Raw genomic sequence first — 55,869 nt, 5'->3', positions numbered from 1 at the left:
GCAGCAAAATAGGAAGAAGGTCATAAGTGATTTGCTAGCATTAGCTTCTGAACTTTTATTTAGGGGGGGAAAAAAAAACAAGATACTGTGACCTACTCGTGCTAATGTTTGTCTGTAGATAGTGAAGTGGCTAAACTTATATGACAGAATTAGATAGAAAACGCTCCTCAAATGTGATATTTGTACAAGCTAATGATAATGTTATCTCCTCGCAGAAATTTGTTAACTACATCATGTCATCACCTCGTAGTTGTACTGTAGGTGTGATCAATGCGCACACAGGAAGTCCTCCAACAAATTTCATGTTGGTTATATGAATTAGTATTATGTCACAATTTGGCAAAATTCACGGCTTACTTACAAGCACATTTCAGGACATTTTTTTGCAGCTAACAAAATATCTACATGGTTGTGAAATATCACACTTGATGGGTAAGCAGACATTCCAGATACCCAACTAATTGATTAAAAGCTATTAAAAATTACAATTTTCATAATTTGTCATTTATAATTGTATCTTTTCTGTAAATTATTTTTTGTCAGGCTTTTGATTGGCTTTCATTTTATTGCATTTTTATTTGGACGATTACATTTTAAATGGTATTGCTATGAGGTATACTGAGAGGAATAATATAGTCTGAAGCACTCTCATCAAGGGCTTTATTGCTTATTGAGATTTAATTGTACACTAGCCTACTTTAATATGACCACCAACCTTAGGAAACATTGGCAAGAAATTGATGAAAAAAAGTAAACTTGTTTTAAATTCAGCCTACTACAGGTTTTCTACCAACGTCTTCACTAAATATTCATTAATGACGATGTGATTATTTGCATTCCTAAGAGCTCCCAAGTGAGGAAGTGAAAAAGCACAGCATTAAATCGCAACATTGCCCTCGAGGCACGTTTGACAGATAACAATTATTCAGCTTGAACCACAAATGAGGCTGAGACTTTCACGCTCACAACTTGGGGAATACGAAGAACAAAAAGAAATAGATGGAGTTTTGTTCCCAAAACAGGGAATTTAAAAAAAAAAAAGAGAAAAAAAAGAAAGAGAAAGAAAAAACCTCTTCAGCTATTGTTCTCTCTGCAACTTCAACTGCGTACTTATTTACACTACTTGCACATTATTTATGTTGTCACATCAAACCTTTAATTTAGCTACAGAAAGAAAATGTTTCCCACCAAGCATGAACTTTATGATGTTCATGTTGGTGCCATACACTATTTTTGTGGTTCCTTTATGTGTAAAAAAAAATAAAAAATGAATAAAAATAAAAAAATCTGTGAGGATTTTTAACTAAACCACATATTTTTTAGAAAGTTAGTTAGCTGCTAACGCACAATACAAATCAAGATAGGTAAAACCTACCAATCTCAATATTTAAAAAAGAAACAAAAACCTCAATATCACTGACCTGTACATATGACTGGATAGCCGCTAGCCCATACTTGATACTACTGTATAAACTATACCAGTGGTCCTCAACCCTGGTCCTCGGGGACCGGTATCCAACCTGTTTTCCATGTCTCCCGCTGCCAACACAGGTGATTCATATCATCAGCTAATCAGCAAGCTCTGGAGAAGCCTGATAACAATTCCCGGGGTGGTCACTATTTCTAAACAGTTAAAAATAAATAAATAAATAAATAAATAAATAACCAGTTACAAAAAAAAAAAAAAAACAAGTGGACGGTAGCTATGTGCTGTGTTTAAGACCCCCTTTTTCTTTTATCACTCAGTTCATTAGACCCCACTATTAGATATAGATAGTCATCTTTTGTTGAATTACAGTTATAATTCTTTAATAATTAAAAAAAAATACACAAGGTTCCTCCTGTACAATACATAATTAAGCATATAATTTATACATGGATTTAAGGCAAGTTGCAAAATGTCTGAAGTCCTTGTTTATGTTTAATAAAGTTAAAACACCATAAATCAGGCTATTTCGATTAAGTACTGTCTCAAATATTCTCCAGTTTCGATATTGTAAATGTATAGGATCGTATGCCGAGAAATGTTTCCAGAAAGGAGCAATATGACGGCCTCACGGCCTTCAAAAGTCTTGGCCTATCGGCTAAGCTAACAGAACTAGCATTAACTTAGAACTTAACGTAAGCTATCGGAACTCACATTTATGTTGCAAATCTTCTTAGGATAATGGATTTCAGAGTATTAGCCACAAAGTGATCAAATTTGATTTGATTCTCAAAATGATGTTTGCCATTGTTCAGTGCTAATAAATACTATGAGATCTGTCTTTGAGTATAAAATGCTTGAATATCCAAGCAAGCAGCAAATGGATGAGGCATCTTCACCACATCCAAGATGGCATCGACGTACGTTTCAGCGGTCAAGGGAAGTGCACATAGTGAAACTAAAATGTACTGACAATGCTGCTGTCAAACTTTAATTTATTTATTCATATTTTTATTCATATTTTGCTCAAATATCGAGTGGCCACCGCATTCTGACCACTAGCAACAACATGTGATTCTTTCTTGCTTTCTTCCTTTTTATCATTGCAAAAATGCAGGGCCGCAATGTGAAGTGACTGTCTTAACTTCCATAATGGGTTTCAAAACTCAGACCGAACCTCCGGTCTCTAGCGAAGCATCACACTTCAGCACCCAGTTGAAATAACCCTGTTGCATTTTTTGCTTCTGCGCTCCTTTGAATGGCTCAGCATGGAATGTTGGGAGGACACAAACAAGAAAGCAAGCACGTATATCTGTCTGGAAAAAAACATTCTTTTCCATTCCCTTGCTAAAAGAAGATGTTTTTCAAATGTGAAATAATCCCACATTGGGGGGAATAAAAGTATCACGAAGGCCTTTCATGCGCTGCGCTCTGTCTCCACATCTCTGTCTTGTCCCAGTCTGCTCTGCTTCTTGTGAGCTTGCAAAAAGGCCCATCAATTAACATTCCCAGCGGTGGCCTGCGAGGGCACTAAATCACATAAGCAGTCATACGCCTCTCTTCTTACTGAAGACGCCACGCCGCGGGAGAGAATTCATGTGAAAAGCCGTGTAGGAACTCACTAGCACATTTGGGTCTACAAGTGGAACGCTGATGAAATCAGCCTACAAACGTAGTAAGTCAGTGGCGATAGAAAGAAGACTAAAGTAAGGTGGAGAATAAATGTTTAAAGTTCTGCTACTGCACAGAATGGTTTGGGTCCTCATGAATATATTAAGGAAAATGCTACTTGAATATATAAACCCAGTAGAGCTGATTTTTTTTTTGTAGACGAGCCCAGGTTTAAAAAAAAAAATGGTGAAGCAGCATATAGATGTTACGGTGCAGGCAAATGGAATAAACTGCCAGCAGTAGTGAAGTCAGTCCCAAGTATGCTATAAAATGCTTTTAAATCCATCTTAAAAACTATGCTACGCCTGACCCCCCCCCCCCCCCCCCCCATACTTTTAAGGCAGCCCGGGGGGCATTTGCGGCCCGCCGTCCATTTTTCAGTGGCCCGTGACATATACTAAAAATGGCGTTTGACTCAGTTCAAATAAAGTAAACAAAACAAAAATGTTTGGAGATGGTCAAAGTAAGAAGGGAGGGTATCGAAAAACAGGTGTCATTAAAGGTTATTTTAGTTAACTAAAACTAATTAAAAAAAACAAACTAAAACTCAAAAAACAATATTACCGAAATAAAATAAAAATGAAATAGCTTTTTTAAAAAAACTAAAACTAACTGAAATTACATTTTATGTTTGCAAAACTAACTAAAACTAACTATAATTATAACAAACGTCCTACATTTTAGTCTTTGATAATTAATTTAATGCATGAGCCTTTGGGGATGACTTTAAATGTGATTTTTAGTAGATTTATTTTGATATAAACCGGAATAATGACGTTTGAAAGTATGTCACACAGAAATGACGTCATCTCGCAGCAGCCAATAGAAAAGCACCTTCAGATGACGTCGCACCCATGGTGTTTTTTAAATATATTGCGCACAAGTAATACACATAAAAAACTAATACTAATACTGAAACTAACAAACTAAACAACTAGGCATTTTTAAAGAACTAATAAAAACAGAACCACCCTGAAAACTAATAAAAAAAAAACTAAAATGAAAAATTCCCAAACTTTAATAACCCTACTGCCATATTACAAATAAATTGGTTTATATACTGTAGCATTTTTCTAAATATGCTAAAGCACAAATAAATTTGTACAAATTTTAGGACTAAACACAATTTCTCTTCATAACATTATGTAGGCCTTGCGTCCTTCTGATTTTCTGTATGTGGCCCTCAAATTAAAAAAGTTTGGACGCCCCTGTTTTAAGGTCTTTTAAGTATTTTTAAAACAAGTTTCACTATACTTCCTTTTAACTTTGTTTCCCCTTTGTTTTTAAATGTCTTTATTGACATAGATTGGACAGGAGAAAATGTATATTGCTGCCGACACAACCCACACAAGCACACTACTTGTACATGAACTATACAAACGTGTATATGTTCACAGTGCAATTGATGAGACTCACGTTCAAGTGACGTTGCTGTGTCAAATGGGGAGCTACTGACCTCTTTTGTCCAGTGAATGGACTGCAGGCACTTCTGCAGCGCTGGTCAGAATTTGGAACACATCCTACTTGACTTTGGGCAAGAGGTAGGGAACACCCAGGACTGGTCGCCAGCCATTTGCAGGGTACATGTAGAGAAGACCACCATTCGCACATTAAGTCTCAATTAATACGTTGTTTGTTTTTTTGTTTTTTGAAATGTGGGAAGAAGCCAGGGAGAACATACAAACTCCACATCGACCTTAGCCAAGATCGGAACGCTAAATTAGACTGTTGGGCAAATATGCCACCCACTACCACACCACCCTGTGCGACAATAAAGATTCAGAGTCATGGACCATTTAATGATCTTCAGAAGTTAAACAACAAAATTATTTTACAGTTAAAAATGTCCTCATGGAGGAGCAGCAAAATACACCCAAATTAAGACAGTTTTTGTATCAATCACTGTTTTTTTCTTCTTCTAATTTATCAAAACATAAGTGCCTTCAACATAATAATGATAGTATTGAGCTTGTAGTCATCAAACAAGACTGACAAGCGTGATTTACTTTCAGCATCGGTTTGCACACAAGAGTCCCTTTCCTCAGACAATAACGACACGGAGAAATATGAGCTCACATGGAGGACACATGGAAGTATTTACAGCTTCGCTTCAGAAAGACAAATCCACATGGGACAGACAATAACAAACACATCCAGTAGCGGCATGATGGCAAGTTCAAGTCACATTCGTTGCACATCTGTCATTAGACAGCTTGGGGCAGTGGGGGACCAAACCGGTAAGCTCACATAAAGGTGAAAGAAAATTCCCAACGTTCATTCACAAAAAGGAATGAAAATACAAAGTCATATATTAAAATAGATTATGATCATGTTTTCCTTGTTTTACATAAAGCACAAACATTTTGGCACAGAATTGAAAACAAAATACTTTTTTTTTTTTTTTTTTTTTGTGGATGACATGCTTTTGTCAAACAGCGGAAGAAGAACACATTGAAAACATCTGCAAAATAATCATCAATTCACTTGGTCTCTCCACATTGCATCAGTCTTGAACTATGTATCATATTTACAGTTGCACAATGGCCCGCAAAAGATGCTGCAAATTAACTTTTGACTGTAAACTGTACAACTCTCAACTTGGCCATGGAGCAAAAGCAGCAGACAAACTGATTCTTCATCTCTGGGTTATACCGTAATATGGATAATTTTACACTCAAATCTGTACAGACTTCACATTTTTTCTTATACATAGTGCAATGACTCCTCACGTCTGTCTAAAAAAAAATACATAAAAAAAAAAAAAAAAAAAATCACAATCACTTGGATGAAGAACAAAAAAACCCCAAAAACATCAAGAATCTCCAAAAGACTGAGTCTACATCCTTATGGATGCCTCCAAAACATGGCAACATTGAAATATTCAAGCAGAAATGCTCTTAGAAACGACTTCAACGCCATTGAGTGAATTAAGGACTTGGTGAAGTGAACCAAAATAGTGAGAAGGAAAAAAACAAAACAAAACAAATTTGCTTAAATGCTTAATTGAGATTTTCATTTAAAAATGAGGCAATTCCAGTTTACAAAAAAATAGCTGGTGTTGGCTTTTCTTTAGAAAACAAATAAATAAAATCAAACTGAGGCAATGACGATCATGAGGTGAGGTGAAATAGTGGAGATGCTGTTTAGAAGGTCCGGGGCCAGGCGGGACAGGTGGCTCTCAGAGAAGTCACATGGTGGGAAAATCTGCACCACGTAGGCAGCCTGGGAAATACAAACATGAACATATTAAGAGGGAGGGACTCCAACGATTCATAATTAGACCAGTCTTTCCCAACGTTTATTGAGCCAAGGCAGATATTTTACACTTGAAATATCTCAAGGAATACCAGCAGACAAATATGTCACTTCAGTCAAAAGTATGTTGACACACAATATTGAATGAGTCTCAACTTTTGAGAGGAAGTGTATTTACAGGGTGCTCCAAAAGTTGCAAGCAACTTATTTTTTTGCCATTTTGCGTCAGTTATCAATCGGACAGACATGAGGCCATCAGAATTTGGCAACTTAAAAGGATACTTCACTTATTTAGCTCATTATAGCAATAACAAATTTATATTTTTTCTATAATTAATTTGATACTTTCATTATTTTTCAAGTACAATTAGTACCTTTAAAAACACATTTTGCAACTTGTCGACTGAAAATGACATCACAAGGGCTCATGTAACCAATGACATCAAGGCAAGGCAAGGCAATATGGCGGCTGAGTCTGCAGCGCGAAAATCAGCTCTCTCAGGTTTTGGAAAATCTCGGTTAATGCCTGAGGTCTATCGAACTGTTGATGGTAAAATTATTGTGGAGGATGAACTGCTCAATTTCCTCGCAATTAAAATCAAATTGATGACCCAGGACGAGATTGTCAACCTGGCTACTAATGCATTCGACTCGGAGACAATCGAAGCCTCGAAGCGTCTCCTGTTTGAACTCTGCTCAACCACGCAGAGGAACGTTCTTCATAAAGGGGCACAAAAAGACGTCAACAACATCAAAAGTTGCCTCAAGGTGCTGAATGAATGTGGGGAGAATATCCCTAGATTCGTGTCGCACTACTTGGATGATTTGCCACCGGTGACTTTCAACAACATGGATATTTCAAGTCTGCTCCGAAAAATGGAACAGATATACACGGAAGTTTGCGCTTTGAGACACGTGACACAGCTGCAAGCAGATGTGAGTGAAGAGCTTCGAAGTTTATCTAAAGACATAAACTGTCGCGTCTCTGTCCTCGAGCGATCTTCTAAAACGGGTCGCTGTGGGGATTCGTCTGCCCCGGTGACGGGTGGAGTTGTGCGCCCGGTCGCTGGGCCAACCATGTCCGTGCAGGAGGAGGTGTATGGACAGGTGGCCTTTTCGAGCGACGTGACTGAAGGCGCCGTACAAGAGAGAAGTACGACGTCTAGTGGTTCCCGGGAAGTAACTTCCCCTCCCGGCTCTGCTGCGTGGACACGTGTAGTTAAGAAAACAAGACGCCGTGCTCCGGAGAAACCTCCAACTAAGTTGAATGCACACCAAAAAAGAAACCCCGGGAAAACGATCGTGGGTACAGGAGCTACAGGTAGCATCATAACGGTGCGGACGAAGCTGGTGAGTGTTTTTGCCTCCAAGTTTTCACCCGAATTGGATGCCGAGACCCTCTCGGTATATCTGAAGGAAAAACTTTGCCGTGAGGTTACCTGTCAGAAGATCGCTACGCCTAACAGTAGGTACGGATCATTTAAAGTGTCTTCTGAATGTAAGGAAATTGGGGAGATGTATGACCCGCAACTGTGGCCAGAAGGGGCACTTGTTCGGCGGTTTTATGAGCCTCGTAGGATCCGTTGGAGCAATGCATATGCGGCGCTGGGACGGAGTGAGCCTGCTGTTGTTGTGGGCACTGATTAGTACGATTATATGGCTTTTCGTGTCATGTCATACAACTGCCGTGGCCTGCGTTTAGGACAAAACGCAGGTGACAAAGCTCGCCGCATAGTTGTTGACAATTTACTGGAATCCTGTGATATTCTTTGCCTTCAGGAGACTTTTTTAGCTAAACAAGACTTGGAAAATTTGAATTCTTTTAATTCTGACTTCCATGGAGTTGGAGAGTCCACCAGGGACCTTGGTACGGGAATCGTTAGGGGGAGGATCCCTGGTGGAGTGGCCCTTCTCTGGAATAAGAAATTGGACTCCTCCATTGAGGTGATGAGACTTGATGTTGACTGGTGTGTTGCTGTTCAAGTTAATCTTGGGGGCAAAACGTTTCTCATACTGAATGTATATACACCATATGAATGCTATGCTAATGAGGATGATTATTTAGATAAATTAGCTTTTATTAATTCTTTTATTCAAAGTAATGCTTCTTCTGCTATTTTTATAATTGGTGATATGAATGCAGATATTTCGGATAAATGTTCATTATTCGCCAGCCACTTGACTCAGTTCTGTCAAGATGCCCACTTGGTACTGTCAAGTAAGGAGCTGCTAGCAGCTGATAGCTATACATATATTAGTGAGGCCTGGCATACAACATCATGGTTGGACCACTGTCTGAGCACAGCTGATGCACATGCTTCTATCGTCTCAATGAGCATCTTGTATGATGTTGTTTTATCAGATCATGTACCTGTTGTTTTAGAGATTGACATTGAAAATATTCCATCTCTATCTTGTCATAAGAATTCTGTCAACATAGGAGTACTGGATTGGGCAACCCTGTGTGAGGAAGACCATTTATTTTATTCCACTATGACGGATAAGCTGTTAAAAGAAATCAATTTACCAAAAGGTGCTATTGTGTGTGATCAGACAGTGTGTGAAAATACATCACATAAGAATGAAATATGTCAAATGTATAATGATATTGTGAAGGCTCTTTATGAAGCTGGCATGTACCTCCATAAATGTAAAAATAAGGGGTATAAAGCCAGGCCTGGCTGGAATAAATATGTAGCAGGATATTATGCTGAGGCTTGTGAAGCCACTCGAGCTTGGGATAGGGCAGGTCGGCCAAGACAAGGGCTAGTATTTGAGCAGAAGAAGCAAACTAATGCAAGGTATAAATATGCTATACGTTTTATCTGTAGAAATGAGCAGACATTGAGGGCTGACTCTTTGGCGGAGAAGCTTTTAAAGAATAATGCTATTGACTTCTGGAAAGAAGTAAAAGTTATTAATAATAGTAAAATAATTTTACCTAGCACTATCGAAGGAATATCTGGATCTGATAATATTGTAGCTCTCTGGCAAAAGAATTATAGTACCTTATTTAATTGTATTCTGAGTGAACCATACAGAGTGGATTATGTTGATTATAATGATTCCTTAGTGATTACGTCACAAGAAGTGTCTGAGGCAATTACCTCTCTGCCAAATGATAAAGTGAGTGGTATGGACCAGGTTTCTGCTGAACATCTTAAATATGCGAGTCAGAGGTTGGCTCCACTTCTTGCTTTATGCTTTACAAGCCTTTTGTTCCATGGCATTCTTCCAGATTCGATGCTGTCTGTTATGCTGGTGCCGGTAATCAAGGATAAAACCGGTAAAGTGGGCAGCCTTGATAATTACAGGCCGATAGCACTAGCCAGTGTATTGTCTAAGGTTCTGGAAAAAATCTTGCTGCTCAGGCTGAAAGACTTCATAAAAACCACGGATAATCAATTTGGTTTTAAAGGTAAACACAGTACAGATATGTGTATTTATGCTTTAAAGGAAATGATCAACCAGTATAAAAGTAATAATTCCTCTGTCCTTTTGAGCTTTATAGATGCTTCTAAAGCATTTGATCGAATTAATCATAGAAAACTATTTGAAAAACTAGATCGAAGAGGTGTGCCAAAATACTTGCTGAGGATCCTGGTATACTGGTATGGCCATCAAACTATGCAAGTAAAATGGGGGAGTAGCGTCTCAGCCCCATTTGGTGTTAGTAATGGGGTGAGGCAAGGGGGAATTCTTTCCCCACTATTATTTAATGTATATATGGATGACCTCTCCAAACAGTTGGGGGCCTGCAAAACTGGTTGTATGATTGGAAATTTATTAGTAAATCATATTATGTATGCAGATGATTTGGTGATTTTTTCTCCCAGCAGTGCAGGTCTCCAACAGATGCTAAATAAATGTTCAGAGTATGGGGTATATCATGATATTAAGTATAATGCTACTAAAAGTGTAGTAATGATTTGTCGAACAAAGGAGGATAAAAATCTTAATCTTCCAACTTTCAGGCTTCTGAATAATGATCTTTTATTTTGTGATAAAGTCAGGTATCTTGGCCATTTCTTTACGGACAAAATGTCTGATGACGATGATATTTGTAGGCAGCGCCGGGTTTTATATGTACAGGCAAATATGCTTAGACGTAAGTTTTATGCATGCACTAAGGAGGTGAAGCTGTCGCTGTTCAGAGCATATTGTACTCCTCTGTATACGGCCCATTTGTGGTTAAATTATACCCAAACTAGCTTACAAAAAATTAAGATAGCTTATAATGATGCACTGAGAGTACTATTAAATCGACCTCGATGGTCTAGTGCAAGTGAAATGTTTGTAACTGAAAGAGTTAACACACTGCAGGCAACATTGAGAAATTTGATGTTTAAATTTGTCTGTCGGTTAAATGATTCGAACAATGAAATTATTGTACATTTGTCAAACATCTGTCGAAGTGCTATACGATATCAGTCCCAGTTCTGGAAACATTGGTACTGTTGTCTTTTATATAATGCTTCTTAGTGTATATTGATATGTATGTATTTCTGCTTTATTTATTTATTTATTTTTTTATTGGTCTGTGTGTGTTTGGACTTCGAGTCTGTAATAAAGCTTCATCATCATCATCAATCACAGCTCACCTGTTTTCTAGGTTTGGTCAAGCTGAAATGTGATTGGTTACCTGAGTCCTTTGTCATTTTCAGTCAACACCAAGTTGCAAAATGTGTTTTTAAAGGTACTAATTGTACATGAAAATGATGAAAATATCAAATTTATTATAGACAAAATATTAATGTTTGACTGCCAAAAATGGCTAAATAAGTAAAGTATCCCTTTAATCTTTGCAATTTTTGGAAGTATATCATAACCTGCCAACTGACATCAGAGCAGCTTTGCAAAATTGATGCCTGCCAAGAAGTTTTTTCGATAACCCAATTGCAGTTTAGCACCTCTTTGAGAAACTCTATGACTGTCACATTGCTCCAATACTTTGTACAATTTAGGCTAACCAGGTCAGATTTCTCCAAAAAGGATCTGTTGATGGCAAACAACACAACGGGAGGCCTGCTAATATCACCACTGATGAAAACAACTACAATAACTCTTTGAGCAGGCATTTGTGCAAAGCCAGGGAAAGTTCCCTCTAATGTGCCCAGGCATGTGGTTGGGAATTGTAGTTTTAGACTAAAAATGTTAAACAGACCTGATTGGAACCAGGATTGGGCACATTGATGATACCAGCTGCCTGCTTGGCCTGCAGGTAGGTGATGAAGCCACTTTTCAAGGCTTGCGTTTGACTGAGGACGTCATCCTGGTCTCGACCACATGGCAGCGCCAGGAGCAAACAGTAATCATTCTCCACCTGCCATCGATGATATAACTTACGTCATTATTACTTTTGATCTTCCCACATTTTTTGAGGCCAAAAGTACTTACAGTCATCCGTCGCGCCACACTGTCGAGCTGAGACGCTTCCAGCCTCATCCTCTGAACAATGCGAAGAAGAGGACCGCCCTCTAGCGGCGGCAGTGAGCGCTGAGCCAATAAAGTGTTGCCGGAAACAAAGTGCAGCTGGACAGCAGCCTGCTCGTTCTTCAGTGCCAAAAGGCCTTGCCACATGATGGGGTATTTCTGTACAAAAACAACATTTTATTTGACTTTCCTATGAGGACGAGAATTGAAAATGCATTTCATCACTGAATTTCACTGCATTTCATCACAATCAACTTTCTCAGGGGCCTAATTCCAGTGTTGTGTGGCCGCTCTAGGGAAAGGGAAAATCAGTTAAAGAGTGAAAGATGTGTAGCTATATGAACCAAACTGCAACAAACAATAGCAGAGCCACAAAAATCTGAAAATTTGGCAATAAAAGAAGGGCGACTGAATTTGGTATCTGTTATTTAAGACAACACAAAAAAATAGGCTTAAAAAAAAAAAAACGCAAGAAAAGTAGTTGGTAAATATTTTTAAAGGTGCATTTTAAATGCTTATAGATTTACAACACCGTTGCATTAAAAATGCACCTAAAGTATTTGCCAATTGCAAAAAGAAAGTAGATGAAGAAAAGGAAAAGGAAAACGAAATGGAAAAAGATGATAAGGACAACGAAGAAAAACAAGATGTCGTAGTCATGGCAACCATTGTGTGACGTATGTCATTAGTTTGCTGCAGCCTCTCAGGAGCAAATGAATTTATTGCACAAAAGGTACAATTGAGGAATCTAAGATTCTACCTTGGGCCAACCGATGAAGGATTATAATTAATGTAAGCCATTTTAAAACTACTGTAACTGGAAAAACATTTTCACAGTTAGATAAATTTAAATAAATAAATATTAATGATTTTTTTTTTTTTTTTTGCCATTTTGACTGCCAAATGAAAAAGGATAGAACAAATGATGGCATATTATTCAGCCCTATGCTCCCAACTTCACGAGAGAAATATGTTGCAGTAAGCACAGAAACCAGAAAGAAGTTTAGGAGCAAGGCTAGCCTGTCACATCAACATACTTTAAAGATGAGAAGAAATCAGGGATCGTGTACATTGACTCAAAGTTACCACAGAATTTCTTTGAAATTTAAAGTCACGTTACGAATGGAGTTCTGTCTACGTGTGACTGGATCGCTTTCTTTTCACATTCTAATTGAACTATGAACAAATTAAAGCTCAATCACTGTTGAGTGTGTGTCTAATTCCCACCGTCAAAAGCTGCACCATGTCTATGGAGCGGTGTCCTGAATGATCTGACTTGGCATCCGCTCGTGGCTGAAAAGACGTTGACGAGGGTACCGCTGGCAGAGGTGAAGTCAAGAAAGCTGGAGAGCCTTTCTGTTGTGACTGATCTGGTTTGTGATTCAGGCCCATTGGGGTGGTCATCGGAGACTGGTATGAGGGTGAGACTCCCTCCCTTGATACTCGAGACATGTTCGAAGAGGTAGAATGGCGAAGGTGGGGACTCTCGGTCTTGTGAGACTGGGGCATTTTACATAGGCGACCCAGTTCAGGTTCTGGTGGAATCTAATAAGTAGAACAAAAATCAACACATCAGTATGTATTGTATAAACGGCGCCTTGTGGTACTAGAGGATGCAATTTCATTAAGAATGCTGTCACCAGTAAAAGCATTTTATTTACCTGTGAAGATGCGCTCCGTCCTGATGAAGGATGTCCAGTTAACTGGGGCGCAAAGGCCCTTGGGTCACGATAGACTGGAAAGGAGGCCACACTTCCTGTATGAGACAGCTGGATGCCATGAGGGTGAGGAGACACCATGACGGGGCTGGATGTGTGAACTGCCCTGATTCTACTTTCACTGTTCGGTGAATGGATCAGCTGTCCTTCCGGTGCTTTGAAGGATTCTTTTCCTGAAAGCTCAGCATTCTTCCTCACAGAGATGTTACTGTTTCCGTTCTCTGAGCTGTGCGACAATCTTGTTTCCACAGCGGCCTGCTCTCCCAGATGTTGATGGGCGAGCATGCTCTGGTGCACGCCTCTGTACTGCTCCACACTTAAGTTTGCATGGAGTCCTCCGCGATCATTGTGACGCAACATGACATCCGATTGCAGCTGTGGTAATGAGGCTCTGCTAAGGGCTTGGTTAAAAGGTCTGTGTTCCTCCTCAGTTACACCGCTGACACCACCAGCAGTAGACAATGAGCCCTGGGGAGTTGAATGAGACTGCCTGATGACAATCGACTGAGATATGCCTGAGTGTTGTACTGGCAGAGTAGAGGACAGAGAGTTACTTCGCCTTCCATAGCTGATGGCGGGCATCTGTGAAGCGTTCATCCTTGCGTCGTGTGCCACTGACTGGGTGACACTGTGAGGTTGGATGATGACAGAAGACTGTTCTGAGTGTGGGTGATGCATGGTGGCATTGAAATTTGACCTAGATGACAAGCCGTGAGGCACGACGACTGAGGTTCCTACTGGCGAATTGCTCGGGGCGCCCGCTTTGACAAGACGTGAAGGGGAGAGAACAGCTGACTGTGAGGACTGGGGGTCTTGCCTTGGTTGCAGAGCTGAGTGATCAGCCGGCGTGCCAGGACTGGAGGTCATGCATGATCTAGATAGTGAGGGGTGATGAGGACTCTTGATAGAACTGAGGTTAGACTGTTGGGCTGATTTTTGGGGCAGCACCTCCGTTCCCAGTCTCTTATCATGCTGCTGTTGTATGACAGCTTGGTTGTACATTAAAACTTGAGGAGCTGAGACTGGCTGTTGAAACATCTTAACCACACTTCCCTGTGATGCTGTGTGATATAAAACCTCTGGCTTGTCACAGCCATGGCTATCCTGCTTGGTACTGGAAATGACAGGTTGAGAGTTATAAGACTGGCTGCTCAAGAGAACCCCTGTGCGGCCAAAAGCAGATGGAGTAGGGGGTACTTTTGTACCGGGGAACTGAGACAAGGGAATTATTGGGTCTTGCTTTGTCTGAGATTTAGGCATAACTTGTTGAAACTCTACGTCCCCAGCGCTGGCTTGCGGAATTTGACTTATTTTGGCTCTCATTCTGTGGGGCCCTTCTGTTTTTTGACCAGAATAACTCAGAACAACAACACCCTCGGATGTATTTACTCTAAGACCGGGAATGGAGTGTGAGGTGCTCTCGACAACAGAGCGTCCTCTAGTTTCATCCTCAACGATATCAAAGCCATGGTATCGATGATTTTCATTAGAACTTGTTTTGAATTTTGGTTTGGCCAAAGCGGGACACATGCTTCTACTGCTGAGGGAAATTCGTGGTGTCTCGTCTGTATCATAAGGTATTGGAATGCGACTTATTACGGAGGTAGTAGGGGAAATGACCGTATGTTGGGTGGTCTCACCACAATTATTGGGGGACTCTGCCAGTGGTTTATATTTGTGATGTATAGACTGTGGCAGTAATGGCAATTTATCTTCCACATGCCGTGGACCCATGGCAACAGAGATACTTTCATTTTCTGACATGTGTAAATGATCTGACGTAGCAGTTGTCACCAAAGTGGTAGGGATAGAATTGCTGTTTGATGCAGACACATATTTAGGTTCCATTAGGATTTTTCTTAAAGTGCTAGAACTAGGATGGAGATCAGAAGCTTTAGTATCAGGAGGCATTGGGGGATTGATTGAAGAGGGTCCAAGTGAAGTTGATGTTGGTACAGGTGAAGTTACCACCGTTACATGACATGGGGGACTAACAAAGATTCTACTTTCTTCAGTTCTCGGAGGCCAGTTGGGCAGAAGTTTAGCAGGTCGTAACAAAGGGACACCTGACTGAGATACAAGTGGTGGACGGGCAGGTAAAGGAGTAAGACTAGAGGGAGACGAGACTGCTGCTTGTGAATGTTTTTTGCCACTGGTGATGACTCTTGAATTTGAATGAAAGGCTGATTCTTTTGGCACAGGCTGTTCAACTTCGGGTTGCTCTGCCTCTTTGGGTGTGTCCAGAGTTGTAGAGCTTATAACATCGTGCCTACATGTAGCAACAGCAGTTACCACTGATCCCACTACAGTGGTCCCAGTTGTAATAACTGCCGCTTTGGAATTTATGATTTCAGGATCCTCTGGGATTGATTCAGGTAGCTTGAAAGGGGAGGGCTCTGGACGCACTACATCTTCATTCTTCTTATTTACGGGACATTTACGACTTCTTGACTTTTTCTGAGTTTTAGGTCTACCTTTACCTGTTTTCTTGGTTGTATTGGCTACTGGGGAACCATCAATAGTCTTAGATTCTGAAATTGGACTCTTTGGGCTCGATATCACAAGACCATCATCTGAGTCTGCACCAAGAACAGTATTGGTTTCAGTTTCCATGTTCTCACTGGTGGCAACAGACAGCAACGAATCAGGAGTGGGAATAAGAGCACCGAAAGTGGGAGTAGCAGTGAATCCCTCTGCATCTGCACATGATTCTTCAGCTGTGATGGAATCAATAGCAGCTGCAAGCTCTGTTTCACTTGATGGGTTCGCTCGCTTTTCCTCTTCAACCTCAGTTTGTGACTGCGACACTACAGTAGGTACTGTGGGCACTTGCCCTGGAGGTGGCTCCTTATACAGCCGGGGAGGTTGCTCCGCAAGTTTGGCTATATTTTCAACTGCCTGCTCTAGTTCCATTTGATGTGCGAGAAGAACAGCAGCTGGGTGTACTGGAAGCTCTGGTTCTGATGCAGCATCTTCGTTTTTCACATCAAGTGCCTTTGATTCTTCGGGAAGGCATATTGATATTGATTCTTCAGACTTAACTACAGCTTTGATTTTCTTAATACTGGCTGGAAATGACTCAGGGCCATTATTTTCAGAACGAAGCAAACCTTTTACATCATCAACACTTACACGGATTTCAAGATTTCTCAAGGTGTGGGACTTATCTTGAGTGAACTGCTTGGTACTTCGCTTGAACCTTTGTCTTTTCATTTTGACACTCTTTTCAGCCACTTTGCTCTTCAGGAGAGTTGCACCTACGTTCTCAAGATCCCCACCAGTCGATGCAAGTGCTGTGTCTTGTACCTGTTTGTGCATTTGCGAGTTTGTGTCTGATAACTTTGCAGTTAGTACTGATTCAGCTTTGGGTTTTAGCTCTGATTCATCACAACGGACCATTTCTGTTAGTTCAACTAAAGCTGTAGCGCCTTCAGACTGCTTGTCAAGTCTGTTGCCTTTTTTGTTAAGTGGAGTTGATTCGGTCAGTGGCATTTGCTGCACCTTTGTAGGAGAGCTCCATCCCACAGATGATTTCACAACTTCCGGTGTGCTTGAGGTATCTCCCACCTCTGTCGTAGCATCTGTTGTTTTCTGCGTATCCACTTTTGCTGGCAATGAATGGTCAACTCGTTTAACACCTCTTTTAGGTGGGCGTCCTCGTCTAGGATTGGTAGATGGAGCTTGAACACCTTGCTGTACGAGTTCTTTATCTGCAGCACGTTTGCGCATTGTTCGTGATGGCTCCACTGCTTCTTTGCCAGACTGCTCTCCTTCATGTATGGTTGCATAGACTGATCGGACGTTTCTTCGCCGTGTTCTGCCATGAACCAAACCAGACTCAAGGTTGTGTTCAGAATTTGATGCTCGAATTGGAGACTTTGATGCAATTTTGCACTCCAACGGTCCTTTTTGTGCATCTGCTCGTGTAGATGAGCCCCTTTTGAGTTTCTCTCTATCAATACGTTCACTCTTTCGTGTTGCAGGTTTATTTTTAGCATTTTTGGTAGCCTTTGATGCGCGCAATATGGTGTGCGGCTTTGCTCTTTTATTTTTAGGTTGTCTTCGGTTAGGTACTGGTTCACTTTCAACCTGTAGCTCTGGCATACATATTTCATGGACCATCTCTGCTCTCTTAGATTCCTCAAAATTATGCGTTTTCTGAATTTGTGCCTCGTGGTCACGTTCATCTTTTATGTTTGTATACTCGGAGCATGTAGACTCTGTATTCTCCTGTTCAAAATTAACCCCAGAACTCCCTGTAGTTGGAGGTTCATCTTCCACAGGAAGATTGTGCTCAACTGGCAAATTGTCACCAATTTCTGCTTTGGGCTCAGTTACCTCGATTTTTGCTTCTCTTTCATTTTCAGTCTCTGGAAACATATTTGGTTTAGGCATTATAGGTTTCACATCTTTCAAAAGAGGAGGTGAGGGAGAGAGCTCAACAACGGTCACTACACTGTCTTCTTGTTTAGATGCCACATGTTGATCAAAGGGCAGTATTAAAATATCATTCTTTTCGGGTGATGACATTTCGTTCAAGCTTGGAACAGTTGGGGTAGCAGATCTGGTCGAATGGGGGCAGACTGATTTTTCATCAACTTTCAATCGTGTGGTTGCCATTTTATCAGAGAGCACATCATCACAACCTGGCACATAATTATGTTTCAACTCCACCACGGCCGAATCCATCTCGGGATCAAGTGGACAAATGTCCTTGTCTTTTTGTTGTTGTAGCTCCAAAAAACGACTGTGGAATAGCACAATGGGCACTGGTGGAACATCACCATCTTCACATTCTGTCTGGACTTCAGGTTCACCTGGCTGAGCTAAATTCCTATCAACTCCTGTTTCAGATTGTTGGTCTTTACGTTCAAGGTGCTGCAAACGGCGAGAATCCTGTTCAAAGATGGAGCTATGAAGGAAGCGGGAGGCAAACAGTTCCTGGCGTTCTTGGTCCTGAGGCTTAAGTTCCTCTTTTTTGCTGTGCAGATTTTCAGCAGAGTTCGCACGAATCTTTTTCTTCTTCATATACCAAGAAGGAATTGGTCGGGGTGCTAGTTCCACCTTATTTTTATCTGTGCAGCTGTGTGTGGTTGGGAAGCGAGAAGGAAGAAAGGACCAGTTGTCTTCCCGGGAGGAGTAAAGTGTCTTGGCTCTTTCGAGAAGTGCTTTTGTATCAGGGGTTATAGTTTTGTCTAGCGCAAACGAGTAAAATTTATTCTTTTCCAATGAGCCACAAAGTTTCAGATCTGTCATCCTCTCATCATGCTCCCTGAGGATATAAGACAAGGAACTACTGGACTTGTGAGAGATGATTTTTCTTTCTCCGTCATCATCAGAATCGGACTGTACTTCTCCTGGTTCCAAATCCTGGCTGTGGCATTTACCAACACTTTCACTTTGCAAAGTCAATTCCATTTTTTGAGAATCAGAGGAAACCCTTCCTAGCCAACTGTACATTAAGTCCTCATTGCCTCCAAGAAATGATGCAGTCAGCTTTTCCTGCTCACTTACAGGTGTTTGAAAATGTTTAGGTTTCAGGGCCATATTACTTTTCAATGACTGTGTATGTGGAAAGTGTTCTTTTGTCAGAGATGATTTTGTTTCCGTGTTTACATCTGAGATAGAAATATGGGTCGTTTCCTCTTCCCTTCTTAAAGAAATGGGATCTGTTGAGGGTTTAAGATAGTGAAAAATACCATCATTCAACTTTTGACAAGTTTGAAAGTTTTCCTCTCTTTTTGACTTGATATCTATTTTGTGACTTTTATACAAGGCAAATTCATCATTTTTTATTTCCTGGTTTGGTTTCCTAACATCACGTAAGGCACAATCCATTCCAAAGTCTTGAGTTTCATCGCGAGGTGTGTAGTCACACTTATCGCTCTTGTCGAGATCACAAAGCTTGGCTTGCAACCATCGACTCTGTTCAGTTTTGTGTTTTGTTAAGGTATTAGACTGGCCAAAGCGTACAAACTGATCGTCATCTTCAAAGTCTCTACAATTTTTTCCACCTTGGTCCTTCTCACATAAAACATCTCTCTGTTCTTTGACTTCACTGAAATCAAGGGTGCTGTCACTTGATGTCATTGTGAGACTGGAACTATTTTCACTTTTTGAGCTCATTAATTTCATCTTTGGCAAGGGGGAGTCTAATTGTTCTGAATATTTATCTGGCAGTGCTTGCTCGGATGGCAGCTGAAGAGGAAGGTTTATGGAGTCATTTTCAGACTCTTGTCCCTCTTTAGGACTATTAAATGAAAATATCCGGACAGATTTATCCCTGCTATGTTCCCTTTTTTGCATCTTTTTTACGAAAACATTCTTATGGAAATCAGAGTCCTTATTATGCCAAGGCTTATGAAGGACAGATCTACCAAAGTCATCTTCACTTATTCTCTTCTGATGATCATTTTTGCCAGAGTCTTCAAAACGCCTTTTTCTTGCAGCCAAGCGTTCAAAATCCATTGAAACACCACTGTCGAAACCAATTTCAGATTTTCCATGTTTTTTGGACTTCATTTTGACATCCGTGTCAATGTGTTCCACTAAACTGTGCATGTTTTTATCTCTGGGCCCCTTTCCATTTCCTTTTGACGACTCTGTGCGGAACAGAGGACTTCTTTGGTCAGCTGAAGGTGATACCAGTCTAGGACTGTCATTCCCACACCTCACTATTTGTTTTTCATGAGTAATCAGTTTTCCTTCATCTTCTTTCACACGTGTTAACTGCACCACACAAGGCAGAAGATCCAACTTGCCTTGACTTGAGCTATCATTCAAAATGTTACCATTTTTACTTTGAAGGGAACACTCTGTGCTTATGTCTCTATCAGGTTCAGGTTCTGCATCACATGTTTGGATGATTGGGGAAGATACTTTGAGCTTTTTAAGCCTCTGTCTCTCACTTTTATCCTTATCTCCGCGATCAATACGTCCAACTCGCTTCTCCTTTTCAACCAAATGGACCTTTTCAACTTCACCAATCCCCTTTTCAAATTTGTTTATTTTATTATACCGTTCTGTGCGTGACTTATCAAGTTTATCAAGTCTGGGAGGCGAGACTGAACTGCAACTACCACTTCTTTCAGAAGACGGGCAACATATTCGGCGGTCGGAGTCACTTGGTATCCTTTCAGAGATTGAAGGGGAAGCTATGGGGGTTGGAGGGCGACGGGAGGCAACAAGAGTTGGGCTTTGACTTCTCTCAATGGTTCTTCTCCCGTGGTCACGTCCGCGGTCCGTCTCAAAGCGCTCCCTCTCCCTCTCTCGTTCTCGCTGCAAATAACTGTATTTTCGAATATCCTGCTCATAAGGATCAGCTCGGTACTCTCTGTAGTCCCTGGTGTCATCGTAGTACTGTGTTTCATAGTAATCTCCTTGATATGGATCCCATTCGGCGTAGAACTCACGACTTCTGCTTGTGTATTTACGGCGAGGATCTTCAGCATATGTTCCTGGTGTGCGTACATTTTCATAATACTGTCTCTCCACTTGAAACTCATATTGTGAGCGGCGATCATCCCTGCCAAGATACGGCATAAATATTGCAAATGACAACAAATAGGAGCCAAGGATTGCCCTCATTTAAATTGAGGTATGAACTACAGTACATTTATTAAGCAAACAAACAAACAAACAAACCTTCTTTCAGAAAGAATGTCATAAAAATCTCTAATATCCTGGCCAGATGCTTGCATTGAACGATAGAAAGCCATCTGACTCTCCTGATTGGCAAAATCCACCTAATGGAAAAAAATAGATAGTTTCAATGACTATTTTACAGGTAATCAGACATACTAGAGCAGGTTTACCTTTATTTTAGTGCCCCCTATCTTCCATCCCTTTGTGTCTTTGACTGCAGCTTGAGCATATTCAATGTTGTTATACAAGATAAGGGCCATTCCTTTCATCCTGTCAAATACAACCTGCAGAAGACAAACTTGTCAGATGCCCAAAAGGGCAAAGTACAGTTATATATCCACCCACCTTGACAACATGTCCATAGCGGCAGAAGTGTCGGGTAAGAAACTGTTCAGTTGTGTTTGATGCTAATCCATCCAGCCACACACAAGTTGTAGGCATACTCTTTCCAAAGCCCAGCTGAAAAGGAAAGCCTTTTTAAAATATCTGTATCTTAGACCTGTTGATCGATTTTCTTATGGAATTTCATTCTTACTTTTAGTCTATTGTTTCCAAGGTACTCCCCATCCATCTTCTTTATAGCTTTGCAGACACTTGCAATGTCACAGTATTGCAGAAAGGCATATTGTGGGGCTCCGTTCACTTTCTTGATGTCAATATCCTTCATGGAAAAACAAACAAACAAACAAACAATCCTGTTAGTACGTAACTTTGTCAAACGTGATGCAAAGCTCAAGTTGCTTAATAAACATACCACAATCTCTCCAAAGCGTTGAAAGATGCTGAGTAGATCATGATATGTGGTGGTCTTCTCCAAGTTCCCAATGAACAATGTTCTTGTAGCCTTTGGATGAAACTCATCTATCCTTTCATCCAAGGGTCGGAACTCATTCTCACTCTCAGTCTCTGGAAAGGTTTATTTTTTGTTAGTCGATGTATTGACTTAATAAGACTATGTATAAGACTTCAAGATCACAACATACCTGGACCGTTCCAGGCTGTGACATCAATTTGCATTCCAAAGAAGAGCTTCCCCTTTGATGCTCCGAGAGCTTTTTCTTGGTCTTCTTGTTGCCGGAAAAACACAAGTCCATATCGCTCCTCTGAAGCTCCATGAATTTGAACAGATGTGACTTTTCCATGTTTTTTAAACTCATGAAACAAACCGTCTTTGAGACTTGTATCTGTAGTTGAACACAAATTATATTTTCAAGGAAGTGTACTGAAAAAAAAAAAAAAATATTTACTTGAGATGATAGGCAACAACAACAACAACCCACCTGTAGAGCGTACAGGAAGATTTTGGACCTTGATACCGAAGCTTTTACGTGGTTCATCCTTGTCAAGGGATGATAAAGGAAGTGCTGATGGTGCTGGAACAGCAGCTGACTGCACGGAACGAGCCGGCGACTCATCACTTGAACTGCTGCTGGAATCACTGAGGCAAAGACAAAACCATCATATGAACATAGCCTTGCTGTATTGTCACAACCTACTAGAATGCAAAATGTTGCAGCTATATTGTTTTCCCATCGAACTACATACAGTACATTATGTCAATTTAAATACATTTTGCTGGCTGGCTCGACAAACACATGTACTTAAAACAGCCGTTGCTGTTCCACTTGGATCCCATAGGTGTGTAATAGCATATTTTTAAAATGTTGCCAAAGTGTCAAAACAAATCAAGAAGGCGGCATTTCCACCCAATGTGTCTAGGACTGCTAATGCTAAACAACAACAAACATTAACCAACCTAACATTAATTAAGGTGGCTGTGCACACATTGCGCAGGGGCAGTGATTGGGAAAAAAAAAAAAAAAAAAGAAGCAAAACTCCTAACTGTTAGCTATGTCACAAGACCAAATATCTCCTCTTGATTTTCAACCAATTCTTAGCACTACATCCTAAAATGTGTGCCGGTGTTGCCCGTGTGTAGCGTTTCAGCTCAGTGCAGTTGTGAGAATGACATCCACACCAAAGCGGGGGCTCTCGACAAAGGTAGACTTATTTTCTTTAAAAGAATTGGCCCGGTACAACGACACACGGCCGCAAGATGAGCCGTGCGACCAACCACACCTTGCTCAACGTTACAACAAGAAAATGAGTCGAGTCGACACGAAAAATTAAAAGGACCTTCCAATCAACGTCCTTCTCCTTCGACATCGGTATCCCAACTGGCGGGAACTCAGGGCAGGCACTTGTACATAGGCGCCACCTGATGACATCACTCATCAGCGACACTCTCAACTAAATCTGTTACATGTGCTCACCACAACGCGTTTCACAATCGGCAATAACGCTAATATATAAGTGCAATAGAATATCATCCTTTTACATCAATGCACAAGAACTGCTTACTACTCTCACCCATTAGTTTATTCTTCTTATGCACATGTGCAGTCATGCATTATTCATATTTTTATTTCATTATATTGCATTAGCAGTAAACACTTTTAAACACAGGCACCAAGAAGAAGCAACCTCAAATGTTGTATTGTATACAATGACAAATGAGGTGATTCAAATTCGGATTTGTCCGTCGCTGCCTTCCACTGTGAAAGGCTAAATGGAAGAGTGTGTGCGAGTGTTAAAAATCATGGCTGCCTCATTTTCTTCAAACCATCCCCATGCCAGCCTCTCTCACTGCTCTTTTTTTTTCTTCCCTCCCCTCCCTTTCTCTTCTGTGCTCAGACACTCCCGGAAGTGCTACTGACTGACGGAGCCTGGCCTGTGGGAGTGGGCAGGCAGCCAGCACCGGCTAGAAATTTCCAGTTTCAACTGGATCTCACGGAAGGAGGTTGAGGTGGGGTTGGGGGGTTGGACTTTACCACAGAGGTACGCAGTGAGATAGAGAACAGTCGTCTCCTGAAAATACCCCAATAGCACTACCTCATATGACCACAGGTGTCACTCTATACTGTTTACAATATCCAAAAAGGCCCATGCAGTTCACACCAGAAAACATGTATTGGCCTATGAGCATGTAGGTGTGTGCTTTGGCATATCGTAGCTCCTTGAAGTGTTCTCATTTGTATAAATTAATATGTATGAATGTGATGCATTTTAAAGCGCTTTGAGCATCATATGGTGTCGAAAGCAGTAAGTTTAGTCCATTTACCATTTATGTTTTGAATGTGTACCCTGGGAGAGGAGGCAGCAACAAGCTTCTTCACCAACGGAACAAAACAAAGCCACAAAGCAATCAAAGCAACAAGTACAGGTATGTGCCATCATAAGCTAGCAGAAGGTACGACAAACAATTCAGTAGCGAGCAAACTTCATCAAAGACAGCTGGTGACCCACGGACAGCAGGCGCGTAAATTACCAGGCACTACAAGCTAGGAGAGGATGAGAAAAACAGCACCTTCACTAGCAAGTTGTATTCGAAACAAGTCAAAGCAACCATCGGCAAGACTGGGCCATGAAAATAAATCTGTACTTCCATGAACAGGTTGCTGGAGGGAAAAAAGGTTGTGGCATAGGGTATTGATTTGGACTCTACTGACCAATTGTGATAACATGATCACATTTTCGTATCTGTCTCAGTGTTAAAATGGCTTCAAGTATGTCTGACCACAGAGCTGGAGCACCTGCCACACAGTCGCGGTGCATCCATGTCGAAATGACACCATCCTGAAATGTATGACTGGAACCGCTTTAGAGCAGAGAGTCATCAATTCTGAACAGCAAGTAAATTATTCAGCGTCAAGAGAGAAAATAATACAGCAGCTACACAGTCACACCACACAACTGGTCCGATAACCATAAATGAATTAGCATGTTATTGCACGTCAACTAGAATTTTTTTTTTAGATAGCATGGCGGTGGGCCAAAACCTTGTACCTCCAAAATCGTGACTTTTCAGGAGACCCCAAAAACGGTAGGCTATGTTTGTTCCACCATTATTGCATCAACAAAGAGAGCAAACCATTTTCAACACTTGATTTGTCAATAATTTATAAAAATGACCTCACTTTGAAGTGGTAACACTATCTTGGAAACTTATTGGAAAACCTTAACCCTAGCTTGAAACCCGAATTTGAAATCCAAACAGTCTTAGAATTCTGACAGCATTTTGAAACCTTAACCCTGACTTTATTAAGCCACAGCTACTTCCATATGCCAACCCTTTTTTGAAATCCTAATCTAGCTTAAACCATTTGAAATAACAATTTGAAAACCACAACAATTAATTGAAACCTAACATTGAACTGAGGACATTTATGATGAGAATAAATCACAATATTTTGTGAGACTTCGACATACAGACATCAGCTCAGTGAATTGAAACAAACATCCATCCATTTTCTTGACCGCTTATTCCTCACCAGGGTCGCAAGGGTGCTGGAGCCTATCCCAGCTGGCTTCGGGTACACCCTGGACTGGTTGCCAGCCAATCGCAGGGCACACAGAGACAAACAACCTTCCAAACTCACAAGCACACCTAGGAACAATTTGCAGCGCCCAATTAACCTGCCATGCATGTCTTTGGAATGTGGTAGAAGACCCATGCGGGCACGGGGAGAACATGCAAACTCCACCCAGGAAGGCCGGAGCCTGGACTCGAACCGGAGTCCTCAGAAATGGGAGGCGGACGTGTTAACCACTCGGTCCCCGTGCCGCTGAATTGAAACAACTAACCCCAAAAGTAGTCTTTTGCCTCACCACATAGCAACAGACTCAGATTTAAATAGTTTTTGCAAAGACAAAAAATAAGGTGATGGAATTTATTGCAGTGACTAGTAGTGGACAAGTTTCTGTTCTGGCTGCTCAGTATAATATGGCTAAAATGACAAGTAGAGCAACGAAAGTGGACAAAGACAACCAAAAAGACACTTCACTTTCTTATCAGCTATAAGTAGTAGTTGTCCTTGTCTAGCAGAGGTAACTTTTTACACTTGTACAACTTGCAAAGTAACAGAGGTTACAGTAGCACACTATGCCAACAGTGAATTAAATCCCTGCAGTGCCAGACGTGTCCCCCTGCTTCAGCCAGTTCATGTCCAGGTGCGTCCAGACTTCCCTCTCCCCCGCCACTTCAACCAGCTCCAACTGCGGGATCTCAAGGCATTCCCAGGCCAGCCGAGAGACATACTGTAGATAGTCTCTCCAGCGTGTCCTGGGTTGTCCCCGGGCCCCCCCGCCGGTAAGACATGCCTGGAACACCTCTCCAGGGAGGCATCCAGGTTATATCAGAACTAGATGCCCGAGCCACCTCAACTGCTTCTGCTCAACACGTATGTATGTATGTATGTGGCCCACGGAGGGAAAAGTTTGGACACCCCTGTTCTAGGTAAAGTCGTGCCCCTACGTTTGACCTTGATTAGACCTTCTACCGCAGCTGGCAGAAAAGGCTGCACGGCCATGTTTAGATCTTTTTAGCGCCCACTAAATAGCTCATCTGACAATATACAGTCTTCTGGTAGTTAACGTTAGTATAGCAAGCATTAAAGATAAATGGAGTCGCAAAAGCTTCCCCCGAACATTCCAATCGCCCATTGAAAAAGCAAAATGATATACACTAGAGGCCATGTATTTCTCATTTCATAACTCGAAATTGAAGGCACCACTGTAAACAACAAACATGTATAGAGCTAAAAATAAATAAATAAATAAATAAATAAATAAATAAATGAATAAATAAATAAATAATATAAAGTTTCTGTCACCTGCCACTCGTGCTGCTGCTGGTGCTGCTGACCGAGTCGGAACTGGAGGAGCGGCTGCGAGAGCCCGAGACGCTGTGGGAGCGTGGAGGCCGACTGGCCTGGCTTGCCAGTCTCTGGGGAGAAGGATTTTGCGAATGCGTCGAGTGTGGAGAGCGGCTGCGACTGTGCTGGAATGACCGCTCGTTGCGCCGTGCCCTGTCCTCTCTGTAAAGGTCCCTGTGAACCACACTGGCCAAAGTAAAGGCCTCCCTGGTCCGAGATTCGTAACGAGGCTCTGGTGTCTCAAAGCGACACGGACTCCTGCTGTGGGAGCGGTAGAAGCTAACCCCGCTGGATGCAGAGCCTCCACTTCCCCCTGTGGCGGCCCCTGCCGCTCCACTTGTTCCGGTGTTGCCAACAACAGCGTTAACGATACCGCCAACTCCGGAGGACAAAGTTGTAGTGCTTCCCATGGAGTTACCGGAACCATTCCCAGATGAGCTAAGAGTTCTGTCTCTTGAATAGTAGTCTGTGTCATAGTGCCGTTGACGTTCGAAGCTGCTCCCTTGACGCTCATGGTGACCATAAGCACTGTGGTCATATGTCCGCTCACGACTTTCAGTAGACCTAACAGAAAAAAGAAAAAAAAAATGGGAAGAAAAATCAGAAAAATTTAATAATATCTTTGAGACAAAACCAACCTTTTTCAAATAATTTGTTTGATAAACCTAGCACAAGATTTTCTGAGATCATCTTTTTGTTTGTTGTGTTGCACAATTTGAGGTCAGTCATGAAAATCAATTAACATACAGAAATAAAGGAGGTAAAAAGTAATTATTTCTAACCATGTACTTGAATCCCAATTGTGCGTTTTGAAGAAAAGGACGACTGAACAAATGTCAGTTCTGTCCTAACCTAAAATTAGAACATTTCCGAATGACAGTTTATCACGTTTTTGGCTGACTTGTAGTCAGTCACAAGAAGGAGTCATGCCATATGCCAAAATGCCTTTCAACTCTGTGTCATTTCCGCACACTGTGACAGTCTGTGCTGGCCTCTTCCAAAGCAGTTTTCAGGTGTTCTGGCCCAAGTTTTAGATGCGAGGTTACGCAGGACGGGCACTTGGAACAACATCAAACAAAACATGTCTTCTATGCGGTTGCGGCTATACGCGGCTTCCCCAAAGTGACCAGAGTAATAGTTTTCTTTTCTCTAACTCAGTAAAGTTTGTCTTCCAATATCACTTCCAATTCCATTATTGCAAACCTTTATTTTGCATTTGTCATGCTATCTTAGTAATTTGGGCCCTAGTAGTCTCAACAGACGATTTGTGGTGTATATTCTGTTCTTTCAAAAACATGACGATGCTGTTTAATGTCACCTATTGCGATTTTTAGCCACATAGTACAGAGCAACCATGACAGCAATTTGTGCTGCTTTCCTTCATCACCCTGTCTAGGTTGTCATGCATGATGGCATTTTAAGTTATTGTGTTAAATTTGATGTATTATTAAGCAAAAAGAAGAGACAGAGAGAGAGAGAGAGAGAGAGAGAGAGAGAGAGAGAAAATGTGTTTGATCTCAAACTTCAAATATATGAGTTTCTGACTCAAGAATCAATGTTTATTTATAACATAATTAATTAGATATAGAATCAAGTAAGAAGTAGAAAAAGGAAGAAGCTGTAATGTACGTGGCAGGAACAGAAAATATGGGGAGCATCTGTCAAGGTTATCGTGGCATCATTTTCTGTTTTTGTATGCGTGAGCAGAATTACCCTAAAACCATTTGACAGACGTTCACAAAATGGGACATAAGAAAATAACCCATTTAATTTGGACCTTTTCTAGTTCAAATTTACATTCTGAGTTTCAAAATCAAGTATGCGACAAGGATCCACATTAAAAATAAAATACTTTTATGGCTAACTTGTTACATAAATAAAACAATATTGCTCAAAAGGTACACCTTTTGTGCCATCACTTTATCATGGATTTTTAAGCGATCGTTTATGGGTCTTACAGTATATAAAACAAAACCCATTTGGATTTTCCGCCTTCAGTGTGTAGCACATTGTGCCACAACATGCTGGACAGCACTTACGTCTACTGGAACACATGCAGCATAAAAGAAGAGCAGGATGAAGAGGCAGAGAAGGTCCCAAACTCAATTCAAGTACAGTATTTGTCATTTTTCCCTCAGAAGAGAGAGAATATATCTGTGAGTAATTTATTATTATTATTATTCCCTGTTTAAATGTGTTGCTGCTGTGTGTGTTGTGTGACCCCAAGGAACGTGATTTTTATTTATTTTATTTTTTTACTGTACGATAACAAAGTGTAATTGCACATCAACTACAGGAGGTGGGAGTGTCGTTCTCATTGTTAGGGAGTGTGCAAGGAGTATTATCTCCACTGAAAATATGCACTGACAATTTTATAGAAAAATTATACTATTTCTAGTCGCGGAGAATAGTTGGGGTGGGCGGTGAAATACGTTCTTCCTTGCGTAACAAAAGATATATTGGATCAGGGGTGTCCAAACTACGGCCTGGGGGCCATTTGTGTTATTTGGTACCCTAACATGTTGAAACGTAAAGCATTGCAGGGTTTATATAACTAGCAGGAGGTGTGTGCTCAAATGACTGCCAGTGCGAGGAGCAGGCTGAATAATGTGCGCAAGCAGAGGTGGGCATCGTCATTGACTGGAATTGATGATTGATGGAAGTGCCCACCTTTTGGTGTGTGCTTCAGCACTTTCAGCGAATGCTTGATAATGCAAAGCCTCACAAAAATACATGGATTGAGAAGGACCGTGTGCACTACGGTTGTTTCGAAAACCGATACTTCGGTACCAAGTCGATGCCAAGATTCTGAAAAAGTGACGGTACTGCCTTTTCTACAATACCCCAAGTATCGTTGGTACCGAGGCGGCAGATCTACGACTGCGTCTATTGTGTTGCTTTGGGGGTGTAAATGAGCGCTTATATGGCAACCTGAGCAACGTCTAACGACGTCACGTGACTACCCTGCCGCTAACAACAGTCAATGAATGCAACATGGCAGTAGCCCGAACATCTGCGTCGTCTTCAACTGCCCTTCAATTAGTTGAGATGGAAAACGCCAAAAGTCGTGTATGGAAGTACTTTGGATTAGAGGTTGATGAGCAGGGATTAATAATCCATCCTCAAATACCTGTATGCAAATGATACTGAAACCGTTTCCAGATGAAAGGGGGGGGGAACACATCCAACTTAGTGAAACATAAAAGATCGATATCCAGACTTTACAAAGAATTCAAGGCAAGTGGATTTGAATTCCCGTGTTATCATTGTTGCCCATATCTAAACTAATAACGTTAGTATGATGGCCCCACACCAAATGAGTAACGTTAGCGTTATGTTCAGCCTCGTCTGTTCCGAATAATAAAGTTAAGTAATGTTGCCGGGCAGCTAATTTACTGAATCACCTAAAGTAACATTAAACAACCCTGAAACAATATATCAAATGTTATTCGTTATTTTGTTTGTTTGTGTGTGTTTATACCTGGCGGCAACATTTAGGTTGTTTTATACTTGAAGGGTACACGCACTGATGCACATTATTTTATTTTACTGTTTAATACTTGAAGACAGCTACGTGATGCAACTGGTTGGTAAATAAGCATAGTATGATATTTGTATTTTTATTAATTTTTTTGATGCTATATGCACTGTGACACTTTTTTTAGTGTTTAATACTATCCTGCTGTACATGCAGTGTTTTATTATATTGTTTACTCTACTGTTTAATACTTAAATGCACAGTATTTTATTTTAATGCTTTAAAGCCACATGCCAATTGTTCTATTTAAACACACAGTATCGTTGTTTGTTCACTTCTAATAAAGGAGTCTATGTTGAAGTACATGGGATTTATTGTTTATTTTCTATTTTTACCGTGGTATCGAAATGGCATAGAGAATCGTGGAATTTCAATGGTATCGGCATCGACTACTAAATTTCTGGTATTGTGACAATCCTCGTGTATACTTAACGCAATCGACAGAAGTAAATCTGCTTCACTCAGTACTCAGTCTGTGCATTTTTTTTCAAGGCTTTGCATTATCAATCATTCTCTGAAAGTGCTGAAGCACACAACAAAAGGTGGGCACTTCCATCAATCATCAATTCCAGTCAATAACGATGCCCACCCATGTGCGCTAGTGTGTTAGGGTGACCAGGCTTCCTGGTTTGATTGGGACAGTCCAAAGTTTTAAGCCTTGGGTCCCGTGTCCTGACAGATTTTGCCAATCCCATTGTTTTGTCCTGATGTTATGCAGTTCCCGTCTCCCCGTCTTTTTGGCCTTGTGTATGTCAATCACACAGTTGTTATAGCGATTCATACGATAAACCCAGTAAGAGATTTTAACTGATAAATTGTATTGTTTGTATTTAGTTTCACATTCACGTTTACATTCTCATTCTTAGCCACATTTAGTCACTAGGTGGCACGTTTTTGTCATACTGGAACTAGAACTACTTCCTGCTTTGGTGTCTCAGAATACTGGGAAATGTAGTCCTACTATCTATATCCACTGCGGTCACCACTCACCGGTCAGGCTCAATGCAAGCTGAGCTTTCTAGCGGTATATTTGCAAAGTTCAGTGCCAAGTTTGTCGAGGCCTAGGGATCGAGCCAGGTCGAAGCCGTCTAGGCATACAAAATGAATAAAATAAACTTAAATCCTTTATTCACATTCAAATGGGTTTTATGTCATATATTGTCTAATATTAGATACAAATAAACACTGGGTACGTCTTTTAAGAAATAAAGCCTAACTTGATGCATCAGCGTGTCGAAAGGAGCTGACATTAACTCTGCATGCACATATGCAGGCCATGGTCAGTGTCAATCAAAAAGCAGCTTATTTCAATGGTAGGCCATTTATTTGTTTAGTGCTGTTGAAATTTAATAATGCATGTAAATAACATAACATTTTGCACTTTACACAGACTTTGAAGGGATTACACCACGGTTAAAGTCCTTCCAAAAGTTAACTATAGCCATATAATGATTAAATCTTACCTTTGACACCATAGCGATGTAATTTTTTATGAAAGATTGTGCTTTGCTGGTGATTTTTGTAACGCGGAAGTAAAACGCCCAGTTCAGCGAAACCCCACCTCTCCCCATGTGATTGCCGCGCCCCCAGCGAGCCGACTGGAGTCCGCTGTTGTAGCTCTGCGTTTGAGCACTCCTCTGTCTACGCCACATGACGCAAGCTAATTCTTCAACAAACATTTGAAACAAAATGGCTCCTTGCCGCAAGAAATTGTGGCGGAGGAGGGGAGAAGAGAGAAGAAAATAGAGGAAAAAAGGAGGAAAAAAAACAACACTTGGCCTGGTTTCAAACTGGAGACTTGCTGCTTACAAAGCGAACCACTATCCTATTCATTCAGTTTGGTTCAACAGTGCAAATGTTTTACTTGTAGTTAACACGTGTCAGCCAGAACACGGATTTTAAGAATTGTCATTGCAAATGTGAAGGATAATTGATTGCTTTAAATTCATTTGGACAGCATGTTTACTGATAAAGGCTACTTTTGTCACTATCCCATTGATGTCTCCGAGAAATTGGGCATGCGTTTATTCCGCAGTGGCGGTGCGGGGGTGGGAAAGCACGTTATGACGTCAAAGAGTGCAAACAGCTCATTTTCTCAGGTTGGGAGGGGCTGGTGCTTGGAGAGCAGAATGACCTAGAATTTCTCATAGCGGGGCGAATTGAGGAAAACACCACTTCCGTCATGTTTTTGGTGAGGAATTAGCATTTTAACACAGCTAACAGCTCCAAAAAGTTGATTTTTCATGTTGCTGTCCCTTTAAACTTAGCTCACAAACATCAGTTTAAAACTAGACTAAGTGCAATTTCTGCAGAAATTGCATGGGAATGCTGAAAACTGAATGCTAAGATTTGAATGCATGTGGAATGCTTATGAAGTAAATTGAGAGATAAATTTTGAAATTATGACCTCCTGGTTACTGGACAATGCACTTTACCAGCTGTGCCACTGAGCAGTATCAGATACCTGGTAATGACGCTTGAGTGATATGTACGGAAGAGGGCATGGAAAGTGATACTTTCAACATCTGACCCATTGAAAATGAATGGGGAAAAAGGTGATATTAAACGTTAAATTGGGCAAATACTATAAGTAATGTGGAATCAGACAGTATATACCCCGGGAGGCGTACATTTTTCAAGCTAGTTGAAATGTGAACAGTGTAAATTGGAAGAATTATGTGGGAGTTGTTACACGGCAAAAAGTGTGGAGAATAAAAATCACAATAACATATGTGCTTCAGCATTCCCACAACAAGAATCAAAAGACTAATAAGTAGGAATGTAACAGGATAAGCAAAATCCATAATGAAGTATTGCTTGGCTAAATTGGCTGTATTTAATTCAAGTTCTCAAGTTTGGCCCGAAAACCTCACAAGAAGATATGATATAAAAAGGACTAGTGAATGAAAGAAAACTTTAAAAAAAAGAAAGAAAAACAATAGAAATCACCTTCACTTTAAAGTTACGACTGATTGATTTTGTCATTTAATGTTTAACTTGTATGACTGCTAAGAGGTTTAAAATGTTTCTTGTACAGTTAGTGACATTTTGACCTTGATATACTGGATTTCAAAGCAGAAAAATGAAGCTGATCTATACTGGCAATCACTTTGATATAATTTTTTCCTGAAATACCACTGCATTAACGTTATGTCGTGTGATCATGGTGGTCGGGTAAGGAAAGTTGAGGAGAAGGGAAAACAATAGAAGGTAAGGTATAGATTTCAACAGCTAAATGCCGTTAGTGTGAAGATCAGAGAGTCAGTGGTGCAAACTACGGGGGTTAGCGAGGACAGCTAAAATACACAGGCAGGGCAGGGCATACCAACCTTTTGAGAAAGTGGTCACTGGACCTATAATTCCAAATACAATAGAGGGAGACAGAACTTTGTATGGGCAAAAATGATGAGTGGAGGGTGACGGGGGTAAAAAAAAAAAAAAAAAAAAAAAGAAAATGAAGCAACACGGTTAATATGAAAAAATGTAATCCTCATCTTCAGGACCTTAGGAGGAGCTGGAGTGCAAAATGGGACCCAAGATCAGGAATAGCAATGTTTGTATGAGTCAAACTCGAGTCTGTATATCCATCCTGGCATGCGTTTCATTAATACATAATATCCAAGAGTCCATCTTTCACTATATCACGACTGATTTTCCCCAATCTAAAACTTGGTGCTTTGTGTGTTAGCTCCTGCAAATTCCACAAAGGAGCGACATCAGTCCAGTTCAATCCATTCCAGTCTTACTTGTAAGGTGCTGATCAATGGTAATCCATTTTCTTGCAGTCATTTGCTTGAGGTGAGGTGAAAATGCATCGTAAAAGATTCACTTGCGTTGTCTGTCCATGCTTGAGTCTGCATGCATTCCACATACAGGTAAAATTGTGACTGGTTGTGCTTTTATCCAGCACTTATAGTTCCACGCAAGAGGAAGTAGGTATTCCACAGGCATATTATCTCCCAACAGTAAGGAGGACAAAACTCTCCCGCCAGCAGACATTGTCCATATCAGTCCTTGACAAAAAAAAAAAAAAAAAAAAAAGTCCCACTCAATTAGCTGACTTGTGGTTCTTCTGTTTTTGTGGTCTCACAAGAGGTCACAAATTGTAATGCCCTGATCTCAGACATCATCCCAAATAAAAGAAATGATAAGGCGCCAAGAAAGCAACCTGTACGTTTGGCAGGATAGAATATCCTTTAGGTGTTAATCCATCAGCGGGGGATATATTTCCTGTGCAGGTTATCCACATGACTCCAGTGTGAATAAATGAAAGATGAGACTTATCCAAATAATGTTGCCTTTATACCGTGTGCTTGTTTGTTTGACTATATGGGGGACAAACGGTGATATAATCCACCAGGCCAGCCATGTAACTCCAGATTAGGAGAGGAATCCCAGTCGCTTGACCACTCTCTCTTTAGCTCCCTGCTTTTAGTCACCTTCAGCGATCCTGGGAAAATGTACCATGTCCAATCTTTACCCTCCACAAATGATATATCCACCTGACAAAATAGCTTCTATTTACAAAAGAATTTAGCCATTTAAACTATTGGCGGCCAAATAGTAGTAGACTGTGCGCACTCACATTAGGCAATACACAACCATGATGGCCCCTTCCTCTCCTGCCCCTACACTGCAGCATAGCAACAGTGCACTCTTACAACGTCATTGGCTATCGATATATGAAGACTAAGTCCTCTTTTATTCTACTTTGCATAAATAACTGGTGAGAAGAAAGGTCATATTATGCGAGCGCATGTGACTGTGCTCCAAAAAAAGTTTTTTTTTTCTTTTCTAACCTTATTGCGCAAGCTGTGTACACCAGTGAGACGAGCTGAGTACATTGCGCATGCATGAGCCTATGAGTAACAGAGTGTGCATGGACTTTGAATCAAAATTATACATGTATTTCTAGTCATCCAATTTATTGCTATCACTGAATGAGGCAGTTATCCCGAACAACTGGGCACATGCGGCTATGCTTGAACGAGCGAGATTTTGTGCTCTCAACCACCCCAAAATGCCATATATAAAGTATGCTGAAGTGATACACGACAACTAAGAGACATGATTTGTCTATCAGGGAGGATCTTAGTAGGGATGTAACGATAACATTTCCATTAGTGCAGTTCTAACACCCTCTGGTGGCTGTTTTTTCAGTGCAGTTTAATTTTCACAAGGCATGTTTTGGCCCTTCTATGTTTAAAATCCATGCTAATGGTCAGATGAAGGGGAAAATAGTATGCTTGTGAATCGAGTCAATATATGGAGGAACTCAATGTGTGTGTGCGCATTAGTAAATAAGAGTGTCTCAATAAGTGTTATTCGAGATTGTAGGTTATTTATATGCATTTCTGTTATGTACAAAAGCACAATATTGTGTTTTGTTTTTTTAGCATGAGCTCTTTTTTTTCCCCAACAATATTGTGACCTTTTTTTTATATCGCCAACCTCCCCACAATATCGTGATATTTACCGTATTGTGACCTTCATTTCGTGATGTTTGGATATCGTTACATCCCTAGATTTTAGCATGGGTTTGGAAGTTTGGACATTCTTCTCCATATAGGATGGGTGCATTTTATTTCAAAATCAAATTACCTCTAAGCCTTTTTTAAAGGGTACTATACATGGTTAAAATTATTAGTTGTTTTGGGATCACCATTTGTGGCGTAATTACAGATTAAACAGTTACTGTATAGTAGGGCTGGGCAAAAAATAATAATAATAATTTGATACATCATCATTTTAAAACTAATCGTTGAAAATTTGTTAAATTGTGAAATCGAGTTTTGTCTTATGGATTACTAAAAGCAGTTTTTCTTATGTTCTGTTACATCCAAATGGTTTTGTGAGTTGTAATTTTGCACGTGTCAGAATGCCGGATGGGTGATTTACAAGACATGTTTACAAAGCTACCAACTACTTAATTGTGGCATGTAAGCAGTAGCACAAACTATAAATTTTAAGTTTAAGTTAGAATCACTATACATTATTGTTGTATGAACATTTTGCATGGGAATTATTTTTGAATGAAACCTTTAAATAAATGTTTGTTGGGTTTATTAGATTAAAATTATAATCGTCCTGAATGCCTGAAAAATTAAAAAATTTTGAGATTTTATTTTTTTTGGCCATATCGCCCAGCCCTACCATAGAAACAAGTCTTTTTTTTTTCTTTTCTTTTTTGGGTGGGCATTAATTACATTTTTATTCAATATTTTATTCAATATTCAATATTTTGAGCAGAGTTTGGTCCCCATCCCCCACGATAAGTGCATAAATATGACCAAGGGTATGTGTATGAATATGACTAAGCATGTCAGAGGAGGGAAGTGTTTATAGCCAAACACAGGTGGGCGTAAGCAAGACATGGATTGCCTCATGTGAGTATGCAGTTTCTACCTTTAAAAACCACATCCAGGAGAGCTGACTTTAGTGGGAATCCCTGTACGATTATATCCTCCTAAACAAGCCAATGAATATTCTAGAAAGACACTTGAAGGTGTGCTATTTACTAACAAAGCACGCTTCCACCTGCCGTCATAGAAACTGTGTCCACTTACCCGTCTAGTCTTCGTTCATAGCGTCCATCTCTGCTGTGGAGCGACGTGGGGGTGCCATACACGCCCCCACCTGCCGCCCGCGTGAACCCTGATACATCCCGGCCTCGAGAGCCTAAAGACAGACTATCGTCCAGCCCCCTCGCGGCACTAGGAATGGTGCCCGGTTCGTTGTAATCAGTGCGCAGGTCTCTGTCTCCCATCTTGTTGATAGCATTGTGAGCCTTCTGAGCACTTTTGATGTCCACAAAATCCACAAATGCCGCAACTCCGCCCTCTGAACCCCGTTTAGGCAGGACTTTGACACTCTCCACGCGTCCATATCTGTAGAAAAAACAGCCAAAACAAACTGATGAGCCACGTGCAAAGAAGATCAAAGACCCGTATCCCTCAAACTGATTTCACACATTGAGAAATTATCTTACGCAATGTTCAGAATTTATGTGTGAATAAATGGAATTGAATGGAAAAGCCATAGTCAGCATTCATTCACATGCACAATTCTTAACAGCTTGATATGCAACAATTTGGGGAATTTCCATGGGATACTTTGACCTTCAAACTATTCAACCTGAACTGTCCTACTTTACAATAACTCCTTTGTTGAGGTGCTGGTCACAGTGATATGTCTTTCTTTTTGGGCATTTTTTTTTTTTTAATTCCACTTCCACAGTATAAACTGGAATTTGATGAATGCACTGGGACGCAAAAAATAATAATATGGATTGATAAAGATAAAAGCAAAAAAATAAAATAAATCCAAGGGAAAATTATTTGCTGTAAATAGAACACCAATATGAAATGAATAAAACTAATAAAAACTGTGAGCAGCAATGACCGGGGCCCAACACTACACTCATCTGGGAGTGCTAAAGTGAGCAGAATACCAGCATACCAGGAGGCACAATATGCTGGATAGGTGACAAGATGCCAATATACAGACTTTGAAGAAAATTTGCACACTGAGTTGAGGCATGTCCTGTACATACTTCTACCAGTAGGGGCTATATGGAACATTTAGGGAATGACTATAATATGTCTGTGATTTATGGGGCCCCTTGGTCTATGACATTCTGGATTAGGCGACAGAAGCGGAACACCAAAGTATTGCGTTTTATGTCAAGTCATTCAGCTTCAGTGCGTAATCATGAAAATGCACGTACTTCGCAACTTAGTTCAACTGGTTCAAATTTTGCAGCAAAATTTCATAGCAATCAGACTGATTCTGAAGGACACGCAGAAAGAAGATTTGTAAAAGACAAATCTTGGTGACTTTTTGAATACGGGGAACCCATGTTGAACTTGTGTGAACATATGATGTTTGCGATTTAGTATTTTTACCATGTAAAAGCACTTGTTTATGCATAAGTGCTATTCTGCTCTTTTTGGTGTGTGCATTATCTGCTGCTGTCTTCGTGCATTTCGAAATGCAGTCGAATTATGGGGACGAGAGAGATGTGGGGTTACCAATGTAGACTGTTGCACAATCCATTCAAGCCAGGACCACCAAAAATTAAAATGTGGCCAGCATTGTGGAGAATGCCTCCACAAATTCAATATGACACAATGAGTCATAGATTACGACAAAAAAATAAAAAATAAAAAAATATCGGTCAAGTCTACATGACTTCAAAGATTACACTTTACACTACCACCATAAACTGCAGTAGTGCACAAACATTTTGGGGATGTGCAGGTCCCCCTACAACGGGCAGCTTCCGACGCCATTTTATACACTTGCTCACTCATTCTGCCTTCTCCCATCCCATCACATCACTCTCACGCACGCACCTGCACGCACGCTGCTTTCCTCGGTTCGTCTCGCTCAGAGTTAAACCTCTGCAGCCGTGAGGCAGCTTCCTCCTGCGCCATTGCAACAACGAGCACGACGCACATCATCGCAACAGTCACACGCACGCTCGTAAAGGCTTGCCATTTATTGCTTGCGGAGACGGACGCCTTGTGCATTTATGAGGCGTGCGTGATTTAATTGATATGGCGACGCCTTCAACAGGCTGAGCAACGTATAGACGCAGATGCTTTGATTTGAGCAGTCTGCCGTTTTGGGGGCACATTATGGACGCAGCTGCGTGGCTGGCTGTAATTTCCTTGACAGCTTGTGGATGCGATCATTCATATTCCCTGATGGTGCATTCTGAACAATTCCACCAAAATGGACACCGGCAACAAAAGGCACGATGATAACCAACGCGCGCGAGTGTGTTCGGGAGTCGCAGCGCTTCTTACTGCAGTGCAATCACATCCAGCTTGCAAGAAAACCCACACACACAATTACATTGCGGCTGCGCGACGTCGTTTGTCTGCCACATATCACTAACCTGTGTTGATTGTGTTGAAAAACCTTAGTTGCACATAACTGACACCAGATCCCAATGTATACAATTCAACCATTGAGTGGCGATTTTTTTTCAGTGTGGTAGCAAGTGTAGCGTCCATACAAGGAAGTTGTTTTGCAGCATTTTCGACGTGGACAGGTGGGTTACTCGGAAAATGGTGGGACTGTCGACATGCACATGGAAATAAGTGTGCGCAACATGATGACGGTGATGATGCTGATTCGGAAGGGCTGCTGACAACAGAGATACGAGATGGAAAAGGGAAAAAAACACGGTTCTACTCACCGCTTAAAATGCTCGATGATTTTCTCCTCTCGCACATTTTCGGGTAAATTTCCCACCCATAAATGTCTGGTTTCCCGAACCATGCTGCGCGCTGTTGTTGCTGCTGCTGCTGCGCGACCATACAGATCTCTTTTGCTATGTCAGTAAACAGGAGAAGAAGAGATGTGCAATGTCAATGCCACTGACTACACGTTGTGCACCAATGGGGAGCATTTGGGCTGCTGTCCCCTGCCTTGCACGCTCTCCTTTGACACTGAACTGTTTAATTCGGGACCTTGCACCTCGTGCACGCTCTGCGGGCCGTTCCCGTGACGAGGAGGAGGTGGGGAGGCGCGTCCCTGGCACCACGCGACCTTTGAATGGCGAGAGAAATTAGCATGGGGCTTCCTAAAAAGATACCACGCAAACGGGTTTGTAATGAGAGGCGCACCGCGCAGGCGTGGCTTTGTGTGCGTGTGCGTGCGTGTGTGAGAACTACTCTCCCCCGCCCCTGCTCTTTCGCCCGATGAGATCACACGCGAGTGCGCATGCGTACAAATAACCACGCCTCCTCCTGATTCTGCTGCTTGAAAATGTTACTTCCAGGAGGATCCCATCAGTACAGCAAAGGGATACACCCATACAAAACACAGTTGCACGATTATCTTCGTTTAAAGCATGTACAAACACACCTATAATAACCATAATGAACAGCACTGCAACACTGGATCAATACACCACTACGGGTCATTTTTAAATTTAATATTATTGACAGAAAAAGACAATGCGCGCACTTGAACGCTCAGAGCTATGTCACGTGAACAAAAGAGGCCAGCGGCGATGTCGTCAGCATTTTTGTGATTGTATCCGTGTCTGTCCTTTGGTTGCTCTGTATTAACTCGAGTTTTCACTTTAACCCGCGCTGAACTCTATATAGCTAATAAGTAACACGCAATCAAAGCCCGTATGCATAGTGCAAAGGTAGCAAGATCTGCATTGATAAGGGATAATAGAAGATTAATGTGCTTTCATATGTTCTCAGTCTTTGTTCGCATAGGATTGTTTTTTTGTTTTTTTTTGCTTCACATTGCATGTTAACATTTGTGTGGCAACAATGTTGACTAACATCAAAATATAAATGAAAAGAATATAATATGACTTGATTAAAAAAAAAAAAAATGCCTGTGTTTTGTCCAACGGTGGTGTTACTATTTTAAGCATCAGTATCAAGGCAGGACAGCAGAAAATTTAACCAGGCGCCAGTAAAAGCCATCTGCGCGTGCGCGCGGTAAGCCAATCAGAGAAGGGCAGAACTATCCTCCGCTATGCCTCGACTTCACGACGCACAAAACAAGCAGACCTTTTTTTTTGTTTTTTTAACTGACTGTGCTCGGATACGTGTGGAGTGTGGACCGTCCTCCATGGCTCTGCCGAATCCTTCCTGTGGTGGAACCGTATCCAATTAAAATCCAATAAACCCGTGGGAGTACAATTTCCAAAACGAAAGTAATTCTCTGACTTGGATTATCACGGAAACGGGAGCGTCAGGCGTGTCACTGTCGATTCCACACGGAATGACGGGGCTCGTACAAAAAGCCTCTCCCATGGAATAATGTGATGTGAACGGCATAAGTAAAGACACAATATGGGCGCCTAAGGTGGATTTCATGTACTGTATGTGGATGGTTTACGAGGCTTCATTAAAATGGACCGTGACTATAAATGATGACGTCTACGTGAAGATATACATTGTGTATTTATTTCGACCTAGAATGGAGAGGATGCCCGGAGTATTTTAATTAAGTGCACGGCATCATTAGGTGATGGTGAAGCAATGCAGTGAACTCTGTCAAACGCCATTTTTATGTGATTTTAATACAAGTGTGTCGTCAGCCATTTTGCCCCCTCTCTCCCCATGCTGTACTAGATGGGAAAGTGTTTTACCAAGTGGCAACAGCGCGGACGCCTTTTTTTCCTCCTCCCAAGGTTGTCATGTCCCGAAGTACCAGGAAGTCTGTCAACGGCCATTCTGTCATTAGCGCAGGTGTGGATACACCGTGTTGTTTCCAAAATGGCTGCCATGAAAATGTTTAAATGTTGAGCTTTGTATTTAAACAATCACTTTGACACAAGCCTAAACATTTTCTCTGTTGTGAAATTGGCTGGGCACAGTAGGATTATTGCATTGTGACAACATTTTCCAATGTAACACGTTAAGACAAATTAACGGACAAATTATAGTACAGTTCAGAATCCTTTGATGGAGCTTTAGTCAGACTAACGCTGAAGAAATACAAATCATTACATCTATGTTCAGCCTCCTGTAGTCATCTTTGGTGCTCATTTTAAACATTAAGCATCTTCAACCAGCTCGCAGAAAATTATATACAGTACAGTAAATAATCATAGAATTGAATGATTAAAGTTTGTGATCCGTTTGTTGTGTATGCATAAATTTAGAATCAAGACATTTTACTTACCAGAAACTATAATGGGGTATATGCCACGGAAGAGGCGTGACGTGATTTTGCACATCAGTTTGGTTCCGGTACCGGTTGCGAACGCGCAACCGAGGGGCACAAAGTCGGAAGCACAAGTATTTTGGGGGAGGAGTGTTCCGTTCTGCGGTCTGCAATCAGATACAATTGAGTATTTTTGACGCAGCCCACACGTCGCAAACCGAACCGGAAACAAACTGATGTGCAAAAACAGTCCCGCCTCTTCCGTTTTATATATCCCATTGTGGGGCTGGGGAGGCGGGACAAAAAACTGAATGCTGGAACTAACAAGTATTTCAATTATTATAGAGGGGTTTGCCCTTTGTGCTAAAAATAGTAACATATCCCACAATCCCGTGCGGTCGTCCATTTTGACAGGCTCTGTTTTCGAGAGGTACGCGTCCACGCTAACCTTGCGCTCGCAAAATTAACAAACGTCATCGAATTTAGTATGATGGAGAAATATTCCGACTTACTCGACAAGAAGGCTTTTGGAGACAAATTGCTGTGATCGGGGGTCAAGATCCGTTTCAGATCGACAAGTCTGAGTGGAGCAATGAACATGACATCTTCCTAGCACTTTCATACCCGCACTTGGTACATTATCTCTTTTTTTTTTTTTTTTTTCACCCCAGCCCATTTTACACTTTGAAGGACTTTAAGAATTAAAAGTGTCTAGAAAGCTATGACCGGTTTGTTCGTGACGTTTGTGTGTACCTACATAATAAAAGTGGACACTGTGTTATCAAGGGAATAAGAGTAATGCATTCTCAAAAGCTGTGTGATCCAAGTTTTGACACCGTGTATTATTACAGATAACAAGGCGAATGTGATCTCAGCTTATTGTGACTGCGATTGGCTGGCAACCAGTTCAGGGTTGCCTACTGTCGGAAGCCGGCTCGGATAGGCTCCAGCACCCCTTGTGAGGAGTAAGCGGTTAAGAAAATGGATGGATGGACGTAGAGTGGATAAACTGCAGACATGTTTTTAAAAAGCTTTTTATTATTATTATTATTGTTATTATTTACCAAATAACAGGTCATAAAAATAACTTGGGTAAAAGTAAATGGAAACGTAATCTGTGAATTTTTACATCACACATAAGGCATATTTGTTTTGGACACATGTTTTGCTTATGGTAATGTCAGTCACATTTGCTGTATCTCAGTCAAATGGCACCACAGAGCGACACAAGTTTGTAAGTACGCAGCATACAAAAACAATTTTGTCAAGAAATGTACAGGACTGTCTCAGAAAATTAGAATATTGTGATAAAGTCCATTATTTTCTGTAATGCAATTAAATAAGCAAACATGCCATACATTCTGGATTCATTAAAAATCAACTGAAATATTGCAAGCCTTTTATTATTTTTAATATTGCTGATTATGGCTTACATCTTAAGAAAACTCAAATATCATTTCTCAATATTAGAATATTTCCTCAGACCAAGTTTAAAAAAAAAAAGCCATAATTTAGAGGATTTGGACAATTTCAATTACCGGTAATCGACTATTACTAGTTGTCGATTAATAATTGGTTATTGATAAATTGTTGCACCGCTACAAAAAAAACAACAACAAAAAACATCCTTGATCGTAGGCAAGTTATGGTAATTGTCTTGTTATAAGTATTTTCAACAGGATGACAAAAGCTGAATGTTCTGAACTCATGTTTTCATGTTGTGGACATCGGGGAGCTTGAGGCTACAGTTGTTACTGTCCTGCTCACATTTACATGGCTATAAGGGATTATTACATTTGATGATTTTTAGCTATTGGTTGCAGCATACCTATAGTAGCATGAAGAGGAAATGAACAAAGTCTGCAAATTGAATAGTGACAGAAGTAGTAGAACAGTCTCCCTTTGGAACAATACGAATTATTTATTTACACACAATGTTATATTTATACACAATTAACATCTACATAGTACAAAAGTAGCAACCATGCGTTATACGGGTTAAACACAGCAACGAAACATTTTGTCCTACCTGTGAAAGGTAATTGCAATCAATTCACAATTGTATGGTGATTTGTGCGACCTCAAGCAGAACAATACTCTAAAGTCTTGAGTAATGACTGTCCCAATATGGCAGACATCGTGACATATGATCTGGCCAATTGGTGCATCGTCTGTAGATTTCTTGGATGTACCTCAACTTCCAGAGCGGTCATGATCTTCATCTTTGGACTGACTACAAAGTTGAGATCGACTCAACAGCACATCTCCTGGCTGCATCCCGGTAGTGCACTGCATTTGGCCAAGAGTCTTAAAAATTCTTTATGTCGATCCCTAGAAACACATTGGCGCATATTTGCCAAGCTGTTAATATCCTTTGACTCAGGGACCATTTTGAGCTGAGGATCTCTGACCTGCGAGGGCGTTGCACCCAGTAGATCTGTTGCGGGGATCAGACAGCTGGCCTCACCCAGGAAGCACACGAAAATGTGGAGTACATCGGCCCAGCGTCCAACAGTCAGCATCAGGACCATCAGCGCACCGAGACGCACCACCACCGAGTTCAGGAGCGCCTGACTTGCTTGAAGATCGTGCTGCTGATCTGCTAAAGGAAGATATAATACTGATTGATGGTGCATCGTAATAAAGAACACTCACTTCACTACACATCATCTAGAATAATCCTTGCTCAATACCTCCCCCCAATTACATTTTTTTTTTTTAGGTATTCGAAGCAGGGCTCAGTCCCTATCTCGCTATACTGTACCCTGCTAGCTAATGTCCCACCTTGCATGTACACCACCAACAGAGTGTAACAGATAGTTAGAGGTGTCCAAAACCTAAGTGCCTCTGTTGCAGACAAGAAGTGCTGATTGATGATCGCTACAGCTGCCATCACAGCCACGACGAAGGCGATGATGAGTGTCCCGCATAGCGTAGGAAGCAGTAGAGGGCCGCGTCCGTATGTCAGCAAGCCGATGCAAATGCCGCAGTAGCGCTCCGAGCTGTGCAGTTTGTACAGAGCGGCGACGTGCCGCCGCAAGGCCGCGGCCCGCCTGGCCAGCCAACAGCTGAGTGCCGTGGCCAGGAGCAAGCACAGCCAGCGACGCGGAGCCCCTTCGTGGAGGAATTGTAGCGTGCAGCTCAGGGCACATCCCAGGGAGAATTGGCTTTGAACCATGAGGCGCTGGAGTGCCTTCAAAGAGTCCTGAGTAACGCAATTGTACAAAAAAACGTAAGACCAAGAAACAGAATTTCACAACTCTTTTAAACACAAATTGTTTTTCAAAGAAAAACGCTTTATTTCCGTGAACTCAGCCAACTTGCCGGACTACTTTCCTCTCGACCAAAACCGGACCAGAACTCGTGTCACAGAATGCTGTCACGGGTAAGTCAGTGCTGATCGCACACTACTAGAGGTGAGGATGCAATACAGATTCATGTCCAAAAATCCGAACTATCCTTTTAAATGTTGAAAGAATTAACACATAGCAGGTGCTCTTTAAATTTGGAGGGCAAAAAAAAAAATGCTGAAAAAAACGCCTTTTTAATTAAACGATTAATCGTAATTAATCTAATTCTATGATGCTGATCGCACACTACTAGAGGTGAGGATGCAATACAGATTCATGTCCAAAAATCCGAACTATCCCTTTAATGTTATGAGGACGTCTTCAACATTTTTTGATCCACCGCACACGCTCATCCACCTCATTTTTAATCAGTTAATTACCTGCATAATTTAAAATGAAAAAAAGACCCCGATAGTTTGACATGAACAAATATTCTGAATGTCATACGCCAACATTTATTAAATGCGTTACTGTAATGCATGTAGTTATGTTGTTTATTGCTCAAACACAACCTGTGCCACCTTTAACGTAACCATCCGCTGTCAGCTAAAGGTTAATCTGCGGTCAAAATTAAGTGTGATTAATCTGCGTTGATACATGATTAATAGGATAATTTTTTTGTGATTAATTAATTAGTTAACGCTTTAACTTTGATAGCACTAATTTTCATTTATTTATTTTTTAACTAGCATCCCATCTTGAATATTGACAAACCTTAAAGGGATACTTGTCTCTTTTAGTCATTTTCAGCAGTAAAAAGTTAATGTTTTGTCTTTAATTAATGTAGTAACTTCATTATTTGTCATGTACAATTAATACCTTTAAAAAGTAATTTTTCTAGTTGCTGTCGACTGATAATGACATCACCTGTGCTGAGGAAGTAGGTAACGGCCAATCATGGCTCACCGATTTTCTGGGTTAGGTCAGTAAACCGAGCCATGATTGGCCGTTATCTACTTCCTCAGCACAGGTGATGTCATCATCAGTCGACAGCAAGTAGAAAATTTACTTTTTAAAGGTATTACTTGTACATGAAAAATAATGAAGTGCTCAAATTAATTCTAGACAAAATATTAACTTTTCACTGCTGAAAATTGTTCAGTGGGTCAAGTATCCCTTTAAACCTTTTCTCTGATGCAATAAAAACATGTCAATTACTTTTTCATGAGGCAACTGCAACTCGCTTTCTTACCGGTCCCCGTGTCACCCATCCAGACACAGCTCGAAGACAAAATTCCAGCACCACCAGGGAGGCCACACGCGAACCGACAGCAGCCAGCAGCCCGGCCACAAAGCCAAAGCGGAGCACCCCCGCCAGTCCATGTTTCACCCTCCTCTGGCAAGATGCATCGTTATCACTCCAACTGTGAGGTGCAGAAAGACTAAATCCATCGGTAGTACTTTGAAGTACAATTTCAGTCTCGTCTTACCTTTCCTCCTCAATATACAAATGCACTCTGAGAATGGATCCGAGCACAGAGATCCCACATGCACCAATGAGTCCTGTAGGTTACACGTTACTTCATTGTGTCACAAACACGTGTGACATCTTAATGTGAGTCTCACCTTGAAGCAAACGACACAGCAGATTCAAGTTCAGAGCCCACCACCCTGTCAAGTAGTATGTCGGCAGCAGTGACGAGATGAATGGAATCATAGCACTTGAAGAAAATGGCCTCACTTGAAATAGCAATGATGGCAGTCCATCCCATTTAAACGGTCTTATACTTTGGGTATTGGCTTTAACAAAAAAGGTGAAATGTTATTTATTTTTGGTAGTTCAGCTGAGCTTTGCCCAACCTGAAGCTTATTCCAAAGGTCTTCCATCTGACTCACAGCAGCGCACACGGAAATACAATACAGGCCAAAACATTGGACACACACACACACACACACACACACATCTCATTCAATGTGTTTGCTTTATTCTCATGACTACATTATAGATTATCACTGATAGCATCCAAACTAAGAATGAAAATGTGGTGTTATGTACTTAAGAAAAAAAGGTAAAATAACTGAAAACCTGTTTTAGATTTTAAATTCTTCAACATAGCCACCTTTTGTTCAGATTATTGCTTTGCACAATCTTGGCATCCTCACCTCTGGGAGCTCCTTCAATACTGTTGGAAAACCATTTCACTCTTGAAGCTCATTAAGGGAATGCCAAGAGTGTACAAAAAAAATCATCAGAGAAAAGTGTGACTATTTTGAAGAAACTGGAATATAAAACATGTTTTCTATTATTTCACTTTTTTTTAAGTCCATAATTCCACATGTTCATTCATAGGTTTGATGCCTTCCGAGAGAATCTACAATGTAGTTATGAAAATAAAGAAATGCATTGCATCAGAAGGTGTGTCGAAGCTGAAGTCATGAAATCATGCTGATAACATTAACTGTATCAAGCCCGCCACTCATGGGGTCCTACATGGAAATGAAAAGCTGGAATTCTGAACTTTTGTCTCATATTTATCTAGATGAGTTGAGAGTTGACTTTTGACTTGAAACCCAAACTGTCTTCAGTATACCACAACAATGGAATTGCTGTTCCAATGCTTTTGAAGGGGATGTAGGCGTTGCCGTTTTCGTTTGCCATTTTCCAAGGCTGCATGCATCATGTCACATACCCATTTTACAGACTTACAGATAAGAGGGGAAAAAAGAGCAACAGAGTATTAATCTTGATCACACTGCTCACCCTCAAAGTCCACTTTGAGTCAGAGTCCACTTATTACACCGCCAAAGTGTTTGAAGTGGTCACCAACAAAGGAATGGTTAACCACCCAGATCTTGATTGGACTTTGTCATTGTAAACAAGTAGTATAAAACATACAACATGAACAACTTAATTTATGGCATTCTGAGGCCAGTGAACACATGAACGGGGTCTTGTGGCCGTTCCTGTCGCACTGTCATTTTAAAATTCCCGGAGGCAGGTTTAACGCGTGCAAGATCACAATGGTGCTCTTAAATGAATTTGTTTTCCGTCTGACACAACTTATTGTGTACAGGCATGAAAAACTGACTGCAGAGGAAAAGTGAAGACTTCCCACATGGACGCCAACGGTGCCGGCAGTGTGCAATACAACCGTTGGAACAATGACAATATCAACCTGAATGTGGAGGCGTCGCAGTCCACCATCACGAGGTGAGTACGTTTTGATGCTGTAGTAACCTTATCGTTCTGACACCACATACTTCCAAGTTGCCTGCTAACCCAAGTGGACCTCTTTTGAGCCAGCATCAAATCATTATCTGTGTAGTTGTGCCTTTTCTTTTGACACTTTTGCAAAGGACAAAAAATGCTAAGAGAAGAAGAGCTACAGGAAGCTTTAATTTTGTAAGCGGACTCACAAGCTAAGTGGCGGACTGTGAAATGTGTGCTAAACTGCCATTCATTGTGAAGTGAGTTGAATTGAGTCCACTATAGAGCACTTTAAAACAACCACTGCTGTTTTCTTAAGATGGAAAAAAACGCAGGAGCAGCAGCTACAATGAAAAACAGCAGATGCCCCAGAATTGAACCTTGTGGAACGCCATATGTTCCATTATACATGTGAATTCAAATTGCACATATCTGTCCTACCGGACCACTTTTTTTTCTCGGCATAGTATGAATGGATTAAAATAATAAAGAAATGCCACAGAATACCACCACAACAACCATAACTCGACTACTACGCGTAACAAATTTCCTACAGTGATTACCTGCAGCCAATGATGGGCATATCATTATGTGTGTCTTGATCTCCTGAACCCCTGATGCTTAATCACTGAACCCCTGGGTTACGATTGAACCCTGGTGAAGAACCACTGGCCTAATATAATGCTCTATTATGTGTTGCGTTTAGGCTCTACAACAGAACGTGCACCGGCACAACTGGCATCGTAGTGAAGGCAGCCGGAGCGCTGGCTGCAGTGGTGTTTGTCTTCATCATGGGATACGTGGCAGGATACTACGTCCATAAATGCTGATGGAGCCAGCAAATAGCAAAAGGCCTTTTGAATGCTCTCGGACATTTGCACTTTTCTATGTTTTCCACACAGAAGAACTACAATCACAAAGAACCGAAATGATGAAGTAATAAATCGGACCATGATTTATTGACAAAGAAAACTTTGGCACCTGATTTTCCAATTGTCTAGACTCCGGGCATTCATCTGTACAACTATGGCATTCATCACTTTATCTGACGTTATTATGATATGATATGATATGTGACAGTAACATTAGAAACATGGGTGTTTCAAATACAATGGAGTCCATTTTCAAACTCACAGGTGACGTCATGATATTACAGTGATTAACAACTAGGGTGCCACAGGATATTCTCCAAATTTACTTCATTTATCTAAAATTAATTATTCATTACAAATTGTTCATTTATCTACTTGTATGCCAACAATGTATACAAGTAGAGACAGAGAGAACAAGTAACTGTGCTTCCAATGGATGGCTGAAGATACAAAAACTTGTGTATCCAAACAGAATAAGTCATGACATCCTGCGAATATATCAGCTTTGTACTAAATTAAACAGATTCCACACTGTACATTGGTGAGTAAATTGAGACAAGCACATCCTTACAGGAATGACTGGCTAAAAAAAAATAGAATATTGTGATTAAGTCCTTTATTTTCTGTAATGCAATTAAAAAACAAACATGTCATACATTCTGGATTCAATACAAATCTACTGAAATAATGCAAGCCTTTTATTATTTTAATATTGCTGATTATGGCTTACAGCTTAAACAAAACTCAAATATCCTATTTCAAAATATTAGAATATCATGAAAAAGTATACTAGTATGCTATTCAACTAATCACTTGAATCGTCTAATTAACTCAAAACACCTGCTAGTGTTTCCAAGTGAATCCAGAATGTATGACAGTTTGTTTGTTTTTTTTAATTGCATTACAGAAAATAAAGGACTTTATTACAATGTTCTAATTTTCTGAGACAGTCCTGTATTTCAGTATTCATACTGTACTTGACATTTCTGTTTGGTAGTGTATTGAGATTTTTTTTAAATCTAAAATGAGTGCCCTGGCTCAATAAAGTTTAGGTAAACACTTATATTATTATACCTGTGGAACATTTCATTCTTGGCAGCTCTACCGCTGATGTTTTTCGTGTGTCTTTCATTCTTGTTACGTCTTCTGAGCTCGCTCCTCCACGTATAGCTGCATCTGTCCCAAACAGACAAGAACGGAAAGCAGTGAAGTACAAATGGTAGAAAACTCCAAATATTTCTCTGTTGAACAAAGCAAAAAAGAAGAAAAATAACACTAATTTAAATTGCAGACTCAAAAGAAAATGAACTCTTACAGCCATGCAAAAATGGTCATCAAAAACAAGATGGCTGACGAGAGCCCAATGGCTCAGGTTTTAAATTAGGGTTCAAGTTATATCTAGTAAGTATTGTTTTCAAATCAAGGTTGTGGGTTCAAAGTAGTGTTTCACGATACGGTTTCATTAAGAGTTTGGGTTAGCAATTCAAAGTTGGGTTAAGTAGTAACATGACAAGATTTCACAAAAATGACTATCAAAATTCTGAGCCTTGTTAGAATTGCCAAATCAACCTGAGTACATAAGATGATGTTTTCCGCAGAAATTTAGTTTTTTTGTGTAGGAATAAATGGCCTTTTGAGAATTTTTTATTTTTTTTGGTGTGATATGACCTACTTTATTATTTGTCAACATATCCCTCCTCAAATGTTTGGTTTGGAATTTAGCTATGGAGGATTTTAGAGGTTTTTAAAGTGCTCATTACCATTTTTATTTTATTTTTATTTATTATAAACTTCCATGAAGAAGGTGGACATTTGTCAAGTTGCTATTACAAGAAATGGTTATGGCTGCAAACTACGATTTCAGATTTCTTACAAACAATCTCATTAGAGTTTCAAGATGTAATGTAATGTAAACAATGTATAATACAATATGTCTGACTGGATAATAGCAGTATTATTATAGTAGTAGTAATTATGTATTCTGCATCAGGGAGAAATCCTGATAATACATTATTAAAATTAATTTGAGCATCTTAAAACGTGACCATCAAGGATTATACACTTCTTCACCTTCACGATGTCCGATGTTAAGCTCTTCAGTGGGATGAGTCTGGGTTCTTGCATGTGGACCTCCTGCTCATCAGCAACTATCCAAGGGAAATCCTATAAAACCACCAAGTGCCAAAATTGACAACGCACATATCTGAAAGGGTTTTTATCTTTGTTTTGCCCTGTGCAAGTTTTGTCATTATGTGTTCTTACCTTGATGACTTGAACCTTCTCCATGTTGCGAGTGGCAGAATTTCTCGTATGAACCAATACTGTGAATGAACACTCTGAGACAAGGAAATAAGTTTATACCAATTCTGAAAGGAAACAAAAGCTTGCCTTTCAAATATGTTGTTGCTGTGTTAAAAATTAGACCTCACCTGGTGGATTATTGTTTAAGACAGCATCACACACGCTGATTTTCAGAATGAACGCCCTGAGCAGCTGCTCCACATGGGACAGTAATGTGTCTGAGCTATTAAATAAAAAAATAAATACCAAGTAAATATAATGGTTACTTTAGTTATTTCTGTTTTGTTTTTGTTTTTATTATGATTGTTTCAAAGGACGGGGGTTGCAAACCTGATAGAGAGCAGTGGTGGTTGAGATATCTCAAACACAAATCTCTCGACTGGATGATGCTCCTTGTCCATAATGACAACAACGACCTTCTCAGCATCATTCTGCCAGGAAAATGCAGGCGCTTGTGAGTGGAAGATCGACATTGTACATGTACAGTATCACTGAGCCTAGGTCTTACCTTCTCAATAAGCGGCTTTATACAGTGAAGTGTATCTTGGATGTACTGGTTCAGCTCAGGGTGACATGACATCTGCAAAACATATCAAAACGTTTGAGTTTAGGGTATATAAACGTAGACGCCTCAAATGTTTGTCCTGTACCTGCACTGGGACATTGTACTTCTTTCGCTTCTGAAATATTCCAGAGGGGTAAACTTCGCGAACATAAAGTATGAGGTGAATGGCAACTTCCAGGAACTCACACAAAATGTCAGCAACCACTGGAGGAAAAGAGTTAATAATTATTCTAATCGCATCTAATGCAGATCCACATCACAATAATAAGATATAGCTTTATCATAATGTCTATCGCAAATGACCATTATAATCTTTGTAAATCATGCTGAAAATAATGCTAAAGTGTTCCGCGCCATACCTTGTCCAAAATTGAGATCTTGCCTTGTTAGAGTGGTCATAATTCCAACAAATTAGACGAGAAGAAACTGCTCGCTTCCACTTCGGAAATCGGTTTTACTTCATTGACTGTCCGACATCACTACGTACGCGAGGACAAACGCTAAGTAAACCAAATCTGAACCTTAAGAATAAGGCTTTTAACTATATGACTATACACGTATATAAAAAATGTATATACATATTTTTTCCCAGGTCGCAGAATCGTGTTTTGGCCACCAACCGCGATGGTATTGGCGACGCATACCAATGACGTAGCCACAAGCAGTGTTGTCCACTAGTGATGACGTTTATTAAATCGAAAACTTTATTTCGCAACCGCTGAGCCAAGTGAACTAATGCCACTGATTAATGCAGTGTGGTTATTATTTACATGTATTTATTTTTTGTTTTATTTTTTGTTTTTTATGGAAAAGGGTGCAAATAAAGCAAGTGGGAGAAGATAACTAATTTGTGCCATGTGATAATTAAATAATAAATAGCCCATATAACTTGCGCGCATGTGTGTGATTTGTAAATGTTTAATTGGGATATTTTTGTGCCATTTGACAAGCCATGTGATTATTACTAACCTGCATGCATTTAAAATTTGTTATTGTATTCTCTTTTTGTCCCTGTCTGTTACTAACAATTTCATGGAGATCGATCTAACACTTAACACATGCCACAAAGGTTTGTGTTGTTGTTGTTGTTGTTGTTATTGTTGTTGTTGTTTTCAATCCATGTCAGTAAAAGCCTGGGTGCTGCGGCTCCTGACCTTTTTTTTTTTTTTTTTATTAAATAAAATATCCATCCAACTCCTGGCGGGAGAATAAAACAGGAGGGCGTTTTATTTGGAGGGGATGGATTTGTTTCATTAAAATGTGTTCAACACACACTTCATATTAACTTCTTGCTAGCAAAAAAAAAAAAAAAAAAGTCATCTGCGATTCAATGAACTACATTTTTTGGTGTTACAACCATTCTAATGGTTCTATCTGATTTTTATCCTACTGTAGGGATGTTAACTCCTTAGGACAGTGTTTTTATTTAGTTGTTTTGATTTTTTTTCTCACTTATTTAATTGGGGGCGGCACGGGGATGACTGGTTAGTGTGTCCGCCTTCCAGTTCTGAGGACCCGGGTTCAAGTCCAGGCTCCGGCCTTCCTGGGTGGAGTTTGCATGTTCTCTCCGTGCCTGCGTAGGTCTTCTCCGGGTACTCCGGTCTCCTCCCACATTCCAAAGACATGAATGGCAGGTTAATTGGGCACTCCGAATTGTCCCTAGGAGTGCTTGTGAATGTGGATGGTTGTTTGTCTCTGTGTGCCCTGTGATTGGCTGGCAACCAGTCCAGGGTGTACGCCGCCTGCTGAGATAGGCTCCAGCACCCTCTGCGACCCTTGTGAGGAATAAGCAGTCAAGAAAATGGATGGATATTTAATTGGAAGTTTGAATTATTTAAAGGTGAATGGAAAAAAAAACAAGTTGAAATCTACATAATTTTCTAGTTTGAGATGTTTGTTATTTAAAAACACCAGTTACAATCATTCCAAATGAGTACCACACTGCAAATTAACGCTGTGACAATAGCGAAACACAGATTTAACAGTAAAATAGAAATTTGACCAAATGAATCCCAGATTTCCTTTGGGGATGAAAGCACCTGACTTCGGCATGGAACTCATTATATCAGCTAATGATTTGATCTTCATCTAACGGCATTTTCAAACACTGTTAACCCCGTCCCAGTAAATCAAATGTTGAACTGGTTGTTCATTTCAAATTTAGCTGGGGCTTTTCTAATCTTAGTCTCGAAATCCCCCGGAGCTAGATGAAGTGGCTAGGGAGCAGGAAGTCGAGGTACATACACAATAACCACATTATTTTTCTTGTGTATTTTTATTTATTTAGTTTTCCTCTGAAAATATGCCCTTCCGGGCCCCAGTGGAAATATACATTATCACAAAAATTACAAACAGCAATGCAAAAATGTATGACCCTACATTAAAATACCAAAGCACTATAATAGTGCTGTTAATTGTGCAGCATAAAAATTACAGGACATAGACAGTCCTTGTTGAGGTAGATATGTGAAAAGAAAATGTGAAGGCATTTAGAAATGACTTCCTCTATAGTTCACTGACACAGTGAGGTTAAATAAATTGGTGGCTGAGCTTGAGTCCAACCACATCCGCGACCCTTCTGATCGGTTTCAGTCTGTTAGCATTTGTAGCTCAATGGCTGTACTCCCGCATACCAAACCATCCGAGATGGTGCTTTTCAACAATTTGCATCACCGATTTGGATCTATTTATTGCACACATTTGAAGGAAATGATTCTCCGAAGGAAGAAGATTCAGCCCTTACTGATAATCCCAGTGTTGATTGATCATGTCACCACCATTTGTTATCCTGCCAGTAGCCAAGCTCTAAGAGTTGAAAATTTTCACATCATTCAGAATGATATGTACTGCATAAAATTGTGGAATGCTGGTTTGGACATCGAGCCTCATCTCCCTCATTTTTAGCTTTAAGGGCTTTCCATACCACCACCTTGTACAACCGTGGTCTGGAACCCTTCAGTGTTCATCTCCATCCACATACGCGCCGTCAGTGCCATCACAAAATTTCTTTGGTTGACAAGACTGAGTTGTAATAAGCATCCAACGTGTAGATGGTGAAAACGTAAGCCAGTATCCTTGGAGGGATTTTTTTTGTTGTGAACCAGACAGAATCAGAGACAAAGCTCTTCAGCCTGGTAAAGTGAAGGTAATCCCAAGGTAATCCTTCTGTCCTGTGGACCTCCACTTGCTCTGTTTTGCCAGTTTTGGACTCAGAGAACATGCTGGAGCATTAACATTAGGTCCCTAAGAATGGATTCCAAGAATCACATTTTAATGCCTTATGTCTGCATCGAATTAGAGCAGCATTATGCCCACAATTTGGGCATAAAACCGTAGAGGACTCAAGAGACTCTTGTGCTATTTTAATTGTTTTTTTCATCTCTGACAACTGGTTTTTCCTACTGCTGGCAAAGTCCAGGAACCTGTTTGTCTCAGCCTCTGGTTTAATTCTCAGTGGCATGAGTTCTCGGTCGACAATCATCCCTCCCTTTGGCCTGTATGGTGTCCGAGCTGTAGGGGCTGTGATTTTGATGGGATCCGGTTTCTTTTCTGGAGGCTTCTCTTTTTTTCTTCCCTTTGGTTTCTGAG

General features: G+C 40.6%; 3 protein-coding genes across 3 annotated transcripts; all 3 read right to left on the bottom strand.

Annotated features, from left to right (window-relative positions):
* Positions 1 to 4,875: 4,875 nt before the first annotated feature.
* Positions 4,876 to 40,301, bottom strand: spen (spen family transcriptional repressor). The gene is made up of 15 exons (XM_077513604.1): positions 39,605 to 40,301; positions 36,966 to 37,286; positions 26,820 to 27,425; positions 22,428 to 22,585; positions 22,131 to 22,331; positions 21,902 to 22,053; positions 21,683 to 21,808; positions 21,493 to 21,606; positions 21,318 to 21,431; positions 21,148 to 21,248; positions 13,447 to 21,028; positions 13,013 to 13,330; positions 11,750 to 11,944; positions 11,517 to 11,675; positions 4,876 to 6,319 (listed from the first exon to the last, which is right to left on the bottom strand). Exons 1-15 carry the CDS (start codon positions 39,685 to 39,687, stop codon positions 6,188 to 6,190), a joined length of 10,362 nt encoding a protein of 3,453 aa, XP_077369730.1. The 5' UTR covers positions 39,688 to 40,301; the 3' UTR covers positions 4,876 to 6,187.
* A 2,769-nt stretch (positions 40,302 to 43,070) lies between these two features.
* tmem82 (transmembrane protein 82) lies at positions 43,071 to 49,327 on the bottom strand. Its single transcript, XM_077513601.1, is given in 4 exon segments — positions 43,071 to 44,644; positions 44,830 to 45,250; positions 46,588 to 46,898; positions 46,962 to 49,327. Coding segments are annotated over 4 exon segments (1,170 nt in total). The 5' UTR covers positions 47,053 to 49,327; the 3' UTR covers positions 43,071 to 44,297.
* Positions 49,328 to 49,472: 145 nt separating this feature from the next.
* Positions 49,473 to 52,938, bottom strand: mad2l2 (mitotic arrest deficient 2 like 2). Its single transcript, XM_077513603.1, has 8 exons — positions 52,641 to 52,938; positions 52,367 to 52,485; positions 52,225 to 52,296; positions 52,047 to 52,147; positions 51,845 to 51,939; positions 51,678 to 51,751; positions 51,486 to 51,578; positions 49,473 to 50,591 (listed from the first exon to the last, which is right to left on the bottom strand). Exons 1-8 carry the CDS (start codon positions 52,678 to 52,680, stop codon positions 50,553 to 50,555), a joined length of 633 nt encoding a protein of 210 aa, XP_077369729.1. The 5' UTR covers positions 52,681 to 52,938; the 3' UTR covers positions 49,473 to 50,552.
* Positions 52,939 to 55,869: the final 2,931 nt, after the last annotated feature.

The sequence above is a fragment of the Festucalex cinctus genome, chromosome 2, assembly GCF_051991245.1.
Source record: "Festucalex cinctus isolate MCC-2025b chromosome 2, RoL_Fcin_1.0, whole genome shotgun sequence".
NCBI classification, from domain to species: domain Eukaryota; kingdom Metazoa; phylum Chordata; class Actinopteri; order Syngnathiformes; family Syngnathidae; genus Festucalex; species Festucalex cinctus.
Note: the sequence above shows the minus strand (reverse complement) of the source record. Positions and strands in the feature narration are given on the sequence as shown.

Bases quoted from the DNA above. Each gene is read 5' to 3' on its own strand.
- spen (XM_077513604.1), bottom strand. From the start codon at position 39,687: ATGGTTCGGGAAACCAGACATTTATGGGTGGGAAATTTACCCGAAAAT. The intron at 21,809-21,901 runs GTATGTTTATTA...TTTTCCATGAAG, and splicing joins AACGCTTTGGAGAGATTGTG to GATATTGACATCAAGAAAGT. The intron at 6,320-11,516 runs GTCTGTTTAACA...TGTATTTCCCAG, and splicing joins CCAATCCTGGTTCCAATCAG to GCTGCCTACGTGGTGCAGAT.
- mad2l2 (XM_077513603.1), bottom strand. From the start codon at position 52,680: ATGACCACTCTAACAAGGCAAGATCTCAATTTTGGACAAG. The intron at 52,297-52,366 runs GTACAGGACAAA...TATGTTTTGCAG, and splicing joins AGTACAATGTCCCAGTGCAG to ATGTCATGTCACCCTGAGCT. The intron at 51,940-52,046 runs GTTTGCAACCCC...TTTATTTAATAG, and splicing joins CCACCACTGCTCTCTATCAG to CTCAGACACATTACTGTCCC.